The sequence below is a fragment of the Pseudopipra pipra genome, chromosome 12 (genome assembly GCF_036250125.1).
Source record: "Pseudopipra pipra isolate bDixPip1 chromosome 12, bDixPip1.hap1, whole genome shotgun sequence".
Classification (NCBI taxonomy): Eukaryota; Metazoa; Chordata; class Aves; order Passeriformes; family Pipridae; genus Pseudopipra; species Pseudopipra pipra.
The window spans coordinates 20,097,287-20,158,234 of record NC_087560.1 but is presented as its reverse complement, the minus strand read 5'-3'; the positions used below and the strand labels follow the sequence as shown (position 1 = coordinate 20,158,234).

At 43.8% G+C, this 60,948-nt stretch overlaps 1 protein-coding gene across 2 annotated transcripts; it reads right to left on the bottom strand.

Moving 5' to 3' along the window:
* Nucleotides 1-314: 314 nt before the first annotated feature.
* Nucleotides 315-54,346, bottom strand: PIAS1 (protein inhibitor of activated STAT 1). 2 transcript variants are annotated; one of them, XM_064669272.1, is made up of 14 exons: nucleotides 54,258-54,346; nucleotides 31,058-31,502; nucleotides 16,624-16,708; nucleotides 15,834-15,881; nucleotides 14,661-14,751; nucleotides 14,025-14,159; nucleotides 10,918-11,023; nucleotides 9,432-9,505; nucleotides 5,274-5,434; nucleotides 4,170-4,300; nucleotides 3,709-3,886; nucleotides 2,511-2,653; nucleotides 2,252-2,289; nucleotides 315-685 (listed from the first exon to the last, which is right to left on the bottom strand). In XM_064669272.1, the coding sequence occupies exons 1-14, from the start codon at nucleotides 54,279-54,281 to the stop codon at nucleotides 389-391; spliced, it is 1,956 nt and encodes a 651-aa protein (XP_064525342.1). In that variant the 5' UTR covers nucleotides 54,282-54,346; the 3' UTR covers nucleotides 315-388. The 2 variants fall into 2 exon arrangements, with proteins under 2 accessions (XP_064525342.1, XP_064525343.1); XM_064669273.1 differs by having other exon boundaries at nucleotides 315-485.
* Nucleotides 54,347-60,948: the final 6,602 nt, after the last annotated feature.

Sequence of the window (60,948 nt, the reverse complement as noted above, 5' to 3'; positions counted from 1 at the left end):
GTGTCCAAACTAGAGGGGAAAAAAAGAAAAAGAAACTCACATGACAAATGCACAGGTGTAAAATCTTCAGCATCCATAAAAATGAACTGAAGCTCCTTGTTTTTGTTATTTTTTTTGTTGGTTTTTTGTGTTTTTTTTTTCTTATTTTTACCAGTGAGGCCATCTTAGGTTTATATACAAAAGTAAAACTGAAAATATACTTTTGTTCTCTGTACACGTAAATTTTTTTTTCCCCCTAAAAAAAAGGAAAAAAAAAAAAAAAAGAAAAAAAAAAACGAAAACAAAACGAAATGAAAAAAAAAACAACCAAAACCAAAACAAAACTTTGTCTTATGTTTCTAACATAAAGTAAAAACCAAGCACAAAGATTTCCTCTGTCCAAAAAGGATCAGTCCAATGAGATAATGTCTGGTATGATACCAAAGATTGACGCCGTGTCCGTGCTGCTCCTACTTGCAACGGGGTGCCCATGATTCTCTCGCAGGCTGTTGGAGGAAACAAGACTGCTGTTACTGCCACTATTGCTACCATTTGTGGCTGGCAGGGAACTGCTTCCTCCTGCATTGAGCTGATCGAGAAACATCTGGGATGAAGTGTAGGGGAAAAAACGGGAGTGTAAAAGTTCTTGATCATCGGACGCGGAAACCGCCGCGGCTGCGGCGGCAAGGAGGGAGGTGTTGTAATGCTGGGGGGAAAAACAACAAGTTAAACTTCAGACACAGGACAGGTTGGATTCAGAGCAGCACAAAGTGAAGGGGTTTGTTAAGCTAAAGCTCTGCTGGGTTCGGGGGTTCATGAGGTTTGCGACGCGGAGGAGTTTGAGCTCCGCGGCCCCGCAAGGCTGAAGCCAAGAGGGAGGGGCTGCAGAGTCCTAAAACTGGCTTCACAATCCTAAAACTGGCTGCAGAATCCTAAAACTGGCTGCAAAATTTCAAAACTGGCTGCAGAATCCTAAAATTGGCTTCAGAATATCAAAACTGGCTGCAGAATCCTAAAACTGGCTTCAGGATTTCAAAACTGGCTTCAGAATCCTAAAATTGGCTTCAGAATTTCAAAACTGGCTTCAGAATCCTAAAATTGGCTTCAAAATCCTAAAACTGGCTTCAGAATTGCAAAACTGGTTTCAGAATCCTAAAATTGGCTTCAAAATCCTAAAATTGGCTTCAGATTTCAAAACTGGCTTCAGAATCCTAAAACTGGCTTCAGAATTTCAAAATTGGCTTCAGAATTTCAAAACTGGCTTCAGAATCCTAAAACTGGCTTCAGAATTGCAAAACTGCCTTGAGAATTCCCAAAGGAATTGGAAATGCTGGTGTTGGTAAGAGCAAACACTGCCAAGGGAACAGGATTGGCCACACACCCAAACCAGGAAGGAAGGGGAAGCAGCAGCACTGTTTTACCTCTTCAAAAAAACTCCCTAGTGGTAAAATTCCCCGAAATTCAAAAAAAAAAAAAAAATATTGTGCCATCCCCTCATCAACCCCAGCTGGGGAAACTCTGTGAAAAATGCATTTACAGCCAGTTAATTCCCATGGGATGGAGCCAAGGCTGTCCCAGGTTATTCTCTCTGGGGCAGCCCCTGAAAGGCAAGAGCTATCAGGAATCAGGTTTTAAATACAACTTTTCTGTGGGGTGATTTTGCTCTCAATGTTTCTTTCCACTGTGATGAAACATTCAGGCTGTTCAGCCTTGCTCCCCAACATTTCTGCACTGGCACTGGCAGTGCAGCACTCCTTGTTTCAGAGTAATTCACTTACCTGTGTTTTAGTGAATGTTCCTAAATCCAAATTCTAGAGTGCAGGCTCTGCTCTTAATTAAGATATGAAAGAATCCCTCTATATTTAGTGCCATTTTCCTGCTTAGCACTGCAGGAAGGGCAGGTAAGACACCCCAGTCCCTTCTTTTCCTGGAGGAAAAGTGAGCCAGCAGGACTGTCCAGAGTGCCAGGGGTGAGACCTCAGGGCTGGAAAATGAAGGAGGTGCTGCTGCACCTTCAGCCCCAGCCCAAGGTCATCCCACAAGAAAAACTGGCTGCTGAGCTTAACACTCAACTATTTGGTTTTTGTTGTGCCTCATCCTTCACCTGTGTTTAGGCAATGCTTGTGTTTGGTCACAGTTTGTGTGGATAAAAGAAAGCTGCAGCCTCCCTAATTTCACACCTACATCATAAATCTGCTCCTACACAGCCAGGCCAGCAAGTCCTGCCTTGGAAAAGAATGTTTGCCACAGGACTTGATTTGCCTTGACTTACCTGATTGTCTCCTGACAGGAAAGGGAAGAAATCTAAACCTGTGAAGAGATTAAAAAAAGAAAAATTAAGCTTCTCAAAACGAAAAAAGAAAAGCACCTCCTCATTTCTTCACCATTTATTTTGAAATAAAACCAGCATAACATTGATGACACTTCAGATTTTTTTCACTACCGGAGATATTAACCTATTTTTTTTTTCTTTTACAATAGTTACTATTGCTTGGAGAGCTGTATTTGGAGGTGCAGAGCCAGAAGCTCACCTTGCAAGTCATAAGGCATTGGTGTCATATGGAATGGATGCCTGTAGTCTTGGATAAGTGATGTGTTGATGTAGCTGGTGTCAACAGCAGGAAGGCTTGGTGTTCTTGACACAGGAGATGCTTGATGGGGTAAATTCAAAATGCTGCAGGAAACAAAGGCTTGTTACAAACATAGAATAGTCTTGGCTTTCTTGCTGTCCCATGCAGGGGATGCTTATTTTCAAATTTAGCTCCTAATTCAAATTTAAATTTAAATTTTCCCAATTTAACTCCATGATCCAAAATGCATCAAGAACTTTGTGAAAGATGTGCAATTGTTAAATGTCAAAGCTTCACAAATGCCCCTCGATGGATCTTGTAGGGAACTGGAAGAAACATGGGCAACACATGTTCCCCAGGCTTTCCCACAGGAAAACCCTTTATCAGGAGGGTTCATTCAAAGACAGGTGAAATTCAGCAAAATTTAAAGGAAAGTTCAGTCTCAAAGAGCAGAAACTGAGGACTCTCCCTGTAAATGGTACTGGGATCTCTGCTCTAAATATGTTATTGATACTCCCAAGCCAGGACCAGACAATCCCAAAGGAATCCTGAACCCCAAATCCCCCCAGGAATCAGTGGAACAACACAACACTGATACCCTACAAGGCAATCAGCAAATGAGGACAGAAAAAAAAAAGGTCTTGAGGAGTTTTAAGTGGTCACTGAGTCACTCCCATTCCTGGGGGAGGAATCACTCCAACAACAGGATCCCTTTGGTTTAGGCCTGGTTTTGATCCCTGGATATTTATGTAAACCAGGAGCTATTTCCAGCCTGGCTGCTCAGGTGGGACCAGGTTGTGGCAAACCCCAAACCCTCCCACACCACACCCTGCTTCTCCTTGCTCTCTCCAAAGGTGCTGCTTCTCCAGTTCCCTAGGGAAGAAAAGCACTCCCAGACTTGCAAAAAACAATTTTTTGCACCATTTTACACCATTTTCACAACTATAACTGAAATATTTCATTGTGTTGCACACTTAACAACTCAAAGCTGTGATTCCCATCTTAGGCCTTGTGAGCTGAGAGCAAACCCACGTGCTCTAAGCTACTACATGAGGATATTACCCAAATACAGAACTTCCCAGATGTAATTTATTTTGAAATTTATGACTTCTGTCCATCCTGAGCATATTCTCTCTGCACTGGTCTATTTTATCCTCACCCCTTATTATTTAATGGTGATGCTGGAGATATGGAAGGACAGCTCCTCTTGGCAGATGGTTCCTCCTCCTCCTCATCTGACGAGCTGTCGATGGTCAAATCGATCACTTCCACTTTCTTATTTTTATTTGACTGTTGGTGAGAAGACACCTGATGTTCCAAGGAAGAGCTTATGCATCCTATACAAAGTAAGTCAACAGGAAAAGCTGCAGCTTAAACCAACACTACAATCAGAACATCACAGTTTATTATAAAGCTGTAACTCAAGACGACAAAATTACACAATGTTGGGTAACTTAAAAGCCCCAAACAGGTATTACTCGAGTACTTGTTGTCACAAATGATCATTAAAGCTACAAATATACATCTAAAAATGAGCATTTTGAGAGCTTAAAGGACCATCAGTACTCAAGGGTTCCCACTGCAGGAACTTCAGTCCACACCCCCCAGACCGTGACTTACCATCCACGCCGTTGTAAGATGCTGTTACTTCCTGCACCTCCTTCTTGGATCTCATGGGAGCCCAGGATCCATCCTCCTTAAACTGAATTTCATCACAATCTGTACAAAACTTCAGGATTTCCATGAACAACCTGGCCACCAAAAACATTTGATATCAGTCCTCCAGAAGAGCTCGGTTCCTTTTTTCTCCTCCAACACCTTTATTAGTCAATGCAAGTCTGAATCAGCATTAAAACAAAAGCTTTCATTGCTCTGCCTTTCTCTCATCTGCTTCCTTGACCAAAAGGAACCATGGGAAAAATTCCAATATTATCTAAGAGGAAAATGTGCACATGTATTTCAAAGCACTGGGGTTCTGTTTGTCTCAGGGTTTTAGTTTTGCTTCTGATGTTTTTGTTTGTTTGTTTTGGCATTTTTTTCTGTTGGGTTTTTTTTTTTTTTGAGTCAAACATTCTGAGGTATCCTCAGAAGCCTCAACTTGTTCTCTTCCTTTATCACACTTTGGAAAGAAGATTCTTCTCTAAGAAATTCAAATGCAAACCCAGGAATACACACCTGGCACAGACCAAGCCTAGATTTCTTTATTTTTTTGATGTTTTGCAAGGAGGCAGTACCAGGGAATCAATCTCTGTGTCACTTTGTATAGATGGCAACTCCCCAAGTGTGAAATTGTACATGGAATTGTACATGGATTTGGAGGGCTGGCAGGATTTATTTGCTCTAACGTGTCTGCTATTAAAAAATACCAGCTTTGTGCAGTTGCTCCATTAAAAGAATATACAACATGTGCTGTTTTCACCCAGGAATTCAGCACTACAGACCATGGGAAAAAAAAGGCCATTTTAAGCAGGACAGCTCAAAAATTTCCCCAGGATTGGAAGGAATACCTTTCATTATCATTAAATTTAATAGTTTGATGAGCACAGTTCTTCCAGAACGTTGAATGAAGAGCTATTTGGCCATTAATTCTTCACCAACAGCAGGGAAATTAAATAATATGATGAGTGAAAACAAGTCCCAGCCAGATCACCAGGAATTCAGAGCCCTGGACAAGGAGCAGAGGGTGTGAGGCACACCCTTGATTTGGCTTCAAGCTTTACTTACCCATCAATAATGAGATGTTCATAGGGAGCCTTCTTGTCACAGACAGGGCAAACCCAGGTTGGTTTCTTCTCATTCATCTGAATATAGAGAGTGGCATCAAAGCACTGCAGGTGGGAACAGGTCAGGGCCCTGCAGGGGATGGTCAGACGCATCTTACCAAGCTGGAAGAGGAAAAAAAAACAACAAGAAAACAAGATTAAAACAAGATTGTGTTATTTTAGTATTAAATTAACCAGCAAGGGTTTCCTGTCTGAAAAGGGACAGGTTGAGTTTTACTCTGGAAAACTCGCACAGATCTGAGGTTTGATCAAAATACATCCACTGCTGCCTCATTCCTGTAGGTTTGAAATGGCATCAAAGTGAATAAAATCATGTTTTAAAGAATATTTGGTCAAGGAAACCAAGAATACAACCTTCCATATTCCTGAAACAAAACACGGAGTTCACTGAGCACCTGGAACATACCAATGTCCTGGATGGACCAAAGAAAGAATTCTTCTTATTCAGTATTTTACCATTAAAGTATCATTACTCTGAATGCAAAATTGATCAGACAGTGAAAAGCATTTCATAATTATCTGAAATAAGTTTCCCTCTTCTCACAAACCCCAAGCAGTTGTTCTGTGGCCAAGTGCTTACACTGCAGCTTAGGAGGGGCCTGGACTGACCACACTAAAGGTAAGAAGTAGGAATGTCTAAATAAGGCTTTTCCCACATTAAAAACCAACAAAACAAAATTATTAAGAACTGTTTATACTGAGGAGTTTGGAGTTATATCTATTTGGCTAAAACATACACAATTCCAGCAGTGGGTGGGAGTAGAACTGGTTTTAGGCCTGGCTCAACCCAGCCCCGTGGCCAGGCTGATCCTGAGCAGTACAAGAGGGATGCCACAGGATGGCACCAATCTCCCAATATCCCCAAACTCAAAACAATCTCAAGAACAAAGGCTCCACTCACAGGCCACCACTTCCTCCATGATGCTTTCATTTTTTTTTTTATTCCCCTTAAGCAGAAATCCCTCCACCCCATTCCCAGCAAACCCGGGGTAGCTGCAGGATCTCGCTTGTTTTTCCTCCCTCTGGCTCTCAGTCACTGTCCCAAACTCCCCAGCAGATGGGAGGGGGGCACAGAATTCCCAGGAGAGCCCCAGGAGTGGTGGCAGAGCCTCAGCCCCACGGCAGGAGGTGCTTTTTGTGCCATGTGTTTGGCACCCCCTCCCCCCAAAGCCATGACCAAGCACATTATTTCCATCCCATAACCAACCCCAGGCACAGCCAGGCCCCCTGATCCGTGTCTGTCAGGAATCCTGAGCTCCCAGATGGTGGGTCAATGGCTCATTTGTCTTTTGGGCACAGTCAAGTCTCCCAGCTCAGGGAGCACCAAGAGTAAGGAGAGAAAACCTGGATGGTTCTCTGTGGCTCCAAATGAAAATCAGGAAGGTGAGAGACAAGTGCTGCAGGAAGGACATAAATACCCATCTCCTGGGGGGAAAAAAGCAGGTTGAAACCAGGAACATTTTCCCCAGGTTTTGGTATAAAACCTGAGCCTCTGATTTCTCAGGAGCAGTTAAATTTAGCCCAAAATTCAGCATATTCAGTGTTAACAAGTTGCTGCTCCTTTCCCGTTTTTGGCATTAAATCCCTGGATCAGCTCTGCCACGCTGGCCAAGCTGGGGCAGAACTGACAACAAAAAGGTCCTAAAAGGAGGGCTGCATCCCAACTTTGGGAAGCCTGTGATTCCCAGCACTGTGGCTGTTTGATTCCTGCCTCCTGGCAGCCAAAGAAACGCTGCATTAATTCCTTTTCCAAGCACACAAAACCCTTCTATCTAAAATCTGTTCTATTCTAAAAAACCCACCCGAAGCAGGAGCTCAGGATTTGTAAACAAATCCCCCCAAAACCCCTGGTAAAAGGCTACATTTGGAATTTCTGCTCAGTTAAATATTTGCTCCGGCTGCAGAGCCTGGGATTTATTTATTTGTACTTCCAGGGGGAAAAAAAAAAAAAAGGAACATGAATTCAAGTGTCTTCCTGAAATGCAGGCTCAGTCCAGCCCCTCTGCTGCTGTATCCTGGATGGATCCAGGCAGCAGTTAAGGGCAGTTTTCCCTCCCTGGTCTCAGAGGCCTCTGTGCTATAAAAAGCTCGGGAGCAATCCAAAACAAATTCCCAGGAAGCTCCTCCTCTGTGCTGTTCTGAGGGCAAAATAAAGGTTAGAGAGACTAAACCCAGCACCCCCAGTTATTTTATTGGATGGAAATCCCAGCCAGGAGAGGGGAGAGCAGCACCCCCACACTCCCAGAGCTGAAGGAACATCCTTCTCGTCGTCCCTTCATTTCTCATTCTGCTCCTGGAGACCAAATCAGCATTTTCAGGGTGTGTTTTCAGAGCATTCAAGCTGGAGAAAACAACCACAAAAAATCCAAGACAAAAAAATCCTCCCTGAGCCAAATGTTTATGAATTATCAAGTAAAAATATGGAGGCTGTAAATGAAATTACGGTCAGACCTGAGGACAGTCTGAACCGAGGTAAAACCTTTCTGTTCACAGGCTGAAAGGTTCCATCTCTGGCCCAAAGAACCTGGGATGGATTATTCCAAGAGCTGCAGTAAAATCAGGCAGCACTGAATAAGGAACACACTGGAAAAAGTCGAGTGTAACTGTTTTGTAGGCATTAAAATGACAAATATGCTCAGAATAATCTGCTATATTCTTTGGTTTGTACATCTCTCACAAATATAGTGCATTTGAAAGAGGAAATTCTGGCAAAGGTGGGAATTCTGAAGAGTCACATCCTACTGTCTGATGCTGTTTTGTTGTTTTACCCCTGGCAGAACTCAGAGAGCAAAAGAGAATTTGGCATCTTGAGGCTCTGTCAAACCTGCAGTCCTAAAGGGAAAATTTGAGGGGATATTCCTGCTCTAATCCCAACCCACCTGAACTGCACCCAGAGGAAAAAAGCACTGCAGAGGAGCTTTTATCAGACTGGAGGCAACGAGGACAAACAGAAATATGTCAGAAAACTCCCATGGAATGATCTGTAAACCATCACTTGGACAAATCAAATACAACTGACGTAAAAATCTGTATTTCTACAAGAAATCTTTCCTACAGATTAACTTTACCTTCCTTATAGATTCCTTATCTTCCTTAGTGTTGATGTGAATAAAGTCTGAAGACTGAAGATCATGACAATACCCCATTTAAAGATTTATAAGAACATAACACACATATAAAAAGCAACCACGATGTTAATTGTGCTTTTTATGAAGCAGAACTCACGCCTCTAAAAGTTTATCTTGAAGAACATATTAAATAGCTGGAGAAATAAGCTCCAGTTTTGCAAGAATGAAGTCAGTTTAGATTGTTCTTGTTTAGATTTTAAAACAGAATTTCATGTTCAGCTCGAGCAGATTGAGCCAGACCAGGAAACAGATGTATCCTTAATCTTGGAAAGAGGTTAAAGAGTTATACTGCAATAAAGATATTATGTCAGTCAATACACAGAGCAAGTATTCTGAAGCACTGCACCTGAAACAAGTCCCAAAAAAGTGCATATCATGTTAATATTGTGCATTTTACCACTGACAACATAAACCCACTGCATCTACTTGGTAAAAGAACATTTAGTAGGTCAAGATACAGGTTGTCTGTGCCACTTCCACCTTCTTTGGAACTGTTTCCCCCAGTTCAAATTTGGAATAAAACAAATTTTGTTTGGACAACCTCTAGGAAACTGCTTTATTTTTAGTTGAAGATTATTAAATCCTCAAAATATTGAACATAAAATCGGTCAGATGCTCAACACTTTGACTGCAGGCACTGACTGAAGAGCTGCTTTTAACAGTCAGGTTCCCCACCTTACCCTGAGAGTGGTTTTATCAAATCTGCACACTCAGGTGATCAGATTGAACCAGATTTAAAAGACACATTTAAATGTAAGCTTACCTATATTTTGAATAACGTCTCCAAGCTAATGGAATCCCTGTTTCCTCAGGGGTGTATCACAGGCTTTTGATGCACAGTGAGAGATAATTTTCTATCCCCACAAAGTTAAACCAGGTAAACACAAGGCAACCTCTCCCACACACACACGTCCCAGAACAGCCACACTTTAACCAGAATCAGTTTGGAGGGAATAAAAAAAAAGACTTACTGGGCAAAGAAGAGACACTCTTAAGCTTGTTGTTGCTATTTCACTGTCTGGATCAGCAGTCAGCTTCTCTTTAACTGTTATTTGAAAGAAAAAAAGGTTGATTTTATGTTAATTTGAAACATGAATTGGATGATAAAGAAATAAAACAAGACTGAAACCACGTGCTAAACTTTCTACTGGAAGCCAGAGTCTGACTGTTGCTCCAGACCCACCCCAACAGACTTGACTCTCTAGAAAGCCCAGAAACAACAGGATTTAAGAAAGTGAAAAGCAGAAAAGTTCATCTTAAACCAAGATCCCTAGAAAATGTACTTGTACAGAGATGGCTTTTCTCATTTACAGGCAACTTGGCACTTGACCATTAGTTAAAATCCACCCACAAGATGAGCTACATTGATTTCACTTCTAACTTCAAGCACATGAAGTGAATGTGTTAACAACTCTCACACTCACAAGGACCACTGTAAACCCCCAAAACAGTCATCAAGTGATCCTGTGATTTAAAACTGAAAAGCAAATGGAGAAATAGGGAATCAGAAACACTCTGAAAAAAATCTGAGTTTTAAATAACTGCAGTAAAATATTAGAGCCTTTCATCTCTAGAGTCTTTCTTTCACCTCTCCCCATCCTCTGCTTTTACTTACAAGCTTTATAAGCAGTCACTGATTAAATGAACAAATCAGCCCCATTTTTTCCTGCTCTGAACTGGCCCTACACACTCATTCTCACCTTGTACACACAGAGTAGAAGCCACCTGGAAACTCTCTAGATTTCTGTGCCTTTAAATCAAACTGCATTAGCACAAGGCAATGCCCAGCACTGTGGAGCATTTACTGCTGGACTAATTTCTTTCTTGTGCTGTGTAAAACACATTATCTGAGCATAAAAGAGTAAGAACAGTGATCAGGTGTTGGTATTTTCACCCTCTCCCTGAAAAACAAACACGCAGCAGTTTTTGCTTTCGGTTCTATTACACAAACTTAGCCCAACACGTTGTTGTCAGAGAAAACAATAAGGCAGCAAATCTCCCACTCCAGTCTGGAGGGGGTTGGGAGGAGGATTGTGCTGGACATTCTCCCTCCAGGCTCCCTGCAAACCCTGTGCCAGAGGAACAAAAACTGTGCTGATGAATCCTTTCCTCCTCAGCACCCAGGTTCAGTGTCAGGCATTTAGTTCAGCCCGAGGTGCTGAATTACCAGTTAACTGTATAAATACAGTTGTTCCATTCTGAAGAAACAAAGCCAGTATGGCTGAACTGAAAGAGATTCTCTTGCATTTTTCCCTTCCCAGTGTCAACAGGGTTCCTGGACTGGCTCCTAATCCAAACAAAGGCCTCTGAGTCTTTGAATTGGAACTGAATACAAAGAACACCACTATCAGATTCCCAAAACCCAGGGAACTGTAGGAAGTCCAAACCTCGGGTAGCACAGTGCTGTTTGAAATCTCCCTTTAAAAAGCTGTTTTCCCTGTTAAACATCAGACATACTCAGGGCTCTGGAGTGATCCGGGTTCCGAATTCCCTTCGCTCGCAACCTCTGCAGGAGCACCGTGGAGGACAACTGCTTCACCAGGTACACTGCCATGGAATAGTTCTGGGAACACAGCAAAACATCACAGGAAACACTGATTTCATCAAAAAACAGCTTGTATTTTATACCACTTGTTCTGTGTTCCTAACAGGCTCGAGATGGCAAAGTTTTCAGAGCAGAGAAAACCCCTCGTGCTCCAGGAAGTTCACAGGGCTGGAGTTTGGGATGCAACACAAGTGACTTCATGCTTTACTCAGATTTAACTGCAAACCAAGCTATTAAAACAGCATTTAGGACACTTCTGGAAGTTTTACATCTCGTTCAGGACATGCAGCCCCTTTCAGTAGGGTAATTTTACGTTACCCCATGTCAGTGCATCTAATTTTACAGGGATGAGGTGAGGTACTGCCCCTGTGTCCATGGATTTAAGGGAAGCTGTCAGGTCAAATATTATCAGAACTTCTCCTTTTTGGTTTTTTTCCTAGTAAAAGCTTATTTTGTTTTCAAAATAGGAAAGTGAGCAGTGATGCCTCTTCCAAAGGAACACCTAAAAAGATGCATCACCTGCAGGATCTGCTACTCAGTCTGGAAGCACTGTTCATCTTTTCCTTACTTTGCTGCACTTAGCTGTGTCTGAAACAAGAACTTCACTGCTGAAGCAGAACAGCAGAAAGGCAGTGAAGGAGTTCAGGAGTTCAGAGGGGCCAGGACGTGCTCTGGAGAACCAGCCCAAGAAGTCACCGCTCCCATGTCCTGTCCTTCCCCTCCCAGGGGTCACTTCCCCACCAGCCTCAGCAGAGCTGACCCTGCCAATTTTCCTTATCCATGCCAGGGAAAAGCCATGGATGCTCCTTTCTGCCAATACATTGGGATCCAAGCAGGTTGGATGCAGAACTCCAACTCTGCCAGGCCCCCCTTCCCTCGAGGGCCGAGCTCTTCCTGGCATCGAGTTCAAACCACAGCCTGGCATTTCTGAAGCTCTGATTTTTCTTACAAGCTTCTAAAAAAGCAGGTTATAAATGTGTTTCTGAAAATGTGAGATTGTACTGTGCATTCATCAGCAACACCCCAAAATGGAAAGGACAAATCTCGTGTTCTCACATTAGGGCACATCAATTATTTTGATATAAACATTATTGGCTAAACCTGTAGCTACATTCATACAATTTAAATTGAAAAATGAAAGGCTTCCCCCCAGCAACTGCCACATGTGTTTTCACTTAAACAAACAAAAAAAATCCATACAACTGTGACATCTACTAGGTTTTATTTAGGATGCCACCAGCATGCAAAGGCGGAGTTTCAGTAATATATCTCACCACAAAATTACTCAAACTGAAATGGCATCAGAAACACCACATTTTAAATATTTCATTCTTACAATGACTGCTTCTCACATCGTTAAAAACCACTACTGCTTTAACTTGTTTGTTTAATGCCTCAATTAGTATAGAAGTTAGAAAAATGCTAATTAACGTTGTGAAATTATTTACCGACAGCTTGAATCTACAAAGGCAGGAACTCGCCCAAGGCAGCTGGTGCAGAAGGCTCTTGAAACAGATTGTGGAAAAATCCTAGAGATGACTCCAGGAAAGGTAGAGAGCACCAGTTGGGACATGTGAGTGACTCTTGAGGGGAGGGGAAGAGGGGAGTCAAAATTTTGTATTATATGGGCAGGCCCAGAAATAAAATAATTCCTCACATTTAACTCTCAAAGAATCACTTTAGGATTGTGGCTCAGAATCACAGGATGGGTTGGGTTGGAAGGAGCCTTAAAACTCATCCCATTCCACCCCCTTGCACGGGCAGGGACACCTCCCACTGGACCAGGTTGCTCCTACCTGGATTTGAGCACTTCTGGCATCTAATGCTCCTGAGAAGTTACCCAATATGTTCTTTATAACTGAAATATCTGTGAAGCCTGAGAACCAACTAGTTCACAGGAGACTAACTCGGAGTCCAGGGCATTCCTCCTCCCTAAATCCTCCCTGATCTTCCCAAGACTCAGAGCAATATCAGGATCCATCCCTTTGCATGGAGGCACTTCTGCAGTGTGAACCAAACCAGTTCTGGTACCTGCAGCTCTCATGAGAGAAAAGAAGGGTTTTCTGAAGGATCATCCAGCCATCATTTATTCCACAATCTGGATGGAGATTGTTTTGTGCTCCACAAGAAATCCATCCCGAAATGCCCTGGTGGTGTTTTAGAGCTGCCCATTGTGCAGGATTGGGCTGTAAGCATTTTTCCAGGCTGGATCAGGAATCCTGGGCTTTGCACACTGACAAATTCTTGGACAAGGTTTCACCTCAGGACAATTCTCGGCACTTCTAATAACAGGATGGTTGCAGTGGCACCAGCACACACTGCCCCTGGAATGCCCATCCAGCAGGTTTGGTGCCAGCACTGAAAGCACTTCACTAATTCATGGACTCATTTACTGAAGTCACTTTTTGCAGCATGTTCCAGATTTAATTAGTCCAGTGGAACATCAGCAATTTTACAACACCAATTGTAACGTTCTCCCCACAGACACACACACAAAAAAAAAAGTGATAAAACCGTGAGTTTTTAAATATGAAATGTAAGAATGGCAGTTGTGAGAAGAGAAATGTAAAAAGGCCAGTGAAATCTGCTGGGCCCTGCTGAGCTGTGATGCTTTGTGTCCACACTCACAGCTCTAAAGGGCCACTCTGTCCTGAATGTCACGTGCTGGGTACAAGTCAAAGCCAAGATAAGGTTTGTCAAGCCCCTGAAGTCAGGAAGAGCTTGAAGTCTGAAGTTTGGCCAAATCAACAAACAAAAATCTTATAGGATGTCTTGATCTCGTTATCTGAGCCCTCAGTGAGTCACAAAAGTGGGTGGGGGGTGAAGAGGGAGAGCTCACACCACAAAAACGTGAGCGCACTGATCTGAGGGAGCACGTCCTATCTCCTGCCATCAAGGAATTCCATCAAAAGAAGGAACAGTCCAGTGCAACTGCACCAAGGGCTTTCTGCACAATTAAACCTGCTTATCTTTCAGATCTTTCAAAGCACAAACTGCCAAGGTTTGAGCAGCCACTTACTCTCCCGATCTCCGCGGTCCAGGAGACAACGATTGTGTTTGGTACCGTCGTGGACAACCTGACGAGTGAGGTAATGTTGATTGGTCTGCTGGGGCGCTTTGGTTCAACACCATTTTTGGTTGGTGGAAGGTAGCCCTGGAAATCAAAGCATTTCATCTCTCAGACACACAAAACAAAAAAAAATTCAGCGTTGCTTTTGTCTTCTTCTCACCACAACCCTGCCCAAGCTGCATCCCACCCGAGCCAGGCTTCAATTCAAACAGAGAGAGGGATCAGACAAAGTATCAGGTGTTTTAGAAGCTCTTTCTCCTCACAGAGAAATCTAAAATCTCTGCCCATGGAATATTAAAAGGCCCCTCTCAGCAGTGCTACTGAACCTGCCTGGCCAACACTGCCCACTCCAACCCCCTGCGCTGCCCCGGGACTGTCACAGGGGTTTGTCAAACACACAAATACACTGTCATGGCTTCTGGAAATCAATCTTCTCCTAAGAAACAATGTACTTAATCTTTTCTAGTCATTCAAACACTCCAGAATGTGAAAACAAAGGTTAGGATAAATTTTCAGGCTAATTGCTGCCAGACAATTCCTAGTGATGCTACCCAAAAACGTGTATCAAAAGAACATCTTACTTACTGGAAGGCTGCATGGTTTCCCATTTACTTTCACACACAGATTGGGTGGGAAGTGATCTTCTTGTGGACAACTGGTTTCTGATAAACAAAACCTAAAAGCAAAGAGCTCCCATCATCTTTCACTTTTAAAGTGACTTCAAGTGACATCTCTTCCTAGAAGGAATTTGTTTTCCACTGAGCAAGGAAAGCACGACAGGTCTTGCTGAACACAGTCCTCCAATTAGCTGGACACATCACTGAGCAGGAAAGCCCCCCAAAATTACAGCGGTTCAAGATGGCTGTAGGTTCCTCCTCAGACTCCCTGAGTTCCTCCCACTGACTGACTCCTTCCCACAAGCAGGTTCCTGCTACAAAAGACAGCTCATCCCAGTTTCTTTTCTGCCTTTTCTCCAGACCTCTTGACACAAGTCCAGAGCTTCACAAAGGACAAAAGTTAGGCTCTTCCACTGTCCTTCCTCCAGGCAGCTGTTGAGGCACAGCCATGGAACCCTGAGGCCTGTGGCAGATCTCTTAGTTCAGGCAGTTTAATTTATTTACTGAAGTTCAAACAGGCTTATTTGCTGCTGGATCCAAGACAGGACACACCCTTCCCTGTCCCAGGCCAAGATAATGGACAATAGGCAAAGGACCAAGAGCCTCTCAGCTCCCCTGGATTCCTTCCAGGGGACCTGTCCCATCCCATCAGGGTACAGCTTCTCAAGGCAGCTGCTCCCAAAAAGGGGGAGCTGCCTCTGTCCCCTTTTTCCCTCATTCCCTCCTCATCCCTTTGTCCATCCAATTCCACACTGAGCCAACCCAGCTTGTTGATACAGAGGATTTCATCAACTTATAATAAACTTGTGGAAACCTCTAAAATAACCAGCAGGTTCAGACCCAGCCTGGTGATTCCCAAAGTGTTGCCTACAGAGAAGCAGCCCTTGGGTTGCCATGGCCATGGAATTCTGTGCCTGACAGCTTTGCCAGGAAAAACCCCCTTCCCTGCTTGGAAATTCTGAAGGCCCAGGCACATGGAATCTGCCAGCGGAGTTACAGGAAGGAGGATTCACACAATCTACAACCACTAACAAGAAAATCAACCAGGATGAGGCTCTTCTCCACCCTGATCTGCTGGATAACATATGGCTGATCCAGCTGGAAAACCAGCAGCACGGAGAACAGGCAGTAACACACCTACCTTAGCTGGACCTGTACTGTGAAGTCACATTTGGTCCCAGAAATATCCCTGGAAATAACAGAACACAGGTTAAAACACTGTTTTTCACAAGAGATTCATCAATATTACCATAGAGATTCCTCCAGAGTTTGTCCTAAGTTCAATGTATGTAAAACACCCTTTCTGGTATATATGGTGTGTGTATATATATGATATATATCACACTTTGCTGCTTCTGGTCAGTCAAACCACCACTCTCAGGACACATGAAAAGGCACAGTTTTTATTCTTCAAGGTAAATAAATCAATTACATTCTCATCTGACCTCTGCCACTCCCTTTTTTTTTTTTGTACACCATAAATAAAATTCTGATAGGTCACTATAAAATGCCATCTTTATAGTGAATAAAATATAAAATATCATTTTTATAGTGAATAAATTATAAAATGCCATCTTTATAGTGAATAAAGTATAAAGTACCATCTTTATAGTGAATAAAGTATAAAATACCATCTTTATAGTGAATAAACAGAACTTGAGAAAGGATCTGGCTGGTGGCAAGGAAGAGCTGCAGGAGGCAGAGTTCTGAATTTGCACACAAGAGAAACCCACCCAAAACACCCCAAAAGTGGGGAAGTTTAATCCTCCCCTCCTCACCCCTCTGCTCCCCATCAGTTCACACGGAAAGGGGAGGAGAACTCCCCTTCCCTGAGCACTGCACACACCTGACAGTTCAAAACTAAAGGGGTGGGATGCTAATTCCTGCCTTAATGCCTTTTTTTGATGGGAATTCTGCTGGAGGCCACTCACATGGAACTGCTGATTTGCTGCACTTGCTGCGGCGTCAGAGCGAACGCGAAGCAGGTTTCTCGAAACCGCTGACTATTGTCTGAGGCTGCAAGAGAACAGAGAGCAACTTCAAAAAACCTGCACAGGGATCCATTCACATCCTTTGTCATTAAACTCTCCACAAATACACTCGTTTTTACAGCCACAGCTGCTCCTGTAAACAGCTTCGGAGCCAACGAGTCGCCGCTTCGACCCTCCTGGAAATAAAAACAGGATGAACAAACTTTACGTGCAGATAAAATGTACATTTGAGAAGTGGTTAAAGGAAAATATAGATTAAAAGAGCGATGCAGATAACAGCAAAGCTGAGGGGAATCAGCTTAAAACTTTTATCAGTAACTGAATGTCAAATGTTCTCTGATATCCAATGAATTTTTAGGAATTCTCGTCCATCGGTTTTTTATGTCCTTGAACACCCAAGATCATGGATTAGCCTGTAAAAGTTCACAGAGGGACTGAAGCACAACACATGCAACTTCTCCCATTTCAGGAAGGTATTTCATGGAGTTAAATGCACTAAAAGATGTGTAATATGCCAAGAACTCGTGAGACATGCAACTATAAAATCTGCTTTTAAAGCCCTTCGTAGTGTCCCAGAACAAAACAAACACTGCTCAAGAGTTAATGCTCCTGCTGAAAATCAAAGTCATGTTAAATACCTCCAAAATAGTTCTTTTATCTAAAACAAATCCCTTCCCAGGGCTACAGGCACCGAGAATGACACACTGGCAATGAAAACAGCTTTTTAAAAAAATAAATTAAAAGAAAGAAGCATCTCCCCAGAGAACTGTTCCACACTCTCATCAGCACATACACTGAAGTGCAAGTTAAAGCAGCTTTTCATTCAATTCCATTATTCTTAATAATTTTATAAGGCTATGAATAAATATATTGTGCATTAAACACTCAATAAATGCATCAATTTTTGGTTTACTATAATGCACTTCCTGACTCAGCCCTGAGTGACAGATGAGTGAAAACTTCAGGGGGAGACTCCAGATCCTCTGTTCAAAGCAGCATGTGGTAGGTTGGAACCAACAATAGCAAAGACATTGAGTGAGTATAAATATTAACAGCAGCAATCTCCTAAAATTTACATTTCTGTCTTTCTTGCATGACAGTCCTACAATCTACACACTCATTGCATTATGTAATAGGTAATAATCATTATATAGAATATATTTTATGTATTATATATATCAATATAAATTATATATTATGATCAGCTGCTCCAAAGCTGGATGGGCAGGAACAGGTAACAAACTTCTGGGACAATACCAGCAACAGGAAACCTTCTAAAAACCATAAATTATTTCTATAACTTGCTATATTTTGATATCCATACATTTCCTCTCCACCAGTCATGGCAGCAAAATGTGAGAGTCTGCAGGAAACAGAAACACAATGTGCACAATTAACAATGAGAAGCTGTTTGAACATTTGGTTTTCAATATAGTTTTGCACCTATTTTTAGTTATCAATGGAAAAGTCAGAATTACATATTGTCATCAACAAAAGCTGGATTAGCAAAGCCAAAGCACTGCAGAACTGAAGGAATTCCAGGTATTATTTCCTAGTGTTCCATGGGTTTATCTGCCTGGTTTATTTTCCTCCCATGGATTATTTGCTTTACCCCACAAATTGTCGATTTTGGCTTTATTGAAAAAGTTTTGGAAGGTTTTTGTCAACTTTTCCTGTGAACTCCAACACCTTTAATTAAAGGCTGCTGAACATTTCACTAATGCTACATTCATTGAAACCTTAATTATCCAAGAAGTCAAACAGCAGCCACCAAAATTCCAACCTCAAGTTTCCCAAGTGATCCTTTTCCCTTTCACCTGCTCATCTTTTTGCTTTCTTGGGCTTTACAGCAGCCCCAAATGAAGGAATCCAGCAGGGAATATGGGAAACAGGAGGAACTGGATCAGGAAAACTATGACAGAGTTGCCATCAGGGGACAAAGACCCCGAAATTCAATTCTGTTTCCTCTCGTTAATATAAGACTTATTTTTCCCTTTATAACAATATGTGATTTTGAGAAGTGGGTTTCCAACTTCTGTATTCCCAGAATCGTTAAGGTTGGAAAAGACCTCCAGGATCATCAGGTCCAACCTTCAACCAAATCCCAACTTGTCAACTAAACCATAACTAGTTTTTTGAACACTTCCACGGGGGGTGACTCCACCACTTCCCTGAAGAACTTTTATTTCAATACTTCAACAGTCTCTCAGTCAAGAAATTTTTCCTAATATCCAACTCCTGGCCAAATTAAAGCATTTCTACACTCAATTGGGAGAAAATTTAAAAGTACATTTTTGAGTGATGCCATGGGAGCTTCCCCAGTCTCAGCTGCCCTCGTGAGCCAAGTTCTACCACGCTGGGAAGACAGGAAATAGCCACTGCTGGAACCAAAAACCTAAGGAAAAAAAGCCTCCAACATTTCTTCCTGTGGTTTGGGGTTTTTTTTTTTAATTTTCAGTGGTTTTGGTGCAGCGCACCATCTGCTGAAGTGGGGACATGGAGTGAGAGGACAATGGCTTTGAGCTGAAAGAGGGTGGGTTTAGATGGGATACTGGGAAGGAATTCTTCCCTGGGGGGGCTGGAATGAATTTCCCAGAGAAGCTGTGGCTGCTCCTGGATCCCTGGAAGTGTCCAGGGCCAGGCTGGACAGGGCTTGGAGCAGCCTGGGCTGGAAGGTGTCCCTGCCCGTGGCTGGAACAAGATGAGCTTTAAGTCCCTTCCAACCCAAACCATCCTGGGATTCTGTGACATGTCTTTGTCTTACTGACTGTGAGTAAAATCCAGGAGCTGCTGGATCAGTGGTCCCAGTGCTGGGATGTTCCTTCAAAGCAGCACTAACCCCCACTCCGTGTTCTCCACACGTTCCTGTGCACCAGCAATCCCGGGATTCCCACGGGAGCAGGGTCAAACTGCCAAGGAGGCAGAAAAAACTTGGTAATTGGGCAAAGATGCTCCAAAAGCCAATAAAATATTGCAAAACTCTTGACAGAGAGAACAAGACAAGAACTACATCACTCTAAGCCACAACAGCATCACGGTCAGGCCCTTCCACCACCACCAGGACACAACTCTGCCCCTTGGATGTGGAACCACAACCGTGGAGCTGCATCTCAAAGGAAGATAAAATATGGGTTTACTTTGTGGTTTTCTCTAATCTTCTCCTTTAGCTTCTTTTTAGACCCATATCTACTCCTTCTAGATGTGCTTTACCCTACAAATGATGCATGAAAATTTCAACCAACCACATTAAACTGAGCTCATTTAGCAGCTTGACCATTAAACACAAAATTCCAAGTGACTGAAACGCCTCTATGTCCAAGGACTTGAGATTTTTCAAGGAAGAGGCATTGGAAATCTGGAATTTAAGTGTAGAAAAGCTGCTGACAGATTTCTATTAATTCAACTGGTGTAGCAGAACAGCAAACAGACTCTGGTAAGTCAAGCTCATCCTTAACTTTTAAAGTTCTGGAGTCTGATTAAAACCAGAACTATGCAAATGTATAGTTTCATATGAGAAAACCATTTTGAGGGCCAGAAACACAACCATGCCCTGCAAACAACTATTATTATTTAACAACAGAAAGGCAAAAATAGCTCTGCAATCGAAAACCAAGTGGATTAAAATAGAATTTATAATCCAATAAAGCTGAAATCAAGCCAGGACAACAGAATTAACGTGGACATTCTTAAGAAAGAAGCCAGCAATGTTTTTTTGGAGGGTTGGGTTTGGGTTTTTTTCCATAACTATGAATTATTAGATATTATAACCTTTTCTTTAGCAGTCTCTGAAGGGAACAGAGCTTGGAGGGTGAGTTAAGAGGTTTACAGGCCATGTCTCCTTTGCAAATTCAGGAAGGAGGGATGTCTAATGGACTTTCATTAATTTAATTTCTATCTAAAGAACAGAAGTGCAGTAATTTCAAAGAAATACATGAAGCACAAGCATCACTTTAGCTTGCTGCTCAAAAATTCCCTGAATAATTCAGAAATCTGAAAGGGCACGTTTGGAGAGTGTAACACAAAGCTCTGCAAGCAGAATTATGGCATTAAATGAGTGTCAGCAAGAACAGTTTCAGTGCACAAAATCCACATCTCATCTTACTGGGATCTCACTGGTTTGGAGGGGGGGGGTATTTCCTACTTCTTCATCCATCCAGCTTAAATCCAGGGAAGGCACTGAGGAAAATCCATGTTTTCTTGTAAACTTGTACAGACATTAAGAACCAGCACAGGCTCAGCTCCGTTGCCTCTGCAGGTCCCAAGAATTAGTAAAACACACTCAAAAATGCCTAAAATGCTGCAAAAACATGACAGAGTTTTTTCTTCCAAGCTCTTCTTTTACCAATCCCTGAATTATTCCAAGCTTTCCATCAGGTCACGATCCAAAGAGAATATGGGATTGGTGGATATTAACTGAGAGGGGCCCAACTCTGCCTTCCTGGTTGTGGAGTTCCTTAAAACATTTCACGTGAGTAAAGTTTTCAAAATCTGAGGGAAAACTATTTTAATATATTTTAATTACCATGCAGTTAATATATAGAATGTATAATTAATAATGTAATTAATGTATATAATATATATATAATTAATATGTTTTTTAATATGTGGCAGTATCATCCACAGGTCTAAAACACTTAAAATCCTATATAAATATATAAATAAATATACATATATATACATCATCTATCTATCACTTATATAAGTAATAATGGTACATAAAAGACATTTCCTACCAATTTTATTCTTTATTTTGGAAAACCCCTCCAGCACTAGAGTGAAAAAAGGAACCCAGCTTGAGTGGCTGCATTTTCTACAGCTCTAAAAATATTCTGCTCCACCTCACCAGTACCCAGGGCTAAAAATAGCCACACAATCTTTCTGCAGCAAAATACCTCTTGCTGTCTTGAGAAAAAGCCACTCTCTCCATTCCCATTCAGGAACAGCCACCTTGAAATCTTTAATGAATCTTCTGGTATCACGTTGCTGAGGTGGAGACATTTCCTGATGCTACAGCAGCTGACCAATAAACTAAGGTTAATCTTCCCATAAATCATCACCAAGGGCAGCTTATTAAATACTAAAGAGAATATTTTACCTCCTAATAGAGAGAGAGACCTGGACTAAAATTAAACTTGCACTTTACACCACAATTATTACCTGAGCTATCACTCACTTGGCCCATTCCCAATGATTTCCAATAGCAGGGTGTTTATTTCTGAAGGCAGAAATAGTTCTGTTAAGTAAGAGTGTGAGGACTAGAGCAAATTTTTGCTGCATGCTGTAAGATAAACAAGAGATGCCTAATTGCTTATTCACTAACTTAATACACTGCAGAGTTTGGAGTAGTTACATTTAAATTTCATTAATAATATTAACCAGAAATCTGAATATTGTAGTAGATGTCAACCCCACACATAAATATTTTTATATATATATGTGTGTGTGTGTGCATATGTAAAATATCTGTCTACAACTTCCTCACAAGGATCTGAGGGAACAGCTGGAGGTGTGCCAGGGGAGGTTTAGGTTGGATTATTAGGAAAAGGTTCTTCATCCTGAGGGTGTTTGGGCACTGGAACAGGCTCCCCAGGGAAGTGGTCATGGCCCCAAGAAGTGTTTGGAAATTGCTCTCAGGGACAGGGTGGGATTGTTGGGGCCAGGAGTTGGACTGCACGATCCTTGTGGGTCCCTTTCAACTCAGCATATTCCATGATTCTCCAATTCTTGCTTGTCTTCCCTGGATACATAAAATACCTCATTTTTTAGGCATCTTGCTTTTTCTTTGTATCCACTTCGGTTCAATCCTCTTCCAAACATCGCTCCTGAAAATTTAATCGCTGCCTCCAAAACGCACCAAAATTCCTGTGTTTGGATTGAGGCACAGGAAACATTTAGCTTTGAAAATGGTAAAATTCAGGCAGGCTTTGGATGCTGTCCCATGGCAGCAGGAGGCAGGAAATCCATAACCCAACACCCCAGAGCCACAGCTCCTCATCCTGCCCTCTGTCTGCAGCCTCCTGGATCCCTCCTGACCAGGGTTCATTTCTCCAGCTGTTCTTTGGAGGTGGGATCCAACACTGTATCCCTGCTGGAATGACTTTATTCCAGCAGGATCCAAGTGGGAGACAAGCACTGAGAGGACCCACCTTGATGGGGGATCTGCATCTGGGGATGCACCGTCAGGCCTTTAAACCCACCCCAATTTCTGGAGTTCCTGGGTAGTAACCAAGTGTTTCCACATCAACACTTCCTGTCCTTTAACCACAACCTCTGTCATCTTCTGGAAGCAGCAGCAGAGCCTTGCAAACCACCACCCACCATTCCCTCCGTTTCCTGCTGCTGTTAAAGGCGTTTGGAGCGCGCGGGATCAGCCTGGATCCCTGCTTGGAGCCACCCTGTCCCCTGCAAGGCTGGAAAAGCTTCTCACTAATCACCAGAGCCATGTCAGGCCATGCCAAAGCAGGGCTCTACCCCCCACCCCAACACCCAAGAGCGTGTCCTGCACAAGGCACAAACTCCTCCAGCAGCTCGGCCGCTCCAGCGCCAGGAGCGATCCCACATTCCTGTTCTGTCTCACCTTGGCCATTTCCCTCCATTTCCAGCACTTACCACAACAGATGCTGCATAACCTTAACGTTTCAAAACACTTCAAAGCTACTTGAGGGGAAGCACTTTAGTAAACACACAGACCCTTCTTGCCTTGGCAGTTTTGAGGAGCCCTTGACCCACTTCCACGGGTCCCAACTGCGCTCCCAAACACCCTGAAGCGACACTGCCACGTTCTTCACCTTGGAACAGAAGAGAAGCTGAACCCAGGGTCTGGGCATTTATCAGATGCTGCATTTATCACTTCAAATCATCTTTAGATTCTGTCCAACTCACAGTTAATCCTCAGGAGGAACAGGCAGAGCCACACCGGGGGTGGGAAAGGCAGGGAGTAAAGAGATGTGAAGGAGCTTATTTGAAATAGTGCCTAAACATATATATGAAAATAGCCTGGAAATACTCCAAGGGCTACAATTAATCCATAAATATTATGTATTTTATAAGTCTCTCTGATATGTTGTACAAACAGAACAGATCAGCTGGAAACTCTGTGCAATTGGACTGACATTTATGTTTGATTATTTTTTCAGTCAGTCATGTATTGGAGCATTTCTGAAGACCTGCAGTGAGGACTGAGGGACAATTTCATTCCAATCTGTGCCAGAATTCCCCACCCTCCCAACCCACCTCTGTGGGATCAACACCCACCCACCCACCCCAGTTCCCCCCTCCTGAGCCCACACATCTCCAGTGCACATTGTGCCAGAGGGAAGGAACATCCCTCCTTACTCAAACTCAGTCACTTGAGATACCTAAATAAATGTCCCAGCACTCAAATGCTGCCATTCAGGCTTGAATATTTTAGTTTCTTCCTAAGAGCACCAACCCTTAAACACTCCAAAGCAGCAGCACGAAGAAGGCAGCACTGCCACGTCCCTACACAGGGGATCCTGCTTTTAGAGGAGCTTTCCTCTCAAAAAGAAAGTAGCAAGTTCTATAAACTTGATAGAAAAGGCAAAAAATTCAGTTTAAAGTTCATTATTAGACAACAGAGTCCCTAATAAGCTCTTCACCAGGGTTAGCACAACCTATATATGGTTTTATCATCCGGGGAGGTGAAAGGATCTCTAAAAGACTTCCAAGTCCCAGCAGCATTTCCAGCAACTCCTGAGGGATCTCAACATCTCAGGGGCAAGAGGAAATCTTAAAAAATACCTATGGCAATAGCAGAGCTTCCTCCCCTGTGTGATGTGAGCAGCACTGTGAGGCCTCCAGTCCCCCAGCACTGGGAAGGGACTCCAGGCTTACACTCCCCTCCTGGTTATTAATGGATTACCACATGCCTCGGGTCAACCACGGGGTTTGGGGTAATTCCTTTCATGAGAATTGTGGAATATCCTGAGCTGGGAGGGACCCACGAGGCTCATCGAGTCCAACTCCTTATCAAATTATCAATTCTCAAAAAACATATCCTAATTTGATCTTGGATGAAGTTGAGTGAGGGGAGGTTTAGGTTGGATCTCGGGAAAAGGTTCTTCCCCCCGAGGGTGGTTGGGCACTGACCAGGCTCCCCAGGGCAGGGGTCAAGGATGCCAGAGCTCCAGGAGTGTTTGGACAACACTCCAGGCACAGGGTGGGATTTCAGGGTGTCCTGTGTGGGGCAAGGAGTTGGACTCCACCATCCTGATGGGTGCCTTCCAACCCAGCATATTCCATGATCCTGGGAAAGCCAAATGGCTTCCTAAATCCATTCACACCAGAGCAGTGGTGTCTGAAAACATCCCTATCCTGTCAGGTCCTGGAATTTTGGTGATCTCAGTTCTCTGCATGAGGAGGTTGAGCAACCAGCTGAAGTGAGCCTCATAAATTATCCTCCTTTTTCTGCAGCACAGGAGTTACAGTTGGTTACAGCTCTCTCAGACTTAAAAGAAACAAGACTCTTGCCTATGGAAAGATTCTCTATAGGTGAACCTGAGGCCCACTGTATGCAAATATGAGCTGAGGCCAAAAAAAGAAACCCAAGTGCTCTGTAATTCTAGTTGAGCTCCAGCACAGGAACAAGGCAGAGCTAATATTTCACCCTCTTCTTGCACAATTAAAAGCTGCAGGGCCGGAAGTCAGAAAGCTCAAGCCTGAGCTTAGAAAATAGTGTTTTGTTGAACTTCCTCCCACAAAGTACATTTAAAAAAATAATAAACACAGAAGACAGTAAAAGCGTGACTTTCATATAAACCATAATACCAATTGCACAGAGCAAAAGATCAGCTCGCTGATATATGAAAGGGAGAAACACTTGCCAAGCAAAACTTGCAGCCTTTCCAACCCAGATTTCTAGTGCCCTGAATTGTTTAATTGTTTAATGGCTGTACCTTGAACTACAGTCACCCTGAAGATTTCAGTCAGCTCGGCTGCAAGAGCTGCCTCCCAAAAGGCAGCGTGGCCAAGCCAGGCAGGATCACTCAGAGGCTCCTCAGTGAGCACCAATGGATCCTGCAGGGCAGGCACCAGGGGCAAAATTCCACTGCTTGGAGAAATCCTGCTAGGAGAGCCCTCAAATTAAGAAATAAAACTAAGCCCTCCATCAAGAGAAGGCTCAGTAGAGGAACTGGAAGTTCCTTCCACCGGTGGAGTCTGGAAACATGCTGGATATAAGGAATATTGATGGATATTTGTCTCCTCCTTCCAGAAGGCTGCAGGGAAAATCCTAATTCTGTTGCCCTGATCCAAGTTTCAGTGTTGTGTCCACATCACTGAAAGCTGAAGCAAGAGCAAATAAATTAGGATGATCATCCCTATGGCATCTGGACAGCTTTTAAAAAAGAGCAGGATAGTCCACAGCCTCTTTAATCCTTTAAATTGAAAAGAAAAGGGTAATTTCCCTTTACAGGTAAGTAAAGACCCCTAAGCCAGTTAAAATGTTTTTTGGAACAACCACACAGCTAAAGCAATTAGGAATGACATTTGCTGGAAGAGGAGGCATTTTTAAGATGTTGTTTAACTATCTCATGTCCTTCCCATAATAATCTGGCAAATTCTGGTCCTCGTTACTCATCTCACAGCAAACACATTTCACCACACAAAAGAGATCTTATCTCTTGGGAGTTACTTTTAGAAAATGCTTAAAAAACAACCAATTAGCAGAGTCTGTGCAGCGGGGGGGGGGGTGGCTGGAAACAGGGGGAAAAATAAGTGAAAGCTGCAGTTTCACTTGAGAAACCAACAACCAACATTCGCCTCTTTAAGGGAGTTCCTATTAGAAAACCAACCCAGAATCACAACAACAAGGCAATTTTCAGACATTCCATCAAGGCCTAACTGGACAGCTCTTCCTGCAAAATGACAAAGCCTTAGAGTCACTTCAAATCCCGGTTAACCATGGGCAGAGTGCTCATGGTGGGTACACCCACCCCCCAGCAGCCCTTCCCAGCACACAGAGCTTTCCCAGTTGGCTTGGACACAAACCCATCCACTCGAGATGCTTTCTCAATTTGGCACTGAGGATGACTAATAAAACGTGGATCAAATTCAACAGCTCCACAGAAAATGAACAAATCCCTCTTTGTCTCACGTCAGCAATGCCCAAGGAAGGACTGGACGTGGCACTCAGTGCTCTGGGCTGGGGGACAAGGTGGGGACTCGATGATCTCAGAGATCTTTTCCAACCTAAATGACTCTGGGATTCAGCCAGACATGCTCAAGTAAAGATGCTGGTGAGAAGGGTACAGGTGGACAAATCCCTGCATTCCCCAATGCCATAAATTCCAGCACATCCACTTTAATCCCAGTCCAGAGCTACATTTTGAGGAAGCAAGTGTGAGAAGGCAACATCTATTTCCTCCCTTTGTTCTCAGCATTCAAAATAAGAGTTAGCACATTTAATTTCCTTATCTGTTATTCACATTAGTTGTGTACTACCCACCTACCTAAAGTATTTGGGTACAGAATGCATGTTCAAGTGCCCTGCTGAGCAACTCCCTGCCTTGAGGCTTCACCAAATTATTGCTTTTCAAATTAATAATCACTCCTCCACGGGACACAGGACTACTGCAGCAAACCTTCCCAGCTGTTGATCTGGGAAAGACCAGGGACAGTGCCATCCAAAGATGTGCTTTGCCCAGTTTTCTGTAGTGACTGGCATTTCAGAAGGATGTAAATATCCTCAAATCACACGAATTCTTTCTCTTCCTCACACGTTTTTTTTTCTCTTCCAGTAGGTTCCATTTTAAGCACACAGATTTCAAGGTTTATTCAAAACCCCACATGGGGTCAACAGTTCCTGCTTGTGGGGGAGGGAAACAGCCAATTCAAAAGTTCCTTATCCCTGTCCCATGAGTAATCTGATGGGAAAAAGCCAGGAGGAGATGCTGAAACACTGGCTGAACGCCAGGGAGACGTTCTGAGTGCTTGCAGAATGGATCTGCCATTGGAAAACACACCAGGGGACCCACAAACTGGACATCTGAGCAAACCCACACTGTTGGCAGCAGTGAGAAGGATCCCCAAACCATTTGGGGCAAATATTCAATGAATAATTTAAGAATTTGTAAAAGTATCAGTAACTGTATAAATGGAGAAAATTTATCCAAGCCTGCTGAGCAGAGTGGGGAGGCCCTGGCACAGGTTGCCCAGAGAAGCTGTGGCTGCCCCACCCCTGGAAGTGCCCAAGGCCAGGTTGGAGCAACCTGGGCTAGTGGAAGGTGTCCCTGCCCATGGCAGGGGGTGGGACTGGATGTCTTTAAGTTCCCTTCCAACCCAAACCATTCCATATATGCACAGACACTGAAGGTCCCTCTTCCCCCAAATGCATAAGAAAAAAAGCTTTTTAATAGCATTACTTCAGAAAAGCAAAGACACCTGCAGCCAGAACTCCCATAAAAACCCCAAATGTACCCTTTAAGTTAACAGAAGGGACAGAAACTCCTTACAAAGGTACCTGCTTGGAATTCCAGCCACTTCCATCTTCTTACCCTGACAGAGTCCACAAAAGGGGGAGAACATCCCACTGTGTATCAACTCCTGAGGCAATGAGATATGGCAGAGCTTGAATCCTGATCCCTCCAGTTGGGGCTGCCTTGTCTGACACAGAGCTGACAGCAAAGTGCTCTTACCACATCTAGGAACAAATGCACTCCATAATTCCTGCACTGGAATGTCTTCTGGAAATTAGAGCATTATTTTTATAATTTAAAAGTGATGAGGGCACATACTGAGCACGTAATTATCTCATACCACCAGCGTTGCCTGGAATGCTTATTAATCAATTAGGCTTTAGATTAAAGTTAAACAGCTACAGAACACCTCTGAAAAGAATACCTGAACCAGAAGATGAATCACAGAATCACAGAATCAGCTGGGTTGGAAGGGACCTCCCAGATCATCAAGTCCAACCCTTGATCCAACCCCGCCGTGGTTCCCAGCCCATGGCACTGATGCCACATCCAGTCTGTCCTTAAACACCTCCAGGGACAGAGAATCCACCACTTCCCTGGGCAGCCCATTCCAAGGGCTGATCCCTCTCTGGAAAGAAATTCTTTCTAATGTCCAACCTAACCCTCCCCTGGCACAGCTGAAGACCCAGCCCTCTTGTCTTGCTGATAAATCACCCAAAACCATCTGGTTTACCCTCAGTGTCTCAGTTACAACCAAACACGCAGAGGGCTGTGCAGGATCCCTCAGAATTCCAGAGGCACCATCACTGCCCACACCCTGGGCATCCCACAGTTCCTCAGGCTGGCACTGGGAAGCACTTGCTGGCTTTTGTTTACAGGGATTTCTTTCGCAAAGGGATTTTTTCTTTTTTTTTTTCCTCACTCACCCACCACCTCCCCGTATCTCCTCTCACCAATCTCCTCCTCCTCCCAGCAGGGAGGGTTTTTTCCCAGCTTTCAGACAGCACAAGGTTCCACCACACGAGCAGAAACCCTCCAGAAAATCAACAGCACCGGTGTATTCAGGCAGTGCCACCCTGGAAAGTGCTACAGGGAGAGCCAGAAAAAAAATCCCACATCCTTATAGAAAGCTCTGGGAGCATCAGATTCCTCTCAAGTGATTGATACCTTAATACAAAAATCTGCTGCAGGAAAAGGAGCCACAACTCGTAGCAAAAGAACCATGAGACTCCCCAAATTCACAATGTTCAGGCTCTAATGGATCCAGCCTGGAATTCTTTCCCAGCACGGATGAGATTTTCTAGGCTTGATGGATTTGGGGGGAGTTTTGTTTAGTTTGGGTTTGGGTTTTTTTTAATAATTGAAGTCTATGGTTTGCAGGAGCTCCTGAAAGCAGACTGGTTTTTTTCCTTTTTTAAGGTTTAGTTTGTTTTTTGTCCAACTCCCCCCTCAAATATAACGGATGTTTAAAGCACATTTAGTGGCTCAGCTAAAGCAACTAATGAGTGTTACGTAAGATGTCTCTCCATGTAGAACAATCTGTTCCAAAAGTTACCAAAAATAGCAATTCTCTAAACACTGCTGTGATGCAATATTTAACCACTTACTGCATTAGCAGGCCAATTGGTCCATTGTACTTCAAAAAAGATATGTGCACACTTTGAAACTTAAAAAAAATATATATACGCTTCAAAACTTAAAAACAAAAATATATATACTTCAAAACTTAAAAAAGTATATATACACTTCAAAACTTAAAATATGTATGTATATATTCAAGTGTTCTAACGATGTTTTCTTACCTAGGCTGGTTATATTTAAAAAAAATTATGTATATATATACTTCAAAACTTGAAAAAAGTACATATATATACTTCAAAACATAAATATATACTTATATACATACTTCAAAACTTGAAAAAGTATATATACTTCAATACTTTAAAAATATATATAATTATATATATTATATATAATATTATAATATATATAATAGTCTATATAATATCCTATAATAGCCTAATATATATTATAATACATATTGTATATTACATATAATATATATTATATAAAATATAGTCTAAATAATATCCTATAATAGTCTATTGAATATATTCTATAGGATATTATATATTATAATACATAGAATATTTTATATATAATATATAATATAAAATAGTCTATAGAATCTCCTATAGAACATATTCAACAGGATCTAATTATAGATCCTATTGATATATCCTATAGATATATAATATCCTAATCTATAGGATATTATATAATACATATTATATATAATATATATAATATAAAATAGTCTATATAATATATAATATATAAAATACAGTCTACATAATATCCTATAGAATATATTCAATAGGATTTACTTATAGATCCTACTGATATATCCTATAGATATATAATATCCAGTTCTGTAGGATATTATATATTATAATACACATTATATATAATATATATAACGTAAAATACAGTCTATATAATATCCTATAGAATACATTCAATAGGATTTACTTATAGATCCTACTGATATATCCTGTAGATATATAATATCTTATCCTATAGGATATTATATATTATAATACATATTATATATAATATAAAATACAGTCTATATAATATCCTATAGAATATATTCAATAGACTATTATAGGATATTATAGACCACATTTTATAATATAACTATTATATATTATATATAATTTGTACTATAATATATATTAGATAGACTATTATAACACATATATATAATATGTAATATATATAAAATATAGTCTATATAACATCTCTAATGTTAATGTAATGTGTAATATAAGCTACAATATACATTTAATATACACCATATTAATATATAATATACATAAATAAACAGGGGTGTGTGTTTCTCTGTGCAACCCCAGGGTCCCTGGCCGTGTCCTTACCGAGGCTGGTGGGTTTGATCAGCTCGTCCAGCAGGTCGTAGAAGGGCAGTTTCTGCAGTTTGATGTCGGGGTGCACGGGGTGCAGGGCCGAGGTGAGGTGGGGCAGTTCCAGTTCGTGTTTGGGGCCCAGCAGGGACACGGGGAGCAGCGGGGACGTGGCGGGGTGGCCGTCGTAGCCGAGCTGTGGAATGGTGGATGGAGACAGCGTGGCCGGCATGGAGCTCGAGTGCACGCTGGGGATGGACAGGTCTGCGGGGGTCATGATTTTCTGGGGGAACCTCCTCCGGTAGAGTTCTTTGATTTTCATCTGCACGGCGGGGCTGCAGCCGGCCTTGAGCAGGTGCAGGGCTTTCGTGAGCAGTTCGTGTTTGCGGCCGTGCTTGTTCCTCCCCGCGTAGCCCAGCAGCACCTGAAGTTCCGAAACTCGAAGGCTCATAACCATTTGCTTCAAGGGAACAACACAGAAAGTCAGCGTTGGGGTGACAGCATCTCACACAGCAACAGCACAAAGGGGGGGTCAGCCCACCAGGCACAAAGTTTTTAACTTTGTTGTGTCACCTCTTTCACCACATCGTTCCAAGAAACTCCGAATTTCTGCTTTATCATTTCAGCCCTTTTGGCGGCTCCACCAGCAAACCCTGTGCCTGGCACGGCCTTAAAGCTCCCAAGAAAACCCACCTGCAGCAAACCAGCCGAGGGCTTTTCCCATCTAAACCCCGTCACATCCCAGCTGGTTCCCAGGGCAAGCATGCCAACAATTCCTAAAAAACTGAACTTGGTCAGTCTTTACAACTGACTTTAAACTTCCAGCTGCCCAAGCAGGAACAACTGTTATCAAAACAGGTAGGGCATTGTGGGGGGTTGGCCTTGGCTGGACACCAAGTGCCCACCCAGCTGCTCTATCAGACAGTGCCACTGCTCTGCCCCCCCAATTATCTCCAGCACAATGCAAAGCAGGACTTGCTTACACATATATATCTATTTTATACAGCAATTTTTCAAGGGATTTCCATTCCTGAAGGACAGCAATGCTGGGGGGAAAAAAAACCACTGAGAAAAGGATAAGTTGCCAGTAAAAAATAAAGCTGTAAATGTAATTATTTCTTACTCGCTGTCCTTCAAGTTAAAAGTCCTTCATATTAAAAAGTCAACACCTCCACTGATTATCTCCAGTACAATGCAAAGCAGGACTTGCTTACACATATATCTATTTTAAACAGCAATTTCTCAAGGGATTTCCATTCCTGAAGGACAGCAATGCTGGGGGGGAAAACTCTGAGAAAAGGACAAGTTGCCAGTAACAAATAAATCTGTAATCACTGTCCTTCAAGCACCTATAATGTTAAAAAGTCAACACCTCCACTCTGGCCCCACTGATTATCTGCAGTACAATGCAAAGCAGGACTTGCTTACAAGATACATCTATTTTAAAGAGCAGTTTTTCAAGGGGTTTCCATTCCTGAAGGACAGCAATGCTGGGGGGAAAAAACACTGAGAAAAGGACAAGTTGCCAGTCAAAAATAAAGCTGTAAATGTAACTGTTTCTTAATCCCTGTAAATGCAATTATTGTAAATAATTATTGTAAATAATTACATTTACAATAAACGTAATTATTTCTCAAGCCCTGTCCTTCAAGCATCTAATAATGTTGAAAAGTTTTGATTCCTCTAGCTGGATGTAAAACAAGTTATACACTGACAACACCCAAGCTGTGCCAGTCCTTAACTCTGGAAAACTTCCCTTCCCACTCCTTCCCTCCCTTTCTGCCATGCAGAACTAATCCACACAGGTTCAAAGGAAAGGAGAGAAAGGGTTGATGTTAAAGAGAAATTATAATCCAATTTGTGTGCAATCCCATATCACAGTTCCTGGGTTAAAGGGAACATCTTCCCATTCCCTTTCCTTCCTTCTCCCATTGGAGCTGCGTGTCCTGGCTGGGATGGGGGAGCTGGGCTTTGCCTTCTATTAATTAACATCTTCATTTACACAGTCATTTGCTGCCTCCCAGTATGAATCAAACTGGTAGGACTTGTCAAGGGTTTCACTTCTTCGGGAAGTGAGAAAAACCCTTTGCAAGGCAGCGAAACCCCAAATGCCCCGGGAGCACCCAGTGCTGCCCTGCTGGGCACACGGGAGCCAAAGCAACCTCTGAACCTGGGTTTGATTGAAAAATTCATCTCAGGGCTTGACAGTGGCTTGTTCATCATCAGAATCCTGCAGAATTCGGGATTCCCAAGAAATCCCAAGGCAGTGAAATGCCTGGAATCCATTGCCACAACTGGCACTCAGTACAGAACCAGTAAATGCCCTTTACAAAACCATTACTCACACCCTGAGTATTTTTTAGTCAATCCCAAAAGATCAGACTCAAAGTAATACTTGATGGGTATCACTGGGACTAAACTAGTCCAGCACATGAGGCTTCTGCAATTCCCCAGCCACTGAGGGCCAAAGAACCCAACCAGAACTTGCATTTGCAGCCTCTGAAATCAAGTCCAAACGCTCCCATCCTCTCTAGTCCTTCAAACTGTGCAAAGCAGTCACATACATTAATTTTTTTCACATTAATTCTTAAACCTGAAGTGCCAATTAGAAAGTGTGGCATCCTTAGTTTTAGCAAAACCATCCCAAAACTCCCATCCATCAGACCTCCAGCACCTTGTAGATCTCCTTGTAGGATTTCCCCACACTGAAACCATGGCATTTCAAAGCCCTAAATTAGATGATTCATGTATTTAATGAGGTTTGCACCCAAGCAGACTGAACTCAAACCTGCCACAGTTCTGCTCTGCTGAACCACAGCACCAGAGCTCAGGAACCTGGCTGCAAATCCTAGATAAGCCTTCCTTGCAGACTTCCACAAACCCCCTGGATGTACCAGGAATTCATTTTTTTAAGCCTGAATACCCTGAGAACTTTCTTCACACTTTTAACTGCAGGACTGTCACTGAGCTACTAACGAGAACAGACGAGGTATCTTAAGAAATTGAGATTTCTTACAAGAATAAGGCATTTCATTACAGGCTGAAGTGTTGACAGCTGAAAGTGAAACAAATAGATTTGAAACATGGGGAAAAAAACCCACTATTTATAACGCTTTACAAACATTTCTTCAACAGAGTGAGTAGTTACAGCTGAAGGGTTTAATGCCACCACCATTAAAAGTCACTTCCTGAGCAGCCAGAACCTCTCAGAGCTTCACTGTGTTCTTGTTTTGTGATAAACTCAAAGGCCCAGCTTGCAAAAAACACAGAGGATTAAGAAATAATTGAGCCAACAGTGAAGCTCCTGCTACAGGTTGGATGTTTTCCATTTTTAAGGTAAAGGCAGGTTAGAAATGAGCCTACAGAAAGCAGGGTCCAGACTCTCCCACACCAAAACAAACAAAATTTCTCCACATCTTCCCCACTCTGGCACATTCCTGACAGAGGAGACAAGAACAATTGTGTTTGCAATGTTCACTGCAAAATCCATCCCTGAAAAAGCAGCACTAAAGCCTGGTGGGTTTATTACAGCTCCAGACTTTATTGGTAAACCCTTCTTCCTCATAAGAAAGAGAATAAAGATAAATATAAAATACAGAGAGGGGTAAAATAAAGAGAGGCAACGGTTTAAAGAGAGGCAATGAATATAACAAAGAGAAAATATATAAAAATAAAGAGGAAATGCCTTAAAACAATCCACACACACACACACACAGACACACACACACACACACACACAGACACACACACTTCCACAGGGCTTTGCCAGTGGATCGTGTCCATCAGGGGCACTGGGACACAGAGCCTGAGAAAACAGGGAAAAATCTCACAGGTTGCTGCAACATGAATGGGAAAATTCCTCTCCCCTCCTCCAACACTGTATTTTATTGGAGGACACAGCCCAGCTCTACCAGAAGTGCTGCTGCCCAAGCCCCTGGCACACTGGTACCCTCATCCTGGAACAGGCAGGATAATTCCAGTAGGGAAACAAACTGAATGCACAAAATACGTGAAAAAGCTGCAATTTATATCTTTTTTTCCCTGTCACATCTCACCTCATCACAATTCCAACCCCTTGCTGGCTTAGTTGCAGCAGCAAAGCTGAAGGGCAAAGACACAAAGCCTTTTGCTTCAGGAAATCTTGCTTTTCTTCCCTGTTGCCTGAAGTAGTTGAGCAAAAAGATCACAGGCTCTTGCCAGGGACAAAACCCACCCCAAAGAGTCTGACCCCAACAACAGCAAATCTCCACAGTGCAGTAACTGCCCCCACCTCTGGCTGCTTATCAGAATTGGCAAAATGTTTGGAGCTTGCTTTCCTACAGGAAATAAAGTAACAAAACAACAAGAGAAAGCTGAATTAAAGAGAAATAAAAGGATATACCCAGCTCCCAAGGACTGAGTGCAGGATAATCTCACACACTGCACTGCCAGTTATGGTAGACAGTAAATACCTGATCCTCCAAACATCACTAGTGCACAAAAACTGATGCCACTGAGCTGCAAAAAGGTTGAGCTCTTTGCCACTTGCCCAACTGGGGTGTGAAAAACACAGGAGAGCAAACCAGTTCCAGGTCCAACAAATCCCAGCACCAAACACAAGAGGTGCTCTGCTGACGTTGTGCTTTTTGGTACCTGTCACACCCAGGGAAGACCCAAAATTCAAAGAGAGGGCGAGGACAGTGGGAAGATGGTTCAAAGTGTAAAAGAGATGAACAAGCCTCACAAAAACCCGACTTATCTCAGGTTAGCAGCGACTTTCTGTTTTGTGTAAACACCTTCCTGGGGTGTAGAAGGCAACTCTGATCTCCAGACACACAGCTGACATTTCCTGCTCGACAACACAACTCCAGCACGTGTTCTCTGCAAAAGGAATTAGTCATGGGATTGCTGGATCCTTATCCATGCTCCCCCTCCAACCCTCCCTCACCCAAGGCCTGAGACTGCACTCCATCCATCCCACCCCTCCCAAAGCCAGCTGGGCATTCCACTGCCATAAGACAAGGCACATAATGAGGCAGGAGGTCCATGGAACCACAGAGGATGGTTTATTTGCCCACTTCCCAGTTGCCTGTTTCCAATCCATGCCACTTTTCCGGGCTGTGTCATCCCAACCATTCGATGCCGTTCATGCTCCCGATGAATCCCCTGATTTCTGCACGGTGAGGAAACACTCTCAAGCAGCTCACCTGGAAACAAGGACTATTTCCTGGAAACAAGGACCATTTCCTGGAAACAAGGACCATTTCCTGCTGCACACCTACCTCAGATAACTAATAAGGTTTGGAAGAAAACGGCTTAAGTCCAAAAGTGATCCACAAGCAGCATCCAACGTCATTGTCCTACTTCCCTCCATCCATAGGAAAGGGATGTTCCACCTACAGCACTTCCAAAGAAGTCAGGACACTTTTTAAAAGCTTAAAGATATGAAAATTGTTTAAGGTAAGAATCATTTACTTTGGTTTTCTCTGCAAGGGCAACAGCAGAGATGAAATCTCTTTTCAGTTCAGCTGTTCCAACCATCAAGGACAGACGCCCAGGCTGGGCTGATTCCTGACTGGAGAAGTCCAACAGGTCAGAGCCAAGAAAATTGCTTTCAAGAACTGGATCTTGTCTCACTGACCTATGAAGGCTGAGAATTAAGTTTAAAAATAAAAAAAATATAAGTGTTGTTGCCTCTGGGTAAGAAATTCCTTCACTGACCCTGTGCCTGGGCACATGATTTGGGGATGGGCACTAAAAAAGCAGGATTCAGACAGGGAACTTCAGTTCTGGACTGGAAAACACACAGAGGCTTCAACACTGGCTGGAAATGCAGGAAGATGAGCTGCAAGTCCTGCTGCTCCAGAAAGGATCAGACACAGGCTATCTGTAAGATCCAACACCACCCTCAGTGAACCTGCACCCTTCTTCCCATTTTTGGAAGGGAGGGACTTGTCTGAGGGGGAAAAAACGGGCAGCAGGCAGTATTTATTATTTTTTTAATAAACTGAGCAGTGTTCCCAGCATGATGCACAAGATGATGTTTTCAAAGCCCTTTCATCCATCTGTGGCAGCACCAAGAGCCCCAACAGCTTGAGGAGTTCTTGGAAAGTGTGTTTCTCCTCCTCCACTAATCAGCCCCACGATCTACCTGGAGAATCCAAGTTATTTCTGGATGTTTATGATAACTAGAAGCTGTGAATAAGCTCCAAAACACATTCAAAAGATGTGCCAGCACAACAAGAAGCATCTGGCTTGGTACCACACCGCATTCAGTGCCTAAAGCAACACAACAGGTCCTCCCCAATTCTCCAACCATTAACAGGGAAGCTAAAGGGGGGAAAAAAAAGAGGAAAAGAAAACAAAAATCACTCAAACACCAGTCAAAAGATGGAAGAAAAGAGTAAGTAAAAAGAGAAAGAAGAAACTCAATGGGAGGTCACTCATTTATAAGCAGTAATTTCAGAGTGACAGTAAATTTCTGTTATTAGAAACAGAGTGATTAGTTTAGTGATCTTTTAGTAATTAAGAATCATTATTACAGAAGAGAGCAGGCACTGCAGCAAGTTCCTTCCTGGGTGGAGGGCAACACAAATGGAAATTTCCCCCCTTATGAAAAAAAGGAAACTGCTATTCCAGGAATTCCACACTGCACTTCCAAAAGACAGGTAAAAAAAAAAATCATCAAAATTGTTCTTGTTTCTAATAAAAGCAAGTAGGAAGCATTAGATGAGAATGGAAATGGTTCTGAATTGATCTCAGTAAACCTCCAACACCCAGCTGTAAAAATACAGCCCCTGCACGTATGAGCAGCCTTTTTAATCCCTGATATCAATTTTCCAGAGGAGGAAGCTATATCTGAGCTGGGGGAGCTCTCTGCTCTTCCACAGAATAAACTCCTGGCCATTTAAGGTTTGTGAAAACGGGAAATCGTGAAGGTCAAAATATTCCCATCTTTTATGAAGCCACACTGCCCGGCCCTAAATCCTACCTGCAAGACTCCCCCAAAGGAAGCCTGAGTGGAGGCTGAACCATAAAAAATGCAACCAACCTCCCGAAATTCTGCACCAGGGAGTGAAACAACCCCAATTCCTGGAAGCTCCAGGGAGCCCCCATGACAGGCTGGGACTTCCTGCGTTTGTCCAAGGCAACCAAAACACCCCCGGGCTGGAGGGCCTGTAATTCAAACCAGAGGGGAGGCAAAGGCACAGCACAACACTCATAAATATGCAACATCCCACAGCCTTTAAGGAGGCTGCTGGTTTTCCTAATGAAAAGCTCATCTGTCTCCTGGAGGTGCTGGGAAGCAGGACAGAGCTAAAGGAGCAGGTACAAATATTATCTGCCTTTTATTGCACACATAAGATCAAGTATTTCTTAATCAAAGAGACCTTTCTCTGTTGACACAGTTTATCATAAAGAACACACTGCAATTGGATGAGCAAATCTATACATTGGTCCAGCTGGCAATAAGAGCAGATTTAAAACCATTAAGAATGAGTCAGCAAAATGAGGAACTGATACTGGAAATGCCAAAATAGAGCTGCTGGGGGTGTCTCCACCGAGCTGGGCTTCCTTAAGCTCAAGCTCTGTATTCATGATTTGCACCAAGTAATGTATTCCCTGCCAGGCCAGCCCAAAAATCACCCCAAAGCTGGAGCCATCCGGGGTTATTTACCTTTGTCTGCTCACAAACAAAGTATTTCCCTGGAATTACATGGTTGTGTTTCTGTTCACAGAAATGTTATGACCCTCGAATGATGAAGCTCTTTTCCAGCCTCAGTGGTTTTACGATTCTCAGATTCCAGTCCCTGCCAACACTAAAAATCTCTGTCAGGGAAGAAATCCCAAAAACTGTAGGTTTTTTTAGCTCAGTCTGAAGCTTCTGGGCAGGAGCTCCTGTCTTTTCCCACCACAATCCTTCTGTATTCAACTCATGTAACCACTTACCAACTGTATCATAACCCTTGAAATTGGAATTCCACAGGAAACTCGTCCAAGGAACATTTTCTTACCTGCCTTTGGTAAATACCAGTTGCTTGTATCTGCTGTGCTGGTAAAACGTGACTGCCCCCAAATTCAGTAAGTTTTAGGAAGGTCAGAGCAATGCTCATACCTAAACAATAAATAGATTTAATACTCATAAATTTAAGCTCTGAATTCCAGCCCACAGTCCAGAGCCCACCAGTGACACTACCAAGTTGTTAGAGATGTCTGTCACTGGTTTTAAGAAAACTCACAGTGATAAAAGTCACAAAACTCAGTGAAGAGTGACAGGATATTGCAAAAGCAAATAGAAAGGCAGCTCCAGCCCCCTGAACTGGCTGCTGGTAACAACAGGCAGAGTTTGGAATTTTTAATATAATCCCCAAGTCTTAAAGGTTCTCTTATGCTTTTGGCAGATGCCTGTGGCATTCTGCTGTGGGAAACACCTTCTAAAAGCACTGACACACAGATCCTGGAGTATTAGGGCAGGGAATGGCCCTTCTAGACCTCCATCCCACCCCTTTCCCTGCCTCTGGAGGGAGATTCAGCCAGACTGTGTGATACACCCCCAAAATGCCAATTGGGTGCTCCAACACTTAAACCTGTGACATTTTTTTGGTTTATGATGACTTGAACCCCACGTTGTGCCCTGGCTGCACGTTCCCACCGTGGGGGCAGAGCCACTGGGGCAGCTCAAACTGCAGGAGGGATTGGCTGGAGAAAATCTGCAAGCCTGGAGCCGTGTCTGAACAGTGTTTGATTTAAAGCAAAGGCACGTTTTATCTTAATCCATGAGGAAAGTTTTACCGTCCTCGGGAGACTCTCCCCACCAGGTGAGCCAGATCATTACCCTGGTATTCAATAAGGTTGCTGACACAGTGGTAATCTCCATCTCTGCTCTTGGAGGCTCCAGGTTTTTTCAGCCACGCTCCAACCTAATTGTCCCTGGAGTATTTATCTTCCAGATGGGAATTGTTTTCCCAGAGCTCGCAGCATTTCCAGGACGAGTCGTTGCAGAAAGACCAGTTTAGACAATCTCTGGCTACAAACCCAGGAGCCTCTCAAAGAGCAAACAGCTCCCACCTCAGGCTAAGAGGGAACAAGATTATTTCCAGCTCTTTGGGAGGGGGTCATGGCCAGACAAATTTACTTTTTATTAAGAATGTTCTTCCCCTTAACTGAGCCTTTGTGGCTGACAGGAGAGCCAGTTCCTATGGAATAAACTGCAGTGGAGCCTGAGCCAGGCACAGACACAGCCAAAAGAGCTTCTAAACACCCCCTGTCCTGTTAGAATCTGACAAATCACAAAATATAACAACTTCTACAGCATTCAAGAACAGTCTGAAAGACTGTCCCTTTGCATAAAACAAGGAAAAAGATAGGGGACCAGGAAGTCTCAGCTTCTGGAAGCCACACGGGAGGTCACAAACACAGATTTATTTCCCCTCCCTCAGTGATTTAAAACAAATAAAACGTATGTTTTAAAATACACAACCAACAGAAAATAAATTGTTACATAAACTGACCGATCTGGGATTTACAGACAGAGAATCTATAAAATGAGGATCCCTTCAGCCATCACTTCCCAGCAGAACAGCAGAGAAAGAAGCTGCAGTTGCTTTCTGAATATCTCACATACCTGCATGAAGCACATGGAGCTTTTGTGGGTCAATTTTGCAGGAAAAGCTGGAGAAGAATGTACCTGGAATTCCATGAATGTACTTGCATTGCAACATGGATAAAGAGGCTTCCAGGAGCAGCTTCCAGAGCCTCTCAGCAGCAAGTCCCACATTCCTCCATGCAGGGTTTTTGAAATCTCTGCTGCACCAACAGACATTAGTATTTTGCATGTGTTACTCAGCTGCAGCATCACTTGATTTAAATAAATTATTGCCATAAAAGATGCATATTTTCCTCCAAAATTTAAAGAAAAGATCTTTATTTCTTGCAAATATTCCCCCTGTGCCCTAAGTTACCACCCAGTGCTGAAGAGTTACTTAAGCACTAAAACTTTGCTATTAATTAGCTCCAAATGAGATAACACTTCTGAATATGAGATCACACAGTCAAATATATCCAAACTATCCACTTTTTTCCCCCTCATTTGTCCCATTTTCTGGGATGCAGCACAGGAGACAGATTACATCATCCCCGACTATTATTCTGGTATCTCAAAAAGTTTTAATTAAGAATCATAGTAAAGTTGGATCCTGACTTGCAAAGTACTGAACAGCAGGGTGAAACCAGTACATAATTGAATCTCATTTCCCTGAAAAGTAACCAATCCCTGTGCTGATGCCCCAAGAGAAGGAAAACTGGAATTATCAGCTCACAATTCACACTTTAAAAAAAAATAAAATTTAAACTCAAATGACACAGGATAAAATTAATGTATTTTTTTAGAGTTTGGAGCAAAATTCCCTTCTGAGAAATGTATTCTCAGGCTTTGTGAACTGGTGGTAACTCAGGGCCATCTCACAGGATGCACCAGGATGTTTGGTTGGGCTTTTATTTGGAACCACAGGAATAGAGAAAAGCCTCCAATAATTGCTCCTAATATCTAGAACACAACTGGGGAGGGAGGAAAGGAGGAAAGATGGGAGAACAGGAAAATCAGGAGATAAGACAAAACAGCAGGTATAGGAAATAATAATTTATCATTAAAAGATAACCTTTTCCAAAGGAAATATATCTGCTGACAACAAATACCTATGAAATACACTGGCCAAATATCCTATTCCCTTCTCATACTGGTCCACCGAGAATAATAATTTATTACTCCTAACAATTAGTCTTAATTATCACAGAAATAAGCAGTGGAGCCAAAAATCCCCACTGTGTCAATAAGCTGAAAAAAAACATTCAATCAAGCAATCAGACTGGCATCTGCACAGCCTTTAAAAAAAAAACAAACCTAAAAAATAAAGAAAAAGAAAAGGAAAAGCTAATCATTCTGCACAGCATCTCTATTTCATAAGGTCTTCAAACCCATGTATAGAGATTACACCAGGAAAACAAGGTACACACTTCTTTTTAAGTAGTCATAAGTCTTTTCAAGTAAGTCAACAAGATAACATCTTAAACAATAAGAAATTTTCTTTTTATATTCCATTTCTCACATATGTAAGTAAAGAATTTGCACATCTGAAATGGTTTTCCACCATACAGTTGGTGTAAGAAGAATTAGTGCCCCTTTGTATTTTACAGGTGAACCAATAGGTTTTTAGGCACCAGCACCAAGAGACAGCATTCCCATGTTTGCAGGACTCTGGAATGATTTATTCCCAGAATATCAGAGATAATCCCAGATTTTTCTGAGTTGGAAGGGACCCACAAGGCTCGCTGAGCCTACACAGGACCATCCCCAAGAGCCACACCACGTGCCCCAGAGTTATTATTTACATCCCATATTGACACTGATCGGTTTTAAAGCGCCAGAATACATTTTATTATCAATCAGCAGCTGGATGAAGGTCCTGGGATGTCAGTGGGAGTGCAGGTGGAAATGCTGGCAGGCAGGAGTCCGTGTCCCAGCAAAAGCTCAGCCCCGTTCCCAGCGAGGCGGCTCCGGGCTCCCGGGTCAGGCAGTTAATGAGACACGGATGACTTCTTTGGCTGCTGCTCCCGGCAGTACAGAATCAGGGAGACTGTCAGGAATCGCTTGGATTGCAGTCCAAGTACCGGCACAGCTTGCAAGGAGAGCGGCGGGGGCACGGCCTGAATGCGAATCCTGGGAAGGCGCCTGAAGGAGGCAGCGGCACAAAGAAAGGGAAAGCAGGAAGTGCAGGGTTTCATATCTCCCCCAACGACCGGGCTCTTCCCACCATGGAAAAATGCAAAAAGATGACAGAATAATGGGGGAGGAAGCAGAACCTTCCTGCTTTTCTTCAGCTTTCAATGAGGATAAAGAAAACAGTTTCAAACCACAAAGTGCAGCCAGAGGCGGGCTGGGAAGATGCATCTCAGGCAAGGCCTAAACTCTGGACAAAGCTGATCCAAACCCCTCCAAATTCGGGCTACTCTGCCCTTCCATCTTCCAGAGCTTGTCCATGCCAGAAAACTGCATTTTTCTATGTATTAGCTGCAGTGTTACCTATAGGCTCAAGCATGCAGTGAGTTAGAAAGCTATATATATATCCCCTATGCAATATTTTCCTGGCCCACATATAGCACAGACAAAGCTTATTTCCCCATTTTCCCAGTCACTCTGGCACTTGTTAAGGACAGACACTAAGGACACTTGCTCAGTGGGAAGATATTTCTTTTCCCAGTGCCCTCAACCTGACACCCTGTGCCCCTCCCCTTCAGACACCTCATCCTTCAGACACAATTTCTCTTACAATCAGAGTAAGACTGAATCCAATTCACCATTCCCACAATAACCCCTGCCCTGCATGGAAACAAACTGCTCGATGGAATGAGGGGGTTTATAAGCCAAGTTTCAGCCACACCTATGATTTAAAAATACATGAAAACCATTGCAAGTAAACTCCAAGAACGATCCTGGATTTAACTTGGCTTCAGCCACAAGGACAGCCAGGACTGAAGGAGCTGCCCAAGAAAACTTTGATAGCAAAGTTCAAACTTCCACAGTGATCCTGAGGAAGAGAGAACAGCAGCACTGACTGCTCCTATCCCACTCCCTCACTTTTCCAAGCCTTCCATGAGCTGCCTTCTCCCCATTCCCCCCCACTCTCCAGGCAGAGGGAGGATGCTGCTCCAGTCACTGCTCCTTTTCATCTTCACTGCCCAAACTCTTGCCCCACCTCATTAATGCACTCATCCAAATCCCACCCTGAATAGGAATTTGCATATCCACAAGCCTTTGGCAGCTCATTAATGTCCTTTGAATGACTCTCACATGTTCATGAATTTATACTCTGCCCGTCCTTGGTACCTACACAGGCCAAAGGCACAGGGGCTCACAACAAAATAAAGCATTTCCTGGGTTTCTAAAGCCTAGAACTTTAGTGTGAAGTGTCTTCACCTTTATGCCTCCTAAATTCATACTAGATAACAACACACAGCTTCCACTTCCAGGTATGGATTTTGCTTCCCAACATTGCTCAGCCTCTGTGTCAAAAGCAAACAACAGTAATATTGGGGGGGAAAATAAAAATGAAGGCTTCAAGACATCAGAGCCCAAGCAATGAAGGAGTCAAGGCATTTAATCAACTCTTATTTAGCTCAAGCCCTTTGCTAAACTATATGAAAAACAAAGGCACGTTTTACAAAAGTTTTCTAGTTAAGTGAAGATAGGAAACAAGTTCCAACACATCCCTGCTTCCCCTTCAAACAGCTTGGCACCACCTCAGAGTCCTCCATGTGTTTAAAAACAACAGCCCAGCACAGGTCAAAGGCAATCTGCACGCCCAGGCTGCACACACCAGTGTTCTGACAGCAGGAAGAACTTCCTAAAAAAATAAAACCAGGCCACGGATCCTCAGCTGCTTTTCAAAGTTCTTCTGTTACCAGGGTGGCCGAGCTGCTCCAAGAGCAAACAACAGGGGAAGGTCATGTGTGGAGTTCTGGGCTGGCACAGCTTAACCTGTTCCTTGACATCCCAGGAAAGCAAGGGATCAGCAGGATGACAAAGCTGCTGCTGGTGGGACCCGGTGTAAGGATGGAGGGAAAGTGGGAGAGCTCAGGGATGGAGCAGCTCAGTGGACACAACCCAAGTGATGGCTCTGGGAAAAGCTGAGCAGCCAGACCCAGCCTTCCACACACAGGGATGGCTCTGGTGACCTCTGCCACCCTGGGGCAGCTCCTGGGCTCGAGATAAACACACCCCTGAAAACATGGGCTCAGCAGCAAACATGCAAATCCTTGGGGGAAATCATTAGGAAGGGAACAGGGAGCAAAGAAGAAATCATGACACACTGTATGAATCCCTGCTTCACCCAGATCTCCAAGTGCATTGCTTTTGGTGGCCTCATCTTAAAAAAAATAAAATATATATATATACATACACATTAGAAGTGGAAATGTTCACAGAAGGCAGGCACAAATTCACCAGGGTTTCCCCAATGAAGAAATAGCAAAAGCTAAGACTTTTCAACCTAAAAATGGAGGACATGGGGACAAATGTGACACAATCTATAAACCAGGACAGAACAAGGAGAGCAGACAGGGATCAACTTTTCAGCCTCCTCCATTCCACAGCAGTGACCCGGGGATGAAGCTGGGTGGAACCAGGCTCAGGGGAAAACGAGCAGGGTCCTCACTCAGCAAAGAGCAGCACAAAATTCCCTCCCCAAATATTGTGAACGAAACAAGTTATAAAGGTTCAAGAGAAATCTGGACAGGCACTTGGAAAATAGATTTATTCTGCCTCATCCAGCTGGTAGCCCCCTTTGGATCCAGAGGACTGAGCTCCAAGTGGCTGGAGACCAGGGCACTGCTGCAGGGAGGTGACAAGTTATTCCCCATACTTTGCCCTGTTGTTGCTTTTCCCTCCTCACTCTTTTCTGGAAGCTGTACCAGGGATGGACCCTTGGTCTGAACCACTACAGCTACTTTGACATTCTTAAGAATCAGTTTATAACAGGTTTATTTTTAGCCATTTCCTCAGAAACCCAAGTGACATCGTCAAGAGCCCTGAATAAAAATGTCACTTCTCAACTACGAGAGTCAAATTTTAGCACCGAAGAGGTAAGAGCAGAAATGAACTGAACGAAGAGCTGGGTGTGCACCCTTTAGAAAAATATTATCTAAAATCCTTGCAATTCAAACCAACAACAGTCCTGATACTTGATTTTTAAAAAAATGTGAAGCCCTGCCATGGAGTGGCCTCAGAAGATTCACAGATGAGATACTGTTAAATCAACAAGGAACCCACCAAAAAGAACAGCTCGATTTATGTCCCACATTTTCCATCCTGGTGCTGCACATTTATAGGTGCACTCACAGCTCCATCCACAGCCTGGGCAGAGCTGCTCCAACAGCTTTTCCAATAAGCTGAAAACCTACACAAATGCTTGGACTGCTGCAAAGGCTCTTATTTTGCACCAGGGAAACAAGATACAACATCTGCACGAAAGTGAGATCATTTTGTCAGGGGAGTCTCGAGAAACAACATGAGGAATGAATGCATCAGAAAACATTCTCATCCACACAACTTTTTACAACACACTCCTGCAGTTTGGATTACAGATTTTACCTGACCCAAACACATTATCCCTACTGTATCTGGCTGCTGCTTTTCTAAAAAAAAATAATAGCGAGCTGCGTTTCTGCTAGAGAGCCAAACAAACCATCTACATTCTATTTCTCGTGCTAATGAATCATTTTTCAGTTGGAAAGATGAACAGGGCAGCTTTATAAAGTCCAGGCCCTGCTCTACCAGTAGGGGAGGGGAACATCTTGCAGAAGGCACTGAGTGAAGAAGTTCCAACTCTGAAGATTCTCATTGGATTCTCTGCAGCAAATTTGTCCACGTGGCTGGACAGTGAAAGTCTCTCACCTGCTCACACAGCAAGAGGAGATGCTCTTCCAAGGACCAAGGGTAGAATAGAGACCTGGTTTTTACAGGGTATAAACCCAGCTTAGAAAAACCTCTGATCTCAGCTCTGCCCACCACAAATCCCTGAGAACATTTATCCCATGTTTGCACACTCCAATGGCTGTGACCACAAAAGCTGCACCAAAAGGTGCTGCAGCCAAGCAAGAAGGAGACTGAGCTCAGTTTTCCATCTGCTTTATAAGCATGTATTTAATGGGAGGGGAGGAAAGAGAGGGAGAGGTTGGTAGCCCAGTTTCCAAAATGGACAAGAATCCTATGGATCCTCCTGGTGAGGAGCTGCCCACCTACTGCCTGTCCCCTTCTCCTCTCACAAGGTTCACTGCTTATGAAATTCAATTTTTTGAAGCAATTTGCACCTTAGTGGACAGTCACAGGAACTACTCATGCACACTGCTGAGGCTGTTAAGGATTTCCAAATACACCTCCACTAGCAGAAACCCTCAGGAGTAAAACCTCATGGAACCATCGGCCCAAATCCCATTCCCAAACAAGCTGCTGGTGTCTTATTGCCAAAGATGTGAGGTACAGCAAGAGGCTGGGGGAACAGGGCTAACTCAGCCTGGGGAAAAGAAGGCTTTGGAGGAGCCTCGTGGCAACCTTCCAGTGTGTAAAGGAGGTCATCAAGGAAACAGAGCCATGACCTTCACACCAGCACACAGCAGAAGGATGGGAGACAACAGGCACAAGATGAAGTAAGAGGTTTAGGACGGATATGAAAAAAAAAAAAAACCAACACAACCCTGTTTTCACCCTGAGAACAGTTAAGCAGTGAAGAGGTTGCCCACAGGGCTGGTGTCATCTCCATCCTCAGAGGTTTCACACACCAGTCTGGATAAAGTCCTGAGTAACCTGTTCTGACCTCACAGCTGATCCTGCTTCCAGCAGGAGCTTGGAGTGGAGATTTCCCACGCTCCCTTCCAGCCCAAATTACCAAATGATCTATGGTCGGGAGCAAGGGAGCAAGTAGGTGTCAAACTGAAAGTAACACCAAGGAAAGCCAACAGGAGACTCCTCCTGAACTCTGGTTTGAAGAACTGAGCATGAAAAGCATTCTTAGGCTACACTATAAACAGGGCACAGGGAAGGAAATATCTCCAGAGATAGAGGGATGCAGCTCAGTTCACTGTGGAAAAGCTGCTGGCTGTGTGGCAGCCTCGAAGCAGGGACAGACTGAAATTTTCCCTTCCCCTCCCACCCTCAGATATCTTTCTAGGATGGAAACCAGCACCTGGAGCATTCCCTCAGCCCAGGCAGGGCTGGCAGGAGCAGGAGGCAGAGCTCACCCATGTGTCCAGAAGGCTCGTTCCCATTTCTGAACAAATCCAGGGAAGTCCAGCCCCGGTCCATGCCCAGTGATGCACATGGAGTGACCAGCACTTACCTCCCCATCCCCAGTGCTGAATAAACTTTCACATGCCCAGGGAGCCTCTGCTCTGCTGCACAGCCCAGGGCTCTATTCTTACCAAGCAATGGCTTTAAAAGGCTCCTTTTCCTCCTCCATTAATTATCATGCCACTTCCTATATAAATCTCTTGTATATCATCTCCTATAGACATAAAGGTCAAGCTTAGGTTGCCCTCTGCTCTCATTGTATACTGGCTTTTCATTTCTTTGTTTCACATGGCCCAGACAAGGCCATAATACCCACCCTCTGCTCACTCCTGCTCTGCCCTGGCCCTGGGATGCAAAGCTCAGAGCCCTCCACTATTCCTTGTGTTTGCCAAGGGACACAACAGACAACAGAGACATCCACAGCCATCCCTAATCCCAAAAGGAGAACAAGATTAAGCAAATTGCTGACAAACTCCTGGATCAATACAGCTGCACCAGCCACAGGAGCCTCAGCAAAACAGGGAGAGAAGAAACGACAGCCCAAAGGTTTGTGGTACAGCACAGGGAGAATAATTTACTGTTACCTGGTTTTAATGTGGTTCTGGCTGCCACTGAAAATTTGGAAGATCAGAACAAAGCCAGATAAAAGTGACATCTCCTGGCCCCATCCTCAACTCCAGATACTCTCAAGGGTTTAATACCTTCGAGTTTTTCTTGCAGCCCCAAAGTTTTAAATTTGCTTTGAAATAGCCACATTTTATAGCAGTGACCACACATTCAAAATGGTTTTGACAGCACTGAGCAAAATTACAGAAATGAACACTCTTGGTAAGCTCTTTTCTCCTGCTCACCCCTCCTCCCTAGCAAAAAAAACCTACTTTTAAGAATGGCATTTGTTTTCATGACCAGATTACTACTGAAGGTACTATGTGCCATTTCTGCATGATAAAATCCAATCACCTTCACTTTAAAAAGCCCAAACCAGCACTCCTGGCTTTTACTGGTCTACACAGAGCTGGAATAGTGACAGAGCAACGAGACATTCGATACCTGAGCTCCAACAAGGGGGTTCCAAACTCCAGCTGCCCGACCACGTGTCACAGGAGTCCCCCAAACTGTGCATTTCCCCCTTTCTCCCCCCTCAAGAACAGGACAAACATTTCTCTGTGATTCTTGCAGGCACAATTCTGTGACCAGAGGTGAAGGGGGAAAGCACAGGCTGAGGCAGCTGGGCTGCATGAGACACCCAAGGTATTTACTGACCAGTTTTTAACGTGAAAACTCGTGTTTTCATCCTTCCCTGAAATCCTGGCTGTCAGAAGGAGCTGACTGCTTTTTATGGAGGGTGACAAGGCTGAGCTTTTCACTAGAAGGGCACCTGCAACATCCTTCAGCAAAGCAGAAATTTGTAGAGGGGAAGCACAGCAGCAAAAATAACCAGACAGCTCTGAGACCACCTCAGGACTGGAGGGGGAATTCTCTCCTTGCGGAGCCAAGGGGCCAAACACCAAGAAGAGCAAAGTCACAAGAGACCCAGTCCATTTCCCAGTCACCAATCCTCTGGGATTTGAGTGATCCAAAAAGTAATCCTTCCAAAATGTTGATTCACAGCAACCAAGGGACTGTTGCTCCAAATTCAGCACCAGCAGAGCCCAGGGAAGGCCATGCTGCTGGAGCCACCAGCTGCCACTCACTCCGAGCACTGGGACAAAGAGGGATTCCAGGAGATGCCCCGGAGGAAGGCACCAGGGAGGCACTCAGAAGGTGGCAGAGGCCTGGGGGTATCTCAGAACAATCACAGGGAGCACTCAAGTCTCAAGTGTGTGGAAGTTCTGCTTTGCTTTTCACTGTAATGGCACTAAAGAGGGAAGTGAGGAGAGCTGACTTCTTGGAGAACAGATTACAGGAACTCCAATCCTCCCTGCCAGAGACATTAGTGACAGGTCTGCACTTATCTCTGTGCCCTGTGTGAATGCAGGTCAGGCCATAAACCATTGAAACCAGAGCAGTGGCTGCATCCCTATAAATAACTTCAATATTTGAAGGTATCTGAACTGTCCACACCCTGTTCCACGGGATGCTTTTAACTATCTGTCTTGGGTGTCTGAGCCAGAAACTGAGTCCTGAGCACTCACCCTCCTGAGGGGAACACCTTCCTCATGGAATAAAGCTGAAGAAGATGCATCCTCTACCTGCCTCTTACCTTCCCAGCCCTGTAACTGTAATTTTTAAAGCAAAAGAAAAATGAATTGTAAACCCATGAAAAATATCAAGTATAGTGGGTATGGTTCTTACCCCCTCCTTCCTTCTCACGAGTGGCATCAAATAAGAATTTCCCTTGCACAGAAGCACAAACCCCTCCAGGATGGCCCCCAGTGCTGGGGAGGGTTTCTCCACAAGTGCAGTGACACTGTATTTCCGTGTGCACAACAGGCAATCTGGGTTTTATTGGCCATAAAGAAGGGTTATGGATTGGGGCTCTGACAGTTAAGTGGTGATGCACAGCTGCCAATGTTATTCCTCTGGTGTCTGCAATCCCAGTGGTAAAGACCAAAGGCTAAAAAAAATGATACCTGGACCAAAATACAGTTAAAAATACAATGATGCTGCCACACACCAAATTACTGCATGAAACCACCCTAATCCAGGGACTCAGATAACAATGAAAAGTAGATTATATTTACTTTAATCACAGAAACAAGCAACCACAGCAACTTGTAAAAGGATTAAGCAAATACAGCTCGTAATACAGAGGAGTAAAATTCTAACTGAACACCGAAATAGGTAGATTGTGCTTATTAGCACTGAGGATGCAATTCCAGAGATCCACTTGTCACTATTATCACCCCCACCTAAAAGCTGTGCCACCAACCTGTCCCCCTCAAAAACTGCCTCCCTGCATTCAGGGGAGGGGTGTTTCCCAACTGGATCTTTCTGACTGGTTTGTTTTCCTCCCCATTGTGTGGAAAGGCTTTTATGAATTTTCATTCAAACTCTTGGCTCACTTTTTTTTTTTTTTTTTTTAAAGTATAAATTGTGTCTAACAAGAAACACACCAGGGATCTCTTCAATCCCCAAAGGCACTTTCTTAAAAGGAGAGAGAACAAAGGAGAAAACCTCCCAGCATGTGCTTTCCAAACCAGCTCCTTAGGACAGTATCAAGAATGACAATACTCGAACATAAGCTTTTCTTTCTCCTTCTTTGATCCATGTATAATTGAATTGATTATTGCAAACTGTGTAATGATTTCCAAAAGACTCGAGTGCAAGGCAAAGATCACAACAATCTAATAACCAATTTAAAGAGATGTAAGAAATATTGAAGGAAAGATTTAATCACTCAAGTATACTCCTTCCAATTAGAAAGAGCTTTAAATAGCTTACCTTGAGATAAATTAGAGTCTGCGTGCAATTATACAGGAATAGTAATTAAGATCAGGAAAATTCACATATGCCTCAGCCTATGGAGTTATGGAGAACTCCACAGACTTTCCAGTTACCTTATTTCAGCAGCAGAAATGAAAACATACTGGTTCAATTTATCCAACCCTTCCAGAGTACCAAAGAATTCAGTAACCTCACAAGTCTGGGATCTGCAGAGTATGTTTGATCTTATCTGATTATTTTTTTTTCCCAATGGGACAAACAGTCCCAAATGGGGCAAAAGACTGAAATATTCTTGATTATGGCGAGATAATACATCACAAAAAAAAAGGCTATTTCACGATTTAAAGCTCCAGGAAAAGTTATGGCAAGTAAGACTGACCACTGTTTTTCTGGAGGGAGCAAGAACTTTAATTTGCCTGTGGCAATACCCTGGTATCACATTCCCCAATTCACACGTGCAGTGCTACCCACAGGTCTTTACATGGGAAGGCAGCAAAGTTTTAGAAACTTGCCTAAGTTTTCCTGACACACTTTTTCTGGCAAGGCAAGCGAGGCACTGCACAACCATTACATTTGATTTCGGTTTTAAAGGTCACTAAAGCTGAAATCAATGCCATTTGCTAATTAATCGGAGGAGAAATGAAAATAATTAAAGGAATTCACTGGTCATTCTTCAAACAGCAGAGTCTTAATCACAAACCTTCCCTTGGGTACCTTTAAACTTGGAAAGAGAGAATTTAAAAAGAACTTTCTGGGGATTTACTCCTGCTCAGAAAACACCCACTGCCCCCAAGGACGATGTCACAGCTTTCCATTAGCCACGTTTTTCCAAGGAGCACTCACCTCATCCAGTACCTCCTAACTGAGCTGTGCTGCTCCTGGAAAACCACCCTGGGACAGCTACGACCAAAAGCACGAATTTTTCGTGCCCCCTTGTCTTCCCCTCTCCTTCCTGACACAGAAGGATCCACCCACACACCTTTTTTCCTTGTAAAAAAAAAAATGTACTGAAGTCTTCAAAGTATAAACTCGTGAAGTAACTATTTTTTCTTACATCAAACCCCCAAAACTAGAGGAAAACCCCAAGTTTTCACAGAATGCAGTGGGCTCCTTCAGTGCCAGCCTGCAAGTGCCACTACCCTGAGCAGAAAAGTGAAAATGAAAATAAAATAGTCAGCTTGGCATTTATTCTCCAAGCTCCTGAGGCAGCAACAGTAAGTGTAGGAAAAATTAATTTTAAAAGTTGTGATTTCTTCCTCCCGGTTCTCAATAAGTTTTAGAGAAGGATCAAGACAGAGGTCTGGGATGAGGAGCAGACACAGAAACAGCTCTGTGAAAGATCCACCTGTGAAGCTGCAGAGGAAGAGGAAAGGACAGGCCCCCCCCAGCCTGATGGACCACAGGCTTCAGGTTTCAAAGCTCCCAAGATGGATAAATTGTCAATTTTCACAGCCAAATCCTGCCTTTCAGCCCCGTCCCTTGACCTGTCATCTTAACGCACACCCAAAAAAATCACTTTATTCCTTCTCTCTCCTCTAACTCCATTTCAGTGAGTGTTGCTAATAAAGGCATCACATAAAGCCCATCTGGCTGCTGTGCACCCAAACCCCTCAGAGCTGGCTACCAAAGCACACTGTGCCATTCGCCACGCTAAGACTGACAGAACTTTAATGCTGGAACCACATCCCAACCTTTTATCTCCTTATGTGGGAAGCACATTTTGAAAAGAAAAAGGACTTAAGGACAACACAGCTCAAGCAACACAATATGGTCTGAAAACACCCAGAAAAACTAAGGCCAGAGGAGGATTTAAAGAAGGATCTGAGGGTCCTGAAGTTGGACACGCTCAAGGTTTTATACTTCTTCACCTCCTGACAGCTCCTTAAGCATCTAGAAACGAAAGTGCCCAATACCTTTGATACGCAGAAAACCGAGACCCACTGAATCTCTAGGGAAAAACAAAGTATTTCCGTGGTCATCCCTTACACATCCCACAGTTTGTTACCCTTTTAACACACTTCTGATTTTACATATGTAACATAAACCCGATTTTGTGCCTTTCACCGAATTAACTTTAAAGCAGGAGACAGGAGCCCTCCCGGTGAATAACGACCCTGTGACAACTGCGATCAAACTCCCAAACTTCTGCCAGGCTGCCGGGCGTGCAGGGCAGGGTTTGCAGCCCCACGCCCGGCACCGAAGCGATGGCAAAGTTTGGGGAAGGGGGGGGAACGCTTTTCCTGGGATTTTTGTGCGTGTGTCCAGAGATGACGCCCCGCCAGCCGCTACGACGGTTCCTCAAAATGCCTGATGGATAACTGAAGTGATTACTGCGAAGTGCGTGACGACTTCCCAAAGGCCGAGGGGTGGAAGGCGAAGCTCGCGGGGGCTGCTCCCTGTGCCGAGTCCCCCAAAAATCCCACCCGGGCCGCGCCGGGGGAGCTCCAACTCGGCTGCGGGGCGGCCGGAGCGCCCCGTTTCCATGCGTTTCGCAGGATGACAGGGACCGGCGCCAGCTCAGCCCCGCCGAACTCCTCCACCTCTGCCCGTGACGCGCTTTATCCCGCGGGGCGGGCGGCGAGCGGGGCCGCCCGGCGCGGTGCCCGCGCTGTCACCGCCGCACTCCCCGCAAACTTCGCGGGGAGCCCGAGGGCTCCTTCCCCCGCCCGCCCGCCCCGGCAGCGGCCGCGCTGCCCAGCGCCGGCACCCCCCGGGAGCTCGGCGGGGCCGCCGCCCTCCCCGCGCAGCCCGCCCGGCGCGGCCCGACCCGGCGGGCGCGGAGCGGGGCCGCCCGCGCTGCCCCGGCGGAGCGCGGCCGGCGAAGGGGGGGCGGCCAGGGGAAGGAAGGCAGCTCCGCGCTGCGCCGCCCGCCAGCGCTCCCCCCGTCCCTCCGCCCCCGCTGCCGGCGCCCGCCCCGCCGCGCCCGCCCCGGCGGGACCCGCGGCCGCCCCGGCCCGTCCCGGCCGCGGCCGCGGCGGCTCCGCGGGGGGACCCGGAGCTGCGCTTTACCTTTAGTTCCGCACTGTCCGCCATCTTGCGAGGCCGCGCGCAGGCGCAGTGAACCCCGCCGGGACACCGCCCCCCCCTCCGCCGCCCCGCCCGCTCCCGGCGCGCAGCGTTTGAATCGCGGCGCCATTTTGTGCCTCCTCCTCGGGCGGGGGGTCCCCCCCTGGTCCCCACCGCCGGTCCCCGCGCCCCTCAGCAGCGACCCTCGGCCCACAGCCCCGGTCCCTCCGCGGGGCCCCCCAGGCCGCCCCGGTGGCCCCGCGTTGCCGCCGCCGCCCTGCCCGCAAAGTTTCCCCCCTTCCAGCGCGGCCCCCGCGGGTCGCTCCGTGAGGGGAGCGGGCGGCGCCCCCTGCGGGACCCGCGCCCCGGGACACCCCGGAGCGCCGGAGGGGAGCGGTGGGTCCCCGTGATGTAGTAAATAAATGAAGTTGATTAAAATCGGAATTTGCAGCTCTGCTGCCTGCTACATAATCCGCGGGTTTAAGTGGTTTAAGAGTGGAACAGCACGGGACGGGGCTGGGGTCCCTCAGCGGCGGTGAGGAACCCTCAGGCTCCTGGTCTGCACAAGCAGAGAGTGATGAGTTTTATAAATAATAAGTTTTATTCCCCTGGGCTTCTGCAGAAAAGTTCAGGGAATCATCACGAGCTTGCCCGGGTTTTCCTCTTACAGAGGAACAGCAATACAGGTGTTCTTGGGAGGCCTAAGGAGTTGGAGCAGAGCCTTGAGGTGCAAACTTGACCATTTCGTGTCATTTTCGAGTAAAACGTGGGTTACTCCAACAGCAGACCAGGTAATACAGGGGGGAAATATATATCAAAAATGCTGCCTGGCAAGATGACAGCATCGGTTGTGAATTGGGCAGATTAAATACTAATATTTAAGTCACTTTGGCTTCGTTCATCTTTTTTTTTATCTATGTGTCACTCTATAAATACAGATCGCCATGAGACTCTTCACTTGGCCTTCACCTTGGTGCATAGAAGAGAAAAAAAGAAACGAAATTTCCTACTTTTCCATAGCTTCCATAAAATCCATCTCTACATTCAGAAAGCATTTAGGTTACATGCATTGCAAGGCAAAAATAAAAAAAAAAAAAAACAACAATAATGTCTCCACTCTACAGATTAAAGTGCGTTTTGGGGCCACCCAGGGAAGGTGTGGTGAGGAGATTACCACTCCTGGTTATTACTGAGTTATAATTTATCCCATGTGACCTGAGGAGTTGCCCACGATTTAAAATTAGGTAGTTTGCATTGAGGGAAGAATGGGAGAGTGGTGTCAAATGTCTTTCTAGGAAGTAGGTTTTTGATACCATCCTCTTTATTCATAAGAATATATACATATATATGAATGAATGTATGTGTGTGTGTGTGTATATATATATATGAAGTCCTGATTCTCTGACCAAAGAGAACAACTCCTATCTCTTTCCAAACATTCCATTCCCAAGCATTTCTCCCAGAAATATTCTCCAGCTTGGCCTCCAGAGAGTGGACAGAAAATCCAGGTGACTCCTCGCTGGGACCCCTCTTTCATCTCCAGGCCATGCCTACACCCCACTTTTATTGCAGACATCCAAATATCCACTGTTCTCAGGGATTTCTTTGACGTTCAGCATATCAAATGAAGCATTCAGGAAATGAGGAGCAATTAGAAGAGGCTGATAAGTGACACTCCGATACTCCAGCTTAATCCTGCGTGTAATGAAGACTTATCAGAGTGTCTCAAAGGCTGGTTTGGGGAGGGGGCAGGGCGAGATATCTAAAAAAATAAAAGTCAGATGACTCCCCAGAACGCCCACGGGTGCCATAATTAGCTGCTGTATTTCAGTGGTCTGAACCAGCCCAGTTTGGAACCCTTCCTTTGAAATGATCCAGTATGTTTAATAATTATGATCTAATGTGATGGGTGAGCTTGTGTCTCATCTCAAGAATTCGGCAGAAATGGTCTCTAATTGTATAAAGACAAATCCTTTTTGATTTCAATTACTTTTTTCTCCCCTGAATGAGGCTGCTGCGCAGCAAACAGTTTTTTCCTCTGCTTCTTCACTTCCTACCAAATTCAGTGGGATGTGGACATGTGCTTAAAGTGTTTTGCTAAATCATGGCATAGCACTATCAAACTTGACACGTGGCCATAAACCACAGTGTCCTCTTTCAAAACCTGCTTTAAATAAAACAGGCTGAGAATGTCTTCAGCTACATTAAAATGAGGAAGCGAACTAAAGCAGAGGATACCCAAAATTCGGTTTAAAATGCTTCACCCTAAATACTGTCAGGGTTTTTACAGACAGAGCTCATACAGGCCCCTCATTTTTCAGTTTGGACTTTTTGATAGTCAGTTGTTTTTAAAAGCAGGATATGCTTTAGGATGAAGAAGGAACTTAATGAGAAAAACAATCTGTGCTTCTATATTTAGACTATTATTTACATGTAATGAAATTTTGTTCCTCTCTGCTCCTGAGTCTCAGATGATGGTTTATTGCCAAGAAAAGACTTTGTCAACACACAGTGATTTTCAAAGGTGCTCCCAGTCGTTCCAGCTCTGGCTGTGATGGCAACACTCAGATCTGTCAGGATTCTGTCTTAATTTAAAAAGGACATACCTGGGGTGCAACTGGAGAAGGTAAAAATACCCCCAAACAGTCTTCCAGTTTTCTTGTTTCTGAGCTAAAACTCCAATGTTTTTTCTTTTGACCTTTGGGAGGAGAGAAGATTAAAGATCAAGATTTTCCTCAACCATTCAGAATTTTGATATTTTCAATTCCCGATTTTCGGAAGTTCATTTCCCCCTTTTGGCCATATCTCAGTAGAATGAATGACTTGAGAATCTACCTCCCACCCCCGTTTCTTCTAATTCCTTATTCTGTAACTTGTCAAAAAAATGGATCATGTCACGTAACTCACTTGCTTAAAACCGTGTTCAGACACAATAACATTTTTAAAACAGATATGCAATTTTTCTACCAACATATTGTTTTCATTAGTCCGAGTCTCCGAGAATTTTCCCTCTTTGTCTAATAGTCCAAACTTACTCTCTGCTCAAAAGTGCTGGGGGGCATTTTTGATCCTGAATACAACTTATTTAATGATAGACTCTCAATCACTATTTCTTGATAGAAAACACGACCAAGCCACTAAAACCTGAGGTTGTTGGAGGCATAAAAACCAGTTAGATGTGCCACCGAAATAGCTTTTTCTGAGGGACAAAAAGAAGCCACAGAGGTACATTTTAGTGCAAATTCCTTGGCTGCGTGTGCAGAAAATGGAGTAGCAAATCTGCCTGATAAAATAAGTCCATTTTTTATAAGCAACATACGTGGCACTGCTCAATATGCTGTGGAGTAAGTTCCTGTTGAGTGACTGGGACTTGGCTGGTGCACACATCTCCCCCTAAACCCACATCCAAGAGCAATATTCCATTAAATTATATCATATTAGGTTACCATCAGCTCGCAAGTTTGGCCCAAACAAGGGCTGCTACTCACTTAAAAAAATAAAAGTTTCATCCCAGCTTTGCTGCCTGAGCTCTTTGAATTCCCAGAGGGAGAGCTTATCACCCAAAATCCTAAATTAGGGGCAGATACTGGACCATTTTGCTCACATCAGTGTTATATCCTTGGATCTCCTGGCCTAACAACATGGAAAGGACGTGGAAAGGAGTTATTATAATCTTTAATTACATGCACAGCGTCATGGGGTGACACATCCCAGCTCCATTTCGTATTTCCTGTTTTTTCAGTTCTCCAGGATCAACTTCCCTCCTTTCTGTACTCACACAAGCACCATTTCCAAGCCAAAGTTTGGGGTACCCAAAGCCTGCAGTGACCACGGCACAAACTCTACCCCCTTGCAATTTTTTTACAAATCTAAAAGAACTTTAACCTCACTCCTTGATTTTTGAATGCCCTGGAGATTGTATTCCCTGCCTGGAATTCCACATTCCAAGGCAAGCTCAGCTCCCTCCGTCCTCCACTGCTCCACAAAGCCTCTGCAGCTGCAAGACAATAGTCCTGGGCACAACAATCAGCCCATTCTTTACAACTATTTCTTCATCCTTCCCACCCCAGTATCACTGGATCCTGTGTGGAACAAGATGAGCTTTAAGGTCCCTTCCAACCCAAACCATTCCAGGATTCCAGGAGATTTATGTCCTAGGGGACTGGGTCTGTGCTGAAACAAGCACCCTCCTGGCCTTGCATCCACTTTACCTTAATTTCACTCACCTAAAATTAACTCCTGGACCTTTTACTGCCACTGTTGAGTGGATATGGTTCTGTCTGTACCTTTATTTGCTTTTCTTTTACATCGTTATCCATTTCTTTTTTTGGTTTTTTTTTTTTTTTTTTTTTAATTGGAACTGGAAAGGTTTTTTCTCTCCGAAGAAATGGCCATTCCTGAGATATTCATCTGCAGTTGTAAAAGCATTTCCTCTGGCCCAGTTAAATCCACAGTTTTTTGGTCAACAAAATTCCATTTCCATTAATCACAATTGGCATTTTTTTTTGTCATTAGCACCCATTTTCATAATGTGTGGATGTAGTAAAAGAACAAGGAGTAAAAAGCAACTGCAGCAGGACGTGGCTGATCCACAGGGAGCTGAGAGGGCCATGTCCAAACCTGGAGCATCACATCCTTCAGCAGCTTGAAATTGGCCAAGAACTATTCAAACACAAGGACAGAAAACTACAAAAAGCTATATTTATTTCCAAAATATCAACCCAGAGGCAAGGCAGCCTTTTAATTACCCTCTACAGACTTACAGCATCAACAAATCCAGGTTTTCACTGGGGTAAACTCTTTCATTCCAATTAAAAGCGATTTTTTGTGAGACTGCAATGTCCCAGTGTTTAAGTTGGTTTCTTCAGATACTAAATAATTCTTAACAAGCAAAGTCTGGGGCAAATAAAAATAACCAAGGTCCTAAATTTTCCAGAACTTTGATCAAGTTATGTGTTATTCTCCCCATTCCCTCACTCACACAGTACATGTAAAATACTAATATTTTCACACAATCCTAATTTGCATCAATTTTGCACAGGGCATCAGCCACATACAGTGATTTAGAAAAAGACCTATTACAGTTTGAGTGTCCTTCCTCCTCCCTGTCCTACAATTTCCATTGTGGACCACACATGGAAGTACCACAGACAGTGAATTGTTACACTTGGAATTCATAGATTTATAGGAGTAGATTATGCTCATCTTTCCCAGTTCTTTAGGTCTCATCTTGCCTAAGGAGCAGAGTTGCATAAAACCCCAGCAGCAAGGCACCAAGGTGGGATCTGCTGTGAAATACTCACATCTTCATTTTTTACCTCATCACTCTTCCCAAAGAATCTCTGCAGTCCTGGGAAAGGCTGGAAATAAAAGCTGAGCTCCAGCAGCCAGCAGAGTGCATTTCAAATGGCTCATATGAGAACAGCACAGCTAATTATACTGTCGTAATTACCTGAAAATTATATGTATGTTGTTTTTCCACCAGTCAATAGTGCTATTTTTGAACTTTGCATTGTTCTCATGGACTGCTGGAGTCACACTGGCTCTAAATGCTCCTCTTGTCTCATCAGTAACTCACCCTCTGGTTTGGGAAGAGCATTTTAGGAGAAGTTTCAGCTGCAGAACGTTGATCTTTTGTGCTCACCTGTGCTCTCCCCACCACAGCATTTCCTCAGCTGTGCAGCATTTGAGAAAATGCTTCTATTTTGATACCCTTTTAAGTAAGGATTATAAGATTCTGACTCTACAGTAGGACTCTAAACCAGCATCCCATTAAAATTTACTCCTGGACATCAAAAAATGCTGAAAATTCATCGCTTAATAGCTGTGAACATCCTGATTTTGAAGAGTTTCATTTCCTCTCCTGCCCTGGGTGTGGGGCATTTGATCTCTGTCTACTTTTTTCTTTTAAGAGCAACCAATAAAAGCACCTGATGAAACCACTGTGAGTGTCACACCCCACTCCCAGGAAGGGAATGCTGTCCAGCAGCAAGGATGGGAGAATGGGAGGCAGGAATTTTTGGCTCAGTCCCAAATAAACTCCTGCCATATTCCCTGATTTTTGACCAAGTCATGGGGTAAAATGCACTCAGAATGACTCCTTTGTGAAATGAAGATAATAATAGGTATCTCCCTGGACTGCTGAGAGGAAATTAATTAACATTTGGAAAGCACTTTGAGATTCTTGGATGAAAGATGATGGAGCTGGAATGCTGGCAACATTAAAATAAGTTGGAATAATGTTAATATTTATTGCGTACAGTGCTTTCATCTTCAAAGCTCTTTACTAACATCAATGAATTAACAAAGAAAATATTAATAAAGATTATATTTACCCATAAAATTATCCTCCCAGAGCATATATAAATAGAGCTGCCTCCAGTTAAAAATTATTAAAAGAAAACCTAAGCACCAACTCCAGTATCAAGCACTAAATCCCTGATGGGGCTGTCCATAGCAAACCCACTTTGAACTGAGAATTATTAGTTTATACTTTTAATGAGGATAATTGGACCCTAAGCCTAATCCAGCAGTCACTGGGAGCTCATCACCCACTACTGGGGGGAAAATGAGGATGGCAAAGGGAGGAGGAAGTGCAGTGGTTGGAAAATGCCTGGAGAGAGCAGGAATCACAGAATCCCTGAGGTTGGAAAAGCCCTCCCAGCCCATGGAATCCTCGTCCCCCAGCCCAGTG

Coding starts and splice junctions, on each gene's coding strand:
- PIAS1 (XM_064669272.1), bottom strand. CDS start 54,281: ATGGCGGACAGTGCGGAACTAAAG. Junction 15,882..16,623: donor CAGCAAATCAGCAGTTCCAT/GTGAGTGGCCTC, acceptor TGTTATTTCCAG/GGATATTTCTGGGACCAAAT. Junction 11,024..14,024: donor GGACCGCGGAGATCGGGAGA/GTAAGTGGCTGC, acceptor CTGTGTTCCCAG/AACTATTCCATGGCAGTGTA.